The 71672-nt window shown below is 40.3% G+C and overlaps 3 protein-coding genes across 5 annotated transcripts in view; 2 read left to right on the top strand and 1 right to left on the bottom strand.

The window, feature by feature from the left end:
- The window catches only part of reps1 (RALBP1 associated Eps domain containing 1), a 20023-nt gene extending 10508 nt beyond the window's left edge, over positions 1 to 9515 (top strand). Inside the window, exons 10-20 of one of the 2 annotated variants that reach the window (XM_027284095.1) lie at positions 417 to 538; positions 973 to 1053; positions 2256 to 2343; positions 2643 to 2744; positions 3769 to 3829; positions 4159 to 4357; positions 4446 to 4640; positions 5013 to 5102; positions 5785 to 5939; positions 6022 to 6127; positions 6209 to 9515. In XM_027284095.1, the coding sequence (XP_027139896.1) occupies positions 417 to 538; positions 973 to 1053; positions 2256 to 2343; positions 2643 to 2744; positions 3769 to 3829; positions 4159 to 4357; positions 4446 to 4640; positions 5013 to 5102; positions 5785 to 5939; positions 6022 to 6127; positions 6209 to 6277 (1268 nt within the window). In that variant the 3' untranslated portion in view covers positions 6278 to 9515. The remainder of the gene's footprint in view (positions 1 to 416; positions 539 to 972; positions 1054 to 2255; positions 2344 to 2642; positions 2745 to 3768; positions 3830 to 4158; positions 4358 to 4445; positions 4641 to 5012; positions 5103 to 5784; positions 5940 to 6021; positions 6128 to 6208) is intronic. The other variant, XM_019274748.2, reaches the window with a different exon arrangement.
- Positions 9516 to 12273: 2758 nt separating this feature from the next.
- clu (clusterin) lies at positions 12274 to 18676 on the bottom strand. Its single transcript, XM_027284227.1, has 9 exons — positions 18531 to 18676; positions 17601 to 17749; positions 17248 to 17418; positions 16988 to 17158; positions 16002 to 16215; positions 15671 to 15811; positions 14291 to 14517; positions 14020 to 14210; positions 12274 to 12871 (listed from the first exon to the last, which is right to left on the bottom strand). The coding sequence occupies exons 1-9, from the start codon at positions 18643 to 18645 to the stop codon at positions 12859 to 12861; spliced, it is 1392 nt and encodes a 463-aa protein (XP_027140028.1). The 5' UTR covers positions 18646 to 18676; the 3' UTR covers positions 12274 to 12858.
- A 94-nt stretch (positions 18677 to 18770) lies between these two features.
- Positions 18771 to 53514, top strand: scara3 (scavenger receptor class A, member 3). 2 transcript variants are annotated; one of them, NM_001303357.1, is given in 14 exon segments: positions 18771 to 18809; positions 30477 to 30529; positions 30591 to 30622; positions 43186 to 43221; positions 43995 to 44036; positions 44353 to 44472; positions 46810 to 46890; positions 47762 to 47880; positions 48027 to 48271; positions 48940 to 49159; positions 49424 to 49512; positions 49875 to 50067; positions 50598 to 50775; positions 50863 to 51353. In NM_001303357.1, coding segments are annotated over 14 exon segments (1938 nt in total).
- The last annotated feature ends 18158 nt before the right edge of the window (positions 53515 to 71672 follow it).

The following is a 71672-nucleotide window of genomic DNA, read 5'->3' as shown; positions in this document are numbered from 1 at the left end:
AGTCGAGTGGAGGACAGAACCTTGTCCAGAGACAAAAAGAAGAGTCATAAAGTCAGAAAACTGATTCAGTAACGTCTGTTACATAATCGTATCTATCCTAATTTCACTAATTAGTTGGTCATTAGGTGGTCATACCGGACCAAATTGGAAACCCATAAGAGAAGTGAACTGAGCCAGGGTTTGTTTGATTTGTTATAAATACAAGTTCATCAAGACCCAGAGCAGATTTTTGATCAATAACAGTTTCTCCCTGATATAAAACCATCAAAACAATCATATTTTCTGAAGAAATGAGCCAGTGAAAATTGTATTTCTCCGTCTTATTATCGCATTTAATTAATCTGAACCTCGAATATTTGTGTCTCTGATTGTTGTCACAGAATCTTCCTAACCTGTGTCTAATCTTTCGTGTTCAGAGGTCCCGGATGCGGCCGCTGACGTTGGATACTCTGGTTCCCCGGTGGAGGTCACCCCCAACAAATCTCCCTCCATGCCTTCACTGAACCAGGCCTGGCCGGAGATGAACCAGAGCAATGAGGTTCCGACATGCACACCACACACACGAACACTCGGAGCTCCTCCGTGTTTGTTTTGCTTCTGCTGTGTTTGTTTCATCATAATTAATTGCTCCGAGTTAATTAGATGAAGTTGCTTTTTTTTTTTCTTACTTCTTCTTCTTTTTATCCATCCATCATGATTCGATTACCATCTCCATCCTCCTCGTTATCAAACATAATTACTGATAATTCAGCACCTCTTCTCTCACATCCTGGACTGTGTCGGTAGCCTGCTGGTCTGTATGAAAGTCAGCGATGTCTGTTGTTGTTGCCGCCCGCCGATGATGCCGCATCGCCGCGTCGTCCGGTGATGTCGCGTCACGGGCCGAGGCTCAGGCTTGATGATGTAAATGTGTGATGTCACTGCACTGGCTGACTGACATGTTTTTTCTCACTGTCTGTCTGTCTCCTGCAGCAGTGGGAGACGTTTAGCGAGCGCTCCTCCAGCTCACAAACTCTGACCCAATTTGACTCTAACATTGCACCAGCTGACCCTGTAAGTCAATCACTTAGTATGCATGGTTTCACCATTAATGAACAGACATTAACCCTCTCTGTCTTTCTCTCTCTCTCTCTCTGTCTGTCTCTCTCTCTTTCTGTCTCTCTCTCTTTCTCTGCATGATGTTCTTTCAAAGTTCAGTCTGCTGCACCAGCAGTGGTCAGTGTGTGTTGTGATTTGGCTGGCTAAGCTTCTACTGTACATCACGTTTTTTTTTAATTTTTCCACAGTGACATCCACCAATCACTAGTGCATTTACAGGTTGTTGTTTTTTTTTCAGTGTATGTTCACTGCTGTAAGTAAGTAAGCGTGTAAAAGTGTGTGGTGCTTTGTTGTTTCCTGTTGAACTGTCTGTTTTTTTTCCCTCAGCAATAATTGCCGCATGAATAGATCTGCACAATTACACATAATTTGCCTTATTGCAAGACTGCACTTTTTTAGAAGTTGTTTTAGGTCCTCTGAAACTCTGGAGAGAAATCACAGGGCAGAACCTCAACACTGACATAAAACAACTTAAATCTTCAAAGTTTTTCCCAGTTTGAATTCAGAGAGCTACTTTTACTGGAAGATCAAACATGGATGTTTTCCTAAGAGGGTGTAAGAGTGGAAGAAATATTCAGATTATATAAACATACCTCCATTACAACTAAAAGTATATTCCATTAAAAATGTCACATGAGACAAAGTTTTAATATGTAATTAACAGAATGTACTTGAATATATATAAAAAGTATAATAAAAACAAAAGTAAAAGTTTTAGTTAGCAGTTTTTGGTGATCATTTAAACAATTTAATCACATTATTAGAATGCAACAACAACTTTTCCATAAATTCAACTTTTATAGTTTTCATAAAAGTTGAATTCAGAGTTGTACAGGTGTACCTAATGAAGTGTATGTTTTATATGTGAAATCTCAGAAATACTCAAGTGAACTGCAAGTACAACATCTGAGGAGATGTTGTACTTGAGTACTTTTGAGTAACTTGGTACACGTAGTAGTTCCATTGGGTGCAGTCCACAGAGCTCTGTAGTCTTGCTAACAGATTTAAGAGATGGTGGAAGCTTCACTTGGTTTGAATTTGATACACGATGCAGAGTCAAATGACGGACGTCTCTTCCTGTGAAACTTGTCTCTCTCTTCCTCTTCTTAAATCTGCCTGTCTTGTCTCACCTCCTGTCCCCTTTGTCTGTCCTTCAGGACACGGCTATCGTCCACCCAGTCCCCATCCGGATGACGCCCAGTAAGATCCACATGCAGGAGATGGAGCTGAAGAGGACTGGCAGCGGTGAGACGAGGCTTAGCTTTTCTTAATGTGAAAACTTGCATCAGATTTGACTTGACTTGCAAACAAGGTTGCGTTCAACGCTCCAGAACTGTTGTTTGCAGTGTGGGAGTGAACATAAACTAACATGATTAAACAGAATCAGTCTGGATTTCATAAACGCAGCAGCGGAAATGTTTTGTGCTCAGGCTCATTAGCATTTTCTCAGGCTGCTGCTGAAGCTGACCGTTCATTTTCATTCATTTTTTATGCTGTATAATCGACTGCAGACTCAACACTTCTGTTATTTCCTGCATCTTTAGACCACAACCACCCGACCAGTCCTCTGCTGGCTAAACCTCCAGAACTGTCCGAAGAAGCCAAATTACCTGCCTCCATGAAGTTTGTAGCCGCCAACACTGTAGGTGAGTAAAGGATGTACCCCCGTGGCATTAAAATATAAAGATCAAAATCAAAGCAGGAGATCCAGAGATATTTTATTCCCCACACATTCTTCTTTTTGTCAAAACCTGGCACCTACATTAGTCTGCATGCATCCAGCACCAAAACACAGTTTTTTCCATTCATTTGAATGTGGGTAGTGCGTTTTGGCGGTGGTGGTATTGCAGGGGTGTTCGCCAAAAACACCGCCTGGAGGAGTTGAGCCGAATCAAAGTTTTGGAAAAAACACAGTCTGTCACACTGTGACCGCTAATCAGGCGCTCAGACCAGCCAAACTTCCACAGTCGGTCTGAAATGTCTCTGAAACTGAGAATATCTAAACTCTGATACTCTTCCTGTTGTGTTCTGACTTTGTTTATTTCATGTACCAGCTTCTAAATCTGAGTCTGACTCGCTGCAAAATAGAGACACGAAGAAGTTTAATTTGGTTTGTGTTTGAGAGCGAGAGAGAGCGAATGGTTGAGTGACATAGACGGTGAGTGAGAGCGAAGGAGCTTCGGCCTTGATAAAGTTGGTTAAACAGTGAAGTATACAATTACTGACAATGCAACTGAACCACAGACAGTTTGGTCAGGCGTTGGGCTGTGTTACGTTAATAGCTAATGTAGCTTCGAGCAGCAATGAGGAGTCGACCACAGAGGTCTGGAAAGCTTACTTCTTTGTAACTCATGTGACATCACTTGAGGCAATTTATGAGATTTTGTGCAGTCACAAAAAGTTTTACACACCAATTTATGAGATTTTGTGCAGTCACAAAAAGTTTTACACACACACACGACTTTATTCTGTAATTCTGATTAATTTTGTAGGACAAACTTTGAAATATGACAAAATATGAAGCGTATTTTCATCAGCTGGATCGATGTCAGCAGAAATGTTGAAGATGTTTTTGAGTCACTGTAATTAAAACTCTAAATAAACGACGTGCTAACATTATCTAATATATTTCTGTACTTTGACTTAATGTTATTTTTTTCTGTCGTGAAGGTGATGGTTACAGCAGTTCAGACTCTTTCACATCAGACCAGGAACCAATCACAAGACAAAGGTCAGTCGGAGCTATCACATGATTTCATTTTGTTTATATGTAGCTTCCTGTTATTTTTCTTTAGTTTGTTAGCACCGTGGATGTGTCTTTGTTTTTTATATTATCACAGATTACTTTCTACTTTCTTACTAATACTTTCATCTCTTTGTCATCATTGTGTTGCGAGTAGAGTACAGGACTACAACCTATATGTTGTTGTTCATCCCTGTGAGCTAGAATGATAAATTAACCTTGTGTATATATAGATATGAATAGCTTAAATCGCTTTGTAATTAGATTTACTACAACTCTGTGTCCGTAACTCCAGAAACGTAAATGTTTGTGTTCAGGTCTCAGTCGGGTACGTCTCCAGAGGCTCTGAAGGTGGTAGCGCCTCCTCCACCTCCACCCCGACCCCACCCCTCTCACTCACGCTCCTCGTCTCTCGACATGAACCGCACCTTCGCCGCCACGGCGACACCGGGGCAACCGCAACCCTCGACGATAGCGTATCCGCCTGCTGTGCCTCCTCGACCGCTTCCCACACAGGTACGACAGAAAAACATTGAACGTCATCATAAACCCTGCATCAGATGTGATCTTCACCCCGCTCTTCCCTCTCCTATCCTCTCTTTAGACATCAGTCCCACACACCGGGCATCGTGCAGAGGCCGAAGGTGCACCAGGAGGCGGAGCGGTGCTCACAACCACGTCCCCCCAACAGATTCCCCAGCAGCCCAATTTCGCCGACTTCAGTCAGTTTCAGGCCTTCGCTGCGTCTGAGCAGCCCTCAAGTCTGCCGGAGGTGGACATACACAGCGAGGCTGGACAGGTAGGTTGTTACCTGGAGTGTGTGTATCAGGTTTTCTAGGTAGGTTGTTCACAAAAGTCTCAATTAAGACATTCAGATAAAATTGTTCAGCAACTACTGAAAAGAAGAACATTATAATGACAACAGACTTGTGCCACGACGGTCTTTATAAAATTAAAGTTTTGATCTTAATAAAATAAATTTGATGGATGTCTATTGCTGTGCAAGAGAAAAATGATTTACAAAGACGGTCAGTCTCCTAAAGCTCATTTATCTTTACAGATTGTAAACTGTGCTTCAGTTGAAATAATTAATCCAAATAAATAATGCAATACTCCAAGGTTTTCAAAATGTGTCTGACCTGTCGTCTTTTTCATCATTTTGTGTCTACAGGCAGAAAAGCCATCGGAGGGAGCCGGTCCTCTGAGAACAGTGAAGAGTGACGGCCAAGCAGATGAGAGATCCTCGGCTACTGTGAACTCTGTAAGTCGGCGTCTCCTGGAGAATTTCAAATAGAAACAGAATGAATCGATGTTTCTCAGTGTAGGCTGACCCTGTTCAGTTCACACAGGAGGTTTATCCATAGGCAGATTATTTATTGTTGACTGGTGGAACGATCTGCACATTTCTTCCTGATATTTCCTGTTTTTAATCCATTTATTTCACGTCTGTTTATAACCTCACCATCACATTTGAGCTCGTAGCTAATCATGGATGTATGCACATTATGTGTATGAACGTGACCATGTAGCCGGCTGATACTGATACACAATATTTCAGGAAATGCAAAATGATTCTAATTATTTTAAATCAAACAATTAAAAAATAATAATTTTTCTTCTTTTCCATATCTTCCTTTGAAACTTAGTTGTGTTTCACAGTACAACATACAGTACAACAATATATTATAGATTTACTACAGGGAGGTCGCAGTACCACCAAACATGACTTGATGAATGGATGACACCTACACTTAAATACTATATCAACGCACAGCTGAATGTCTGTCTTAATAATACAGTGACAAAGCTGAACATCAGCAGCTGTAGCTTACCCTTATTTTCATTATCAATTAAGTTACAGACAAATGAAAAGACAGAGAGGAGAACTTTAAAACTTTTTAACGATCCAATTAATGTTTTTGTTTCTTCTGTTTTCCCATCAGGCCAAGGTTTCGTCCGGTCCGTTCGCCCCTCCTCCAAAACCCGTACGCCGAAGGTTGAAGTCTGAGGACGAGCTTCGACCGGAGGACGAGCAACACGGTCCGCAGAAATCAAACGTCATAGCTGCCGTTCTGGCCACACAGCCCTCCATCCCCAGGTAGAAAACACGGCTGGTTAACGAGACTTCAGATTTCGTTTTTAGTGAGTTGTTAGTAAAGTGTGTGTTTGTGTGTTCTCAGGTCAGTAGGAAAGGACAAAAAGGCGATTCAAGCTTCAATTAGAAGAAACAAGGAGACGAACACAGTGTTGGCACGACTTAACAGTGAACTACAGCAGCAGCTGAAGGTATCAGGACGAGTGCGCTGACATGTTTTCTTCTTCTTTCCCCTCTGTTAAAGAAGTCACTGATGATTTGTCGTTTTTCAGGACCTGCTTGAAGAGAGGATATCCTTGGAAGTTCAGCTGGAGCAGCTCAGACCTTTCTCTCATCTTTAACCAACGTGAGGAGGAAAACTCGGCTGTAGTTCCTCCGAAACAAAGCTGTGGTCCTCGGTGTGACTCCTCTTCCATCGCTCCCCTCCCTCCATTCCCTCCTTCAATCCTTCCTCCATTCTAGGCTTTCCCTGGAGGCTCCGGCCCACCGCAGGGCGCTCCGTTAAAACTCGTACGCTCAATCACACTTATTAATCAAAAACTGGAAGGGACCGTGAGAGTCTTACAAAGAGGAGGAGGTGACAGGAGCGTGGAGGGGATTTTACAAACTGGCACTTTTCAATTTTCTCCGAAGAGAGGTGAACGTGAGGATGACGGCGGACTGAGAAATGGTTAGGAGCGGGCGGACGAGACGCTCTAACCGCGTGTGTGGTCCGAAGAAGAAAAAAAAAACAAGAAACAAACTGCTGGTGTCCGATTACTTTAACTCTCTGAATGACTGAAGAAGAAACGCGGAGTGTGTTTGTCGTGTGTGTAACTATTTGTGTGTATTTGTGCTCCTGTTTAGTGACTTACTTGAGGCTAGCGGCCAACATGTTTTGCTCTCAGACTCAGACACACCAAACTCCACGCCGAGATCAGACCGATTTTAAAGGAACAGTTCAGCGTTTTGAGGAAATTTCGCTTTCCTTCTTGGAGTTAGATGAGAAGCTCTGTGTCAAATATCAAGACTGGAAGTGGCTAGCCAGGTCATTTAACACGTCGTCTCTCTGCACAAAAACAGAACCAGTTTGTGTTTTTTAGGGGGAATTATTCTCAGAACTACGACTTCTAACTCTCAGAAAGTCAAAGGCGTATTTCCCCAAATGTCAAACTTTTCCTTCAGTCGTCTCACTTATTGTGTTGCCGGGACTTTAAAAGCATTTCTGCTTTAAAACATCATCAATGACAGTTTGTCTACTGAACATTTGCCTCCAGTTTCCGAAAATCTGTTAAGTCGGTCACAGATTCATGCTACGACGCTTATAAGAAGCTTTGCGCACACGTCGGACATCTCCGTCTGCTGCTAAGCGGGAAACTGTCGTATCTTTTGGAGTTTGGTGTGCTCGGTCGCCGTTAAACATACTTCTGGACAGGACTCTGTGTGTTTGTGTGAGGCCTTTAAAGGCCGAATCATCACGGTGAAGGCTTTTTTTTGTTTGTTTTTTTACTCATCCTGTGACATGAACTCAGCCCTCCTCTTCTTCTTTACGGCCCCTCGAAGTCTCTGTGTGTGTGTGTGTTGTGTGTGTGTGTGATGTGTGATGGCATGATGCATTGGATGCTTCGTCCTTCCTCTTTATGTTACAGTGTTTTTTTGGGGGGTGGATTGATGTGACTGAATGGTTTAACTTTATGCCAAATGACTGAACTGTCACTGCTCTCTCTCTTTATCGCCTCAACTCTGGCAGGTTTCTCTGGATCTAGCTGTGCAAACAACATTTCAGCTTTTCGTTTATCTCCAGTCTTTTTTTTATTTTTTTATTTTTTTTTATTTCACCTGGATGAGAAACCGTTTAGTCCAAACAGACGTTGACTTGAAGGTGTTTTGAAGATAACTCCAGCTGCTCGACTGCACAAGGCGAGACGTTTATGAAGAAACCGTGTTGCCGACCGGGGGAGAAGTTTTCCTGTGATTTTTCCCGGTCGAGCAAACGTGCACAGATCCAAACAGAAGATGCAGACGAGAGCAGTCGGGGGACTATGCAAAGTACGAGCGACACATCTTCGCAGACCAACTATACTTAGCTGTTTGTACTATGATAGTAGCAACTGTGTGAGCAGTATACACTTTTTGTATCTTAGATCTTCCAAAAACAAAAAAAAATCTACTGTATGTTTGCCTTTTTTTTTTTTCCTTTTATTCTTCCCCTCACACATCGCTCCCAGCTCCAGAGGGAAGAAAACTCCAGACCAGTGTTTTATCAGGGGAACTTTCACCCTTAAAAAAAAAAAAAATCAGCAAGATACGACCTTTGTTGGTTGTAGATGAAGCTTAATAAGACTACAGATGGAGATCAGTCAACAGAAAGGGAGACCTGAATGACCCAACTGCACTTTGAACTTCTTCAACCCCCTCCTCTTCCTCTTCCTCTTCCTCCTCCTCCCTTCTGTATTTCTTTTGTATTTTTATACGTCACGTCCGTCTTTTGCTTTCTTTTAACCTGCATGTTCTCGTCTTTCTCGTGTCTTTAACAACAACAACAAAAAAAGATGCCTTAAAGGTCCAGTGTGTGAGATTTGGGAGGATCTCCTCTATAATAATTCAGAAGTATGTTTTCATTAGTATATAATCACCTAAAAAAATTAAGAGTCGCTGTGTTTTTGTTGTCTTAAAACGAGGGTCCTCCTCCACGGAGTCCGCCATGTTCAACCGCCATTTTTCTACAGTAGCCCAGAACAGACAAACCAAACACTGATCTAGATATTTTTGCTTTTTTATGTGAGTTTTTCCGACATGCTTAGAGGCAGAGTGTGAGGCCACTAGGTGGCGCTAAATCCAACACACTGGATCTTTTTAAGACGACTGCTTGAGTTTTATTTCTTCAGTACGACCTGGAAACTGTAACGTTTTTTTGTGCCAGTACCCTAAAATACCCTGTCTTGTTTGGTTCATTCTTTATTTTTTAAATATATATATATGTGTAAATGTTTTGTCCCTGGAGCTTCCCGTGTGTTTGCGAAGAATCTTCTAAAGCCTTACTCCCCCCTCTCCTCCACGACCGGCGTTCAGGTTTCCACGGTGGCTGACTGACCTCTCTTCCTTGTTGTATCAAGGCTCGCCTTCTTTTTTCTGCTGTTGAGGACGATGATGTACTCGGTGTGCGTGCGTGCGTATGTATGTATGCGTGAGTGTGTGTTATGTTGTTTCCAGACCTGGAACTAATGCCATTTAAAACCCTATTAAAAAATGTGGGGTTGATTTATGTTTGCTAGCACAAATAGCTCCCCCCGTCATCCCTGAACCTAAAAGGCAATCCAGACAGGCAGAAGCAATCGTTACCGGAAGTCTTGATGGGATTTTGAATGCTATTTGCTCCCAGATCTGTGTTGTATATTGTATAATGATACACACTTTTGGACTCATATGTAAATTTGCATTAATTGCTGACTAACAGCGAAAGAATATTCTATTTAATTCCTTCTCTCTTGGCTGTGGGATCCTAGATGTTTAACTGCATGGATGTACTGTATCTCTGCAGAGTCAACTAGCAGCTGTGTGATTTTTACACAAAAATAAAAACGGCACAATATTTTAAAACGCTGACTTCTGTTATTGTTTGTCCTAAACGTGTTTAAACACTCTTCTTTTCTAAGAACAACTTTCGCCTAAAGTTAGAACAGTTTTAGAGAGCTCCAGTGGACCTGGAGGAGTGTAAAGTCGGAATAAATAACTTCGAAACACTCTGAGTGAGATGAATTAATCTCTATCTCTCTGTTAGGGGTGCAGGGATGTGCTCAGGGTGGCCTCGGCGTGTCATCGAGCCACCCTTTAAGGACCGCCCACAAAAATCCTGGTGAAAAACAGTTTGAACCTCTAACTCCACATTTCACTAACATATCGTTCAATCGTAGAATTGCCTTCACGCAGACTTTAAAGTTACATTTGATCTTTACTTATTTGGTCACAAATATTTACTAAGGAGAACAACCGAGACTTGAAACCTTTTAGCCAGACGGTGATTTATTCTTCAAAATGTAGCCTTGTAAGGTCCCATTGAGTTTAAAAAACAAACAAACTCTTTTTCAAGGGAGTCTCAACAGACAGCAACACAAAGTAAGAACATGTCAATTAAAACAGATACATGGAGTGGCTGTGGCTCAGGAGGTAGAGTCCATTAATCAGATGATTGGTGGTTCAATCCCCGACTCCTCCAGTCTGCATGTCGAAGTGTCCTTCTATCTAGAAAAATAATAAAAGTGCAGTACAAGCCATGAATTCAACAACATCAGTTAAAAACAACGGCATCTCAATGACTCTCCAGGACTTTCAGATAGATTTAAAAGCATTCAAAGAAATCAGATCTTTGAGTTTTATAACGTTAACCGTGCAGGGACGCTGGAAGTAATTCACAGTCGGGGGCTGAGAAACGTTCAGATGACGTCATAATGCGAAAGGGCAACATACATAAATAAATAACGTTCTCAAAGGGTGTTACACTTGGTTATTTATATGCCTAGTAATGTGATAGAGGCTATAATTTACAACTAGAAGTCATCACAACCAACCTGTATTAGACCTACAGAGGTTTTAGAAATACATCATAAGGCCAACTTGATGGCAACGTAATGCTCAGCTCAGGAATGTGAATGTGCTTCACTGAATCACACATGAAATGCAAGTATTTCGAGAGGCACCTGGCTGCAGACCTCCACTGTCAGGCACCAAAAACAACGTATGTAACTTTTAAAGTGATGATTATAAATGTTTACTCCTTATGTAAGCACCAAACCAACGTATGTATTTTTCTAATGCTGAGTGTTTACAGCTACTAATGTGTGTAACACTGTTACTGTGATGATAAATATTGAAATATTTATATTTAACATTTAATCTGTGTCTATAATAACCAGATCCTGAAATGTAGATGTGACATGAGGGTTTTCTGAATAAAGAGCACTAACGTGTACATACACACACACACACACACACACACACACATATATATATATATACTATATGTATGTGCACATGTCTGCGTGGGTTCTCACCGGGTGCTCCGGCTCCCACGATTCAAAAAAGACGTTGAGCCACAGAAATGATCTTCACTTCTGGGCCAAACAAAGAAACCTTGCGTGGGTTCTCACTGGGTGCTCCGGCTCCCACTGTCAAAAGACTTTAAAAAAAAAACAAGTACAAAAAAAATCACAAATCAAATCATGTTTAAAAAACAGAAAAACTAAACTAGGCACATGTCATCTCCGTGTCTGCGTGGGTTCTCACCGGGTGCTCCGGCTCCCACGATTCAATCAAAAGACGTTGAGCCACAGAAATGATCTTCACTTCTAGGCGAAACAAAGAAACTTTGCGTGGGTTCTCACCGGGTGCTCCGGCTCCCACTGTCAAAAGACTTAAAAAAACAAATACAAAAAAAAAATGAAAAATCAAATCATGTTTATATGTGTGCTTGTTAGTCTGTTGTCAGGTGTGATTTTAAATGTATAAATCAGAGGACGAGCACTGACCACTTCTCATATCAGTGAGTTCACATTCGATCCGAGATACTGATGAGATATAACAGCCTGCTGTTGAATCGTGCTCAGTGTACAGTGTATTAATGTAAAAACAAAGACAAGATAAAAGTTCATTTGAAGTGTCCGCTTTCCAAATATTCACAATATACCTGTCGGTGCTTATTACTGGTCACATTATTGTAAATTCAGGAGGGTTTTTGTCAAGATTTTAGAAACTTTAATATAAGAGTGAAGAAAAAACTAAATCATTTTCTAAAAAAATCTCAACATGTATAGATATCACTTATGGGACAGATTGAAGCAAAGCAAAGGAGAAAAACAAGATTTTGTCATCACATGTTCAGACGGCATGTGAGAAATATACGAGCTGCTGTAGGATCATTGAAGTCTGTCTTATCTTAAGTTATTGTTGTTATTATGTGGAAACAGAGAGAAACAGCCTCCGACTTTCAAATGTCAAACAGTAGCTGGGAGCAGCCTAACCCAACCACTAGAGATCACAGCCAAAGAAACACTGAAGCACATAAACACGACCGATTATTAATTTATACACTTCAGCTTTTGTTTTGATTTAACCAAACAAGATCAGTTTTTATTGTTTTAATTTCATTCATGTGTAATCAGAGCGATAGTTTAGTGCCACACTGACAAAAACAGATGGAGAAGATGCAAAGAAAGCAACAAAAAAAACAGCAGCTGCTGCAAAAATGTCGCCTAAAACTAGTCTATTTATGGTTCAGCAGGTTCAACACGGTTCATGTGATATCTCAAAATAACACCAGGAGTACGTAATACTCTTTAATACAAACGACAAACACGCTGAGTGGATTCGAGCGGGTTTTATTATTAGATCTCTGCGTATTACACTTCACAGCTGTGCAGCTGTGCAGAAAAACACAAGAGAATCAACTCCTATTTTTAGTTTACCAGTCGGTGAGTTAAACTCCAACAAATCAACCTGAAAGCTCTCAGAGATCTGTAGAAGGGTAGTTCAGGTCATTAAAGCGAACTTCCTACAAACTCAAATATTTGTTTTACTCGTGGAGGAAATATCACTTTAATCTGAAAAACAACTTAAGAGTCGATAACATCAACGTTGGCTGAAGCATGAATCATGTAAGTGCTATGGCACAGCTCACATACAGTTTACGTCCTTATCTACATCTACTGATTATCTTCTCACAGCAGGACAAACAGCTCTAAAGGTGACAGTATAAATCTCTGAGGTTAAACTGTGTCGTTTGCAAAAGCAGGACTTCGTTTAGATTTACAGAATCAGTGTGTGCTTTTTTTTTTTTTTTCTTTTTCTTCTTCCAGGTGTGTTTATCGTCCGGGTTTCAGGTGTGTTTTTGATGAATCCAGAACTTTCTCTTGTCAGCTGACAGTGCAGGTTGGGGCGCGAATACCTTTTATTTGACCATCCTGGAAAAACAAAGAGAAGATCAGAGACGCTCAGTGAAGTTTATGAACCGTGTGTGTGTGTGTGTGTGTGTGTGTGTGTGTGATAAATATAAAGTTATAGCTAGCAGACAATTAGCTTAGCTTAGCTTAGCTTAGCATAGACACGATTGTGTTTTTGTTACTAAGTGTATGTGTACTAAATATGAAGCTATCGGTAGCAGACGGTTTAGCTTACCTTAGCATAGAGGTGTGAGTTTTTGTTATGTTGTCTGTGTGTAGTAAATATGAAGCTACAACTAGCAGACGGTTAGCTTAGCTTAGCATAGACATGTTTGTGTTTTTGTTACTAAGTGTGTGTGTGATAAATATGAAGCTATAGCTAGCAGACGCTTAGCTTAGCTTAGCATAGAGGTGTGTTTTTGTTATGTGTGTACTAAGTATGAAGCTACAACTAGCTGAAAATTAGCTTAGCTTAGCATAGAGGTGTCATTTTTTGTTATGATGTGTGTGTGAGAGAGATAAATATGAAGCTACGGCTAGCAGGCAATTAGCTTATCTTAGCATAGTGGTGTGTGCTTTTGTTACTAAGTGTGTGTGATAAATATAAAGTTATAGCTAGAAAATAGTTAGCTTAGCATAGGTGTGTTTTTGTTATTTGTGTGTACTAAATATAAAGCTACAAGTAGCAGACAATTAGCTTAGCTTAGCATAGACACGATTGTGTTTTTGTAACTAAGTGTGTGTGTGATAATTATGAAGCTACAACTAGCTGAAAATTAGCTTAGCTTAGCTTAGCATAGAGGTGTCATTTTTTGTTATGATGTGTGAGAGAGATAAATATGAAGCTACGGCTAGCAGGTAATTAACTTAGCTTAGCACAGACACAATTGTGTTTTTGTTATGACGTGTGTGTGTGTGTGTGATAAATATGAAGCAATAGCTAGCAAATAGTTAGCTTAGCATAGAGTTGTGAGTTTTTGTTATGACGTGTGTGGTAATTATAAAACTACGGCTAGCAGATGGTCAATTTAGGATTAAGAGGGATTTTGTTAGCTTCGGCCTCTATACGCTAATCTCTATGCTAAGCTAAGCTAACTAGCGGCTGGCTGTAGCTTCGAATTCACCACACAGACATTTTATTACGTCTTCTAGCCCTGTTCGACACTCACACACTGATTTCTTTGTAGCGGTCCAGAGCCTCCTGGGCCACCACCTCAGAGAACTTGGGGTCGGTCCAGGGGATGTCGCCCGGCACGGTGAAGTTCATAGACGGAGAGTCGAAGAGCTGCACAGACACGTTGGTTTCTTCAGGCTGACTGTCTTCTCCCTCTGGCTTCTCATCAGTGTCCTTGCAGATCACCTGGAGAACAGCAGGTAGAAGTTCAGCAAAAAGCTTCAATGCATCTGCTTTTCCACACACACAGCACTCATGTTACGTACACCCTGAATCCGGAAGATGTTGTCTTTGCTGATGGTTTCATTCGCCAGAGACGACACCCAGCCGAACTGTCTGTTGAGCAGGTCCAGGATTGAGGAGGTGTTGAACATCTCCTCCTCGAAATTTTTCAGGAGGTCGTTGTACCTCTGAGTGAAGCGCTTGGCGAGGTCCAATGCCTCCTCCAGCTCCACCTTCAGCGAGCCCTCCAGAGGTTTGTTCCCAGAGCAGTCTGTGAAAGAAACATGGAGCTCAAGTAGGGTTGGAAAAATTACTACAATTGTTTCATGCATGATTTATTCATTTGGCATTTTGATTGCAGATGACTTGAATCTGCAGCACCTCGGTTTTACAGAGATTTATAGCGAGTTTCAGCACATCGCCGCAACTAGCTGATGAACACAGAGGAGCATTTAGCAGTGAGAGAGTCAGATATTTCCCTTTTAGGTGTCAGAGCTAAAAAGAGAGTAAATATTGGACTTGCATTCGTCGTGTGAACAGAAACACGACTCCAAATAAGCCATTGCAGAGTCCATGCTATGTCAACCACTCATACACAATCACAGCATTGACAGCTCAGCTTCAGGAGCAATTTGGGGTTGATTATCTTTGACATGCAGACTGGAGGAGCCAGAGATCGAACCACGATCATCTGATTGGTGGACGACCCGCTCTACCTCCTGCCGCCCAGGGTGAGTGTGGGAATGAGGGTGAGCGTGAAAAAATGCTTGTGGATTGTATGCTGTGAGTGACTCAGGGATACCATCCATGAGCTGCTTCATCCAAGGTTCACATCCCTTCTTTCTACTCTCAGGTATCAAATAAAAGCTTAAAACCATACTTTAAAACGCCCAGTGTCATTGCGGAGAGAAGACAGGTCTCTTTAAAAAATCTTTAAGGTCTATCTAAAAAATATGGAAAGTAGCTCTTTGATGCAATCGATTTTGATAGGCGTGACACTATCACATGAGTTTTATACTAAAATTGCATCTGTCTGATACTAAATATTTTGGTGTATATGTCAGAAAATAATCTGAATATAGATTTTAGGTTCACTGAAGCATCTCTGAATGTCTCAGATGTAGATGATACATTTTCTGTTCATGACAGAGGAACAAAAACATCATCAACACAAAGGATTATAATTAAATCAACTTCCTGTTTCCAATATTAACATAAATTATAATAATTGTGTTATTCTAATAAAAAACATCTGGAGGAAGCTGCATGAACAGACACACACTTAACCTTTTGAACGGTTATTATCAGTTGATTTGTGACATCTTTCATCATTTATTTTATTATCATATCATCATCCCGTATACATTTTAGACTAACACTACTGATCATACATTAAAAATCATTTTGTCACAGAGTTATCTCACCGATGTGCTGGATCTCTTTGCATTTCTGACACTCGTCACGGAACTTGATACAGCCGGCCGAGTTGCGGCGAATCTCCCTGCAGGTCATTTGTCCGTTGCCAAAAGGTTTGGTGATGACGACGTCCTCATTCACGCTGCCGTCTGCAACCAGGCACACAAGAAAAAACCTAGTGTTCAGTCTAAGTTTAGATATATTTGCGTACATGTCATGTTACAATAAACAATCAAAAGAGAATTAAAATAGACTTTACGGATTACAAATCTGTCTGAATACAGCTCAAAAACCAAACAGGACATCTTCAGTTTGAGTCAAATAAGTGAGAAACTGTACCCTCGTTTGGAAGTGTGTCTGAGGTGATGTCCATCATGGAGCCCATAGAGCTGAAGAAGTTCCTGCCCATGCCCGTCATGGGTGAGAACAAACTGTGGAAGTTGTGGAAAGGATCGCGGAAGAGAGAACGAATGCTTCTGCCCTGGCGAGTGTACGGTCCGAGGAAACTGGGGAGGAAGAAGGCTGGAGGGTTGTAGTGCACATGATCAGCCACCTGAGAAACAGACAGAAGAGCTGATGATGACGTAGCTGCTGACTTATAGACTTACTGACTACAAAGATCCAGAAATTAATAAAAATTTTGTTCTGAGATTCATTTATAAAACTTCTATTGAAGCTACCTCAGAATTTAACTCTTGCAATTACATGGATTTTACCACTTGAGGGCAGCAGAACAAGCTGTAAGAGACAGAGCAACACCTGTCGAATGTCAGCCTGATATTCTTCTTGTTAGGATGTATTTGTCTTAAGATGTTTGTGACAAAATGTTTAAACATGTTGGTATTCACACACATGTGGTAGAACTTTTGGCAGAGGCCCAAGACAGATATGTTAGTTCTCTTCAACTTCAGAAGGAGAAGCTGAAGCGACCCAGAGGAATGTAAAAGGTTTCCAGATGTGGAGTTTGGCTGTGTTCTTCTGTTTTGAATGAGACTGTGGGTACTAAACCATCAACTGAAGATCAACTTGTTGCCTCCTGGTCCTTCATATCACTTCTTTTCAGATCTGTTTTTGGTCTCCGCTACGTTCCGAGGGAAACATTTGGCTCTTTAGCCTCATGTAGCTGAGGGTTAGTCACTATGAGTCAACTGATCCGTTGTTAATATAAAAGTAAATATTAGTGCAGCTTTAGACTTGGATATCTCAAAAACACACTCTAACATTGGCCGGATGGGAATCAGAGTTGATCATGACTTGCCTGGTTGAGCTATATGCAGCACGTATGTAAGTAAATATGTATCAGGCATGTAACAGGTCAACAGTACCTTCATGGTGTCTGAAAATATGCTGTCCACGCCGTCGGCCATCTCCGTGTACTTCCCCTCCAGGTTCTTGAACTCTTTGCTCTGTCGCTGTCCCTCCTGCTCCAGGACGTCAATCTTCTCCCCGTTGATCCAGATGGAGAAGGGAGATGTTCTGTTCAGCACCTCCTCCAGCTGCAGGTGAATGAAAACAACAATGAAACCATTATGATCAGATATATATATCATATATACTGTAGAGTATGAGCGTGTGATGGTCTGACCTGACGTCCCACCAGTCCAGATCCGCTGCTGCATGTTCGGGAGTAGTATTTAACACAGGTATTCTTCAGACAGGGCTTACACTCCTCCCACAGAGCCTTCATGGTCTCATTGCAGACCTCCTCCTCCTGCTCCAGCTTGGCCTCCATCTCCTGAGCTGTGCGTATCGCTTCCTGTAGTCACACAGACGCAGAGATTTCAAGAGGCAGGCTTTTATTTTGGCAGGATCCATTTTCTCCACTACCACCTCATGCTGTCTCCCTCCGTGTTGCAGCCTTTGAGCCGGGCTGTGACTTATAATCAATAAACAGTAAGTATTATTGTGTCGTACAGTGTATGAAGTGTTATCAGGCACCTCTTTTTGCTCTTTGGTCTTTTCCAGGGCGTCCAAAAACTTCTTGTGGTCCTCTGAAGATTTCTGCATCACGTTCTTCATCTCCTTCACTCCGTTAACTGCATTTTCGATCTGTTTATCCAGATACTTCTCTGCCTGGAGAGAGATCTCTGTGAAAAGAAGCATTATCACATATTCACTGCAGGTTCCCATCAGCCATACTATTAAATATGTTCTGTTTTTATTTATAAGAAAAGTCTTCTTTTACTCTGATCTGCAGAGTAAAAGAATAGAGAAATATCTATTTAAACTTCTAAACAATTCAATTTAAGTTTATTTAATGTAACAGTGGTTATCTCATAAAACCTTCTCTATAAAGCAGCTCAGACTGTACTCTGTGTGTGATTTTATGTTGCAGCTTGACCTGGTTACTTGACAATCCACAGATTTCAGTGAACACGCACCACAGCAGCACCCTGACCTGACTGGGACCTTAATTTGTATCATTGGTAACACCTGTGATATTTTCACGAGGGTGAAAGCTGGCTTTATTGTGGCCAGACATTCAAAGTGTTTATCCATTTACCTTTGTAAAAAGTTTGATGGAGTAATGTGCATTTATTAACCTGATAAATTAAAAGTATTTATGTCATAATAACAGAGCAACATGCTTATATATCTTTTTTTTTACACCTATGCAAGTGCATATAGAATATTTGTAACTCGAATCAAATGCAGGGGCAGTAATTCAACAGTACGTTAATGTCTTACAGTTAACCATAATGCTGATGTGGCCCTCGCTTATCTAAAACTTTTGAAATGTGACATGACCGTTTTCTGTTAAGTTGTATTTGTATGCGTGGAGGGTGGTTGGGATTCAGTTGATGCCTCATCCTGTCATAGGCTTTCAGAGGCAGCATGAATTAATGACACTGGTGCGGCGATACTCACGTGCAAGATCATCTTTTGATGGAGGGAGGATGCAGTTGACTGACGCCAAGAAAAGAGCTACCACAGCAAGAGACTTTGACCCCTTCTTCTTCATCATCATCATCATCATTAACATCCTCTCTGACTCTCACAAGGCCAGCAGGCAATGATGAGAAAACAAAGAAAGACCTGGACACACAAACAAAACTGAGTTTTAATGTTGTTGTTGTTGTTGTTGTTGCGCCTCTTTACGTCCACTAGATGGCGACGCAGGCTGTAAAGAAAACAGAGACCTACGCAGTAAGAAATGACCACGCTTGCTCAGCAGTTTTCCCACCCTTGCGCAGCATAACATAAAAATAACGGCACCAATCAATCCTGATAAATAATTCACGCCGGTGCCCGCTGATTGGATCATTTTCCTCGTCTCCTTTTTCATTCATTGAACCGTTATCACCAAACTGACCTCTGATCAGCGTTTCCTGTGACTTTGACCAACTTTGCCTTTCAAAAAGCATTATATAAAGAGAACAGCGGGCCCTTTCTCTGTTTACCCATTTTTCTTCTTCCTCTGATGTGTGTTTGGCAAACAGCCCACATATTCAACAATGACAGCTTCAACAGAGAGCGACTGTAGCTCCTGATGTTTCTTCTTCCCGTTGACACACACGCAGGATAAAGATAAAGAGAGAGAGGAGAGAGGGGGGGAAAGCCATCAGACAGATGGACTGGCTTTCTGTGCAGCTTTTCCATCTCTTTTCATCATTTTTGCAGCCAGACATAATCCTCCAATCCAAATGCACCAATCTGTTATTGCCAAGCAAAGTAATGAGTGTTTTAACAAGATTGTGAGACATTTTACAGATTTATTTCATGTTTTAATCACTTGTTGTTGCTAGTGGGTGAACAGGTTGTAATGACACTTAAAAAATGAGGCCTATGGCAGCCTGTGGACTGATATCTAAGGTGAAGTGCTAAAAACTGCAGTTCGTCAAACGGCCACTTGAGGCTGGCTCCAGAACGAGTCAGTCTCCATAAGTCCCCATGTTAAAATGTCCCAACTCCAATTCAAACATAGGAACTTTACAGATAGTAACATTATTCTACATGCAAGCATTAATGTGCTGCAGCCTCCGCTCTTCTGGTTTCAGACTTTCCACCAGGTTTTGGAGCCTAGCTGCACAGATTTATTCCCTTCAGCCCCAAAGGTATTAGTGAGGCCAGTCACCGATGTTAGTTCATAAATATTGGCTCACTGTCTGCGTTCCAGTTCATCCCAAAGGGAATGAGGTCACGCTTCTGTGTCGGAAAGTCAAGGTCTTTTTCTTTTACTTGTTAGCAGACAGTTGCTTATTTACACATTCAGCAGACATAAAGCAACATAGGCATTCATTTTTGTTTGTGGCCACCTGGTGAATCCGATATTTGCATATATTACTAACTCATTGGCTATAGAGACTAAAACTGTTCTTTGTACCAGGCTGTAAGCATGTTTATTTGTACATTTTAACATGGGGGCTTATGGAGACTAACTCGTTCTGTAGTCAGCCTCGAGTGGACGTTTGAGGATCTGCAGTGTTTGGAACTCCTGCATTGACTTTACTTCACAGTCACGGAGGTTGCAACTTGGTGCTATGAAGTTAGCGTACAGTGGGTTTATCTGAAGGTGCTGCTGAAAATGCTGATGAGAGCTTTGAGACTGAACCAAAATAGAAATCCTGCAGGCTGGAGATCAAAAGCAATGACCTGAAACAGGTTGAAACACTCTGTCAAGATGAGAGGAGCTGCAGTCAGGTGATAACTCTCTGTAGGTTCATCACTACGAGCAACACCTTTCACATTACACAGGAATTTAATCCACTGCAGCAGCTTTAAGTACACATGGACAGGAGTATCTGCATACTTTTAATCACATAGTGAAAGTTCAGTCATGGTAGGTCAAGCTATGAGGGACACTGACCCATGACAAAGAAAAATACATCTTATGTAACTCAGTTTTTCATCTTTTGCTTAGTGATGTTTGTGCTCGCCCACCATCCCCTGTTCCTATGGAAACAAGCAAAGTACAGTATGCACCATATTTGGTCTGAAGATAATAAACGTTTTTAGATTAATTTGTTATTTGATCTCTTAAATAAATGTAATTTTATACAGATTCAACCTGACATATCTGGGTTTTCTCACCTTTAAGATAAAGCTGGTAGCAACTGTTATTCAGCACAATGCATGCTCTAAAAAGTTTCTGGTGTCTCCTCCTCACATTACGGATACATTTACTGATGATGTAACATCTTTTAATGAAAAAATGTCCCCAACTGCTGCAAACCCAGCAGGACCGGACGCCCACATGGGGGCTCTAAAAAATGTCCCACTTTCTCCTGTTCTATACGAGCTCACGTGTTCATGAGTTTAACACCGTACTGCAGCCGCTAACACAATGAGGTCACTATTCCTGCGACAATAAATAAAACTCGCAGTTAATTACAGCATGCCGGTTTACTGGAAGGTTAGTAAACAGGGACGGGAACGCTTCCAGCAGCAAGAGGGAAAAACAAAGAATGAGTAAGTCTTGACATGCAAAGAGGGGGAGAGAATTAACAATGAGGGAAACAGACAAAGCCAGACAGATGGAGAGAAAGTTAAACAAATAAAAAAAGAGAAAGGAGGCGAGAAAGAAAGAGAGCTACATTATTTGCTGAATACCAGCTGCAGGGATCCTGGTTACACAACTCCAAGTATGCGGCACCAAATGTTCACCAGTCCAGATGTTGACTGCAAAGCTGTCTGTAAAGTTTCAGCTTCATGGCGACGTGAGAGTAAAACATTTGTGACACACAGAGTTTGTTTATAGATGCTGTGTTTGAGTATCATATATGAAACTCTTCTACATATCACATATATGACTATAAAATAACCATTATATTGTTATTATTGTATTTTTTATATTAAATCACATGCTGTTTTCCTCCAGTTTCCTCACATATATTATTTCATAGCATTTCATAGCAGTGCACTAACACTACGCATATATTACATATAACACTATATTTTATTATGAAGTTAAAACTATTTGTTGATTAATTACTTAGTAGGTCAACAGTAAATGACTCATCAAGGACTTTTTTTATTTCTTTGGTCATTTTCAAGTAAAAATGCCTGCGTTAATACCTGTCTGTAGTAAGTATCTTCAGGCTTGGGACAGTTTATTGAACAAAACAAATAATTTGAAGACGTCCCTTAAGTGGCAACTTAGCAGCAACCTCCATGGCTGTGAAGTCAAGCCAATATGGAGGTGCCAAAAGCTGCAGTTCCTCAAACGTCCACTTGAGGTTGGCTACAGAATGAGTCAGTCTCCATGAGTCTTCATGTTAAAATGTCCAACTTCACAGCAGAAATAAACATGTTTACAGCCTGGTACAAAAAACAGTTTTGGTCTCTGTAGCTAATTTCCCTGATCATAACAACTATACTGAGGGTGAATTTATATTTAACTCACCTGTTCAAATAATATTAAGGCTTAAAGTTATGCAGAATTAACTGTGTGGCTGCTTTGATTGACAGGTAGGTGCTTTTACAGATGACTTGTTTGAGCAACCAGGCTTCATTCAGCCTGCCTCAGGTCCCCTGATGATCCACGTCTGCTGATTTCTTTTTATATTAGCAGGGAGGTGGAAGCAGCAGGACTAACATGTCGAGGCCAGAATCACCACACTGAGCTCTGTATAAACCTGTGGGTGACGTCATGGATACGCAGTGCATTCTTTATACTGTTAGCAGCTTAACCTCAGGGAAACTTGATGTTTTATTGACCCAACAATTATTCGATCCATCGTGAAATAATCGGCAGATCAATGAAAATAGTACAGGCACAAATATTTGCACAACTCACTGACACAGTACTGCAATTCATACCTGTATATTAAATACAGCTTTTAACTTTGAATTAAATACTTTTAAAAATCTGTTTTCTCATCTCTTAGCCTGTATATGGAACATCTTTTTAAACTTGTCTTAAATATCTGTTACACATCAGCTGATAACTCCGGCTGATGCTCGTTCTCACTTCTGTTTCTGCCTCGTTCTCTCCGTTAACCTGCACAAACGACTTCCCCAATGCCAGAATAAGAAGAAACAATTAACTAATCTGGATCATCTGGGCTCCATTTACAACAAATGGGACGCACACATGTGGCCTCATTTCAAGTGTTTGGGGATTTCTGTGCCCAATGAATTCACTTGTCATACGAATAAGTTAGGGACAACTACAGTAGATTTGAAGTATTAATATGATATAACATGTGCATGCTGCTCTATTTCTTTATCATTAAATAGTATTTTTCTATTGTGCAGTTTTTCCTTGATGGGTGTGACTAGGATTAAGTGTGTTAAAGTGATGTCATGTACCCTAATCCAGTTGTTTTGATCCAAAGATGGAGGTCACACCCATGAGTAAGCAACACAAACCACAGTCACCTATAGTCTGCCATGAAGTCAGCATCTCTGCATGAAGAAAAACAAGTGAAGGCACCAAAAATAGAAATAAAGAACACAAACATCATACAGCCGGATTCAAGTTAAAGGTGAGGTCAAACCTGTAAAAGATGCAGCTGATGTGTTGCATTCATAATAAACAGTCATAACAGCTTGGATATGAAGATGTGTTTACCTTTGAGCATCACCGAGCTGCAGAATTTAACAAAATAAAAGCCCCTCTGACTCACCTCTGCTCGCTTCCTGAGACTCCAGAGCGACTGAAGCTGCCTCGGTCCCTCTGCTGCTCGTATTTATACCAGCGGATAACGGGGACGGTGCAAGCATGTGATTCACTGCCCAAACATGCTGCCCGTCGCCGCTACTGTCAAGACACAGCAACACGAAGCACAGATTCCTGCGAGGCGTTTCAAAATAAAGCGAAACATAAAGGCGTTTTCTCATGCGTAGTTTATAAAAATATGAATTAAAGCAACAGATTTTAAAAAAGAGGATGTTGCCAGTCATTGTGATAGAAGGTTTTGAGGGATTATTTAATCTGCTTGTTTATATTAGACATCATTATGAGTAAGCTTGAAATCTATATCCTGTCATCAGTGCCAATTTCACACACATAGTATGCATTGTATATTATTGTGATGATATATAATTCTGCTGTATCATATAGGCATGATAATCTGTCCTGGCCTTAGATAACTTACTTTAATTCATCTGATATTATTATTATTATGATTATTATTATTCTTTAGTCTTATTATTATTATTAACTACTACTACTACTACTATTATTATTATTTGAATTACCTTAACTCAATTAAAAAAACAAAAACAATAATTCCACTTTGAGTTTATGGCCGACACTTGCTGCCTTTATTTTGAAATCCAACTGCTTTTTTTCCTGTCCCGAAACTTTACCTGACTTGACCCTGCTGAAAGGACTTTTCCAGAAGTTTTGTAATTTATTGGCAGCAGTGCTCAGAGCTGCTGAGCCGAAAGACAAACATTTGATTCATCCTGAGCATGACTCGACATTCAATGACTTCACTTTCACGCGTCTCTGTCTGAATTATAAGCACAGTTTCACAACACATTCACAAATATATATATATTTATGTATATATAAAACCCAGACAGATTACTAAGTAAAGATGACTAAATTCATACTATGGATGACAACAAAGTTTCTGGACGTGGATTAACATGGATTAAACACGTACATACATACAACACACACATAATAATAATATTCAATAACACTCTCAGGCCATAGTGTGCATGTCTCTGAGTGTATGTGTGTGTGTGTGTGTGTGTGTGTGTGTGTTGCTTTGAAACAATAAAAAAATATGACACTGTTATAAGTGGCAGTTACAGCTGACTCAGTGGTGATCTTGATATTTCATATGAATGCGTCAGCATCACTTCTATGTGCACAACATCTTCATCTCCAACAATTATTTTGTGATTCAAACTGTCTGACAAATGAATCCTACTTTAAGATATTTTTATGGATTATTATGAATGTGATGCAGCATTTGTATTTTTTAGGGTTTCAAAGCCTCCAAACAGATTTCACTGAAGACACATTTGTAGAAAAATACACAGAGATAACTAATAACATTAATGAAGGCTCTGTTATGTTGGAAGTCAGTCAGAGTTTGGGTCTCTGAGAGAAACTTATTCTATTTAAGGATGTCACATAAAATGCTGTGCAGCATTCATTGCTTTTGCATATAGATTTTATACACAGTCGTTACACACGTCAGGTTAATTGTGGTCTAATTTGAACTGTGATATGTTTGGAAGAGATTGATCGATAAAGTTTTGAGAAGTTACACTTCATCTATCAAGAATAAATCATATTGTCACAATCATTTCATAAGAAGAGATAAAAAAAAATGTAATTCCAACTTTATGTGCATATAACTATGCACAAGAGAGCAATCATGAACACTAACATGCTGTATATTAAAGTAGCCACAGCAACAACACAGACAGAAACACTGAACTAATACATGAAGACTACAGATCCATCAAAAACTCTTTTAATCAGTGATGTACCAGATCATATGAGAAAGCTGTTAGCAGAGCTGTGAATAGAGAACGAAGGCCGGGAGAGTACAGCACTTTAAAACCTCAAAAAATGAGAGCAAGCTCTAGTTACTGGATTTATTTTATAATCAAATCACACATCCTGTTGCACTAATGGCCTATATATGTGACCGTACATGACTGTAATTGCAGTTATCTTATGTACTCTGGCTGTAGTTGGCTGAGTTGAACTCTCTATCTATCTATCTATACCTCTACCACAAATACTAGTGCACAACAAACATACAGTAAATCCCATGTGCCTGATTTTAGGGTGTGCTCAGCCATCCTAATTCCCTCATCCATGTGTTTAAAGTGTGCCAGTGAGCCAATAACAACTGGCCATGCATAACACCAGTACACCCTGGAACTGGGACACCTTCTTTTGAAAGAAACAAAAATGTGAACAGGTTGTGGGCGTTGAAGATTGTGACTTTAATCCTTATACTAACTTTATTTTATCAAAAGAAAAACTTTCTCATCACTGAACACTGTTTTCCCAAATGTGAATTCTTCAGATAAAATAAAGGATTAAGTATTTCTTTTCATTAAAAAAACATGTCACAAGGCTAAAACAACTGTTTTCTGACCAGTTTGATGTTTTGGAGATTTGTGGTTTTTAAAGTAGAGTGATTTCATGCAGAGTTGTGTCCAAACAGCTCAGAGGTCAGTGGTGTCAAACCTTCAGCCTGAGCTAACATGTACCGTAACTTTCCGTAAGGTCTGAGTCGGCGTTTAGGAATTCGACAGCAAAAAGAGCCATAAAGGGACAAAATATTTGACATAGAAACACAAACACCCAACAGGGTTTTAAAGTAACTGAGCATGAATTAATCAAGCATCTGTCAAATCAAAGTAAATGGTAATCATTCAAATAAAAAACAAGTTAGGATGTGTCATCAGGATGGATGTTCCAGTAAATCACACATACACAGATTCCTTAGCTGTGTGTCAGCAGCTGCCATCTCTGCAGAGCTGTAATCTGTTGTTGAATGGTTCCCCAGCAGATATTTGCACTGTATCCATCTTAAAACTTGTGATATTTTATTATATATTAGTTTTTCTCAGTCGTTTAGATACAACTCCTGACCTATCACCTCCAACATTCAAGGTACAGTGCATGTTAGTGCAGCAATAAGTACTACTCACATAAAAGGGGGATGGATTTATCATGTCCAGTTGTTGGTAGTGTTGGAGAGGAGGTCCTCTCTGAAGAGCTGGAGGTCTTTGAGGTTTTTGAAGGTAGAGAGAGGACGCCCCTGATCTGGTAGGAACTGGTAGGATGTTCCACCAACGGGGAACGACAGACGAGAAAAGTTGGGATCGTCCTGAGTGTATGGGTGGCAGAGCCAGGCTTCATTCAATGGAGGAAGTAACATATGCCATTCAAGTAGGTGCAGCAGAACCAGAGACTACTTTGTAGTCAGCATTAGTGATCTGGATTTAATGTGAGCTGCTACAGGTAGCCAGTGGAGCTCCATGAGAACATGTTCCCTGTTGGGTTGATTGAAGACCAGGCAGGCCACCGTGTTCTGGATCATCTGAAACTGAGTTGAGTTGAGTTGAGTTGAGTTGTCACTGAGTTGTATCAGGAGTCTGGTAGCATGTTGAGTCAGGTAAGGCCGGACTTTGTTTACATTGTAAAGTGCAAAGCAGCACAACCGGGAAACCGAGGCAACGTGATCAGAGAAGGTTAGTTGGTCGTCGATCATGAGTCCTAAGTTTCTCGCTACCCTGGTAGAGGCAACAAATGTACATCGTCACCTAATGTATAGCACCTTATGATCACTGCGTAAACAACTGACACAAATGCAGTTATACATGTACACAGTTTTGCTGTCAATGCAAAAGATTTGCTGGATGCATAAAAAAGAAAAAGTCTACAGATATTATGAGACGTCTTATCCCACAGCCTGCATTCATTGTTCTTGTTCTTTGTTGCCTGCAGCTGAAGCACATCCACACAAGCTAAACACTACATTTACTCATGACTCATGAATTCTCATAGTTTTACTATAAACTGAAGTTTTAAATGTACTCTTCTTCCTCTTCTTCTTCTTCTGGTCTAAGGATGTTTTTGTCTTGTCCTTCAGTGCAAAGGCCAAATGTGACACTAGGTGGCAGGAACTCCATTCTTATACAGCAGAGAGATCTCAACACTGAAAACACAAGGTATTTTACTGTATGTTTTCAGTTGTTTACTATATTTTGGTTATTTTAAAATGTTCTTCAAATGACTGAATCTAATATGAATAACGTGTTTTGAGACAAAGAGTTACTTTGAGTTTCTTCCTCTTCTATTTAGCTCCTTGAGTTAAACTATCAGCATTTGGCTGCTGTAGATCTTTAGATTTATCAAATATGTAAAATATATAAAACATGTTTTCAATTAACTGAAACTACAACAGCTACTCTGAATATCTACTATTGCTATGAGAGAATACAACAATGTACAATGTGTTGTATGAGAGTAAAGAGTAGTATGTGAAGTATGTCAGAGAAAAACAGACTGTATGGACTACAACAAAATGAAAAACTTTGACTTAAAGGTCTTCAAATTTAGTTTATAAAAGCAAATAAATGCCTAATATTAACAACATTACCACACATTCATATTAAATGAATATAAGTCATCATTGACTTTGATCGATTTGAAGGCTTTCTGTGTGAAGTTTGCATGTTCAAGGTCACGTGGGTTTTCTCCGGGTACTGCACCTTCCTCCCACAGTCCATAGACTGGGTTTTCTCCGGGTACTGCACCTTCCTCCCACAGTCCATAGACATGCAGTTAATAGATTATTAATAATATTAATAGTAGAAGAACACAGTTAGAGCTGTTTCACCAGCCACCAGAGGGCCCCCAAACTGCAAGTTCAGCCTCAATATATTTTTGGAGAATTAAAAGTACTAATCTCCCATGATAAGCATTCACAGGATAAAGGTAAGCCATTTATTTATGATGTGGGGTGGAGGGGTGAGCCACAATGCCGATTTTTGAACAAGTCAGTTTGCTACTTTTGTCATGCTAGCCTCTGATTAATGTTAGCTGCCTCAGCTAGCTGGCTAGGATTATTTGTATGTAAATAAACTCAGTTTCATACAGATTAGGAATCTCAAAATAGGGACCCCCAAATAGCATCTTTGCTGGGGCCCCAAACAGCTAGAAACAGCCCTGGTGACAGTAATAGGTGGCTCTAAATTGCCTATAGGTGTGAATGTGAGCGTGAATGGTTGTTTGTCTCTAATGTGTCAGCCCTGTGATGAACCGGCGACTTGTCCAGCCCCCTGCGACCCTGATTAGGATAAGTTACAGAAAATGGATGGATGATGAGAACCATCTTAAATTGAATGATTTTGTTGCTCCGCAAACCAAAAACCACTGAAAGGACAAAGGTTTTCCAAGGATAATGTTCCTAAATTACTTTTCATCTGTGAAAACTAGTAAAAATATTTTGCCAGGTGTCACAATCATTTTGTGCAGTATTTGTTTTTTTGTGTGTTTTTATTTTGTATTTGAAGCTCCCCATATTCTAAACATTATTAAAAGCATTAGTGTTTTCTTACGGGTGAGTTTTATTTTCTCCATGAACTCACCTACCAAACCTGTTTTTCCCTAAATGTTTTCCAGATTATTTTTTTTAATTTGTTAAGTCATGAACATAGATCAGATCACTCACTTGCCTCTCAGGGCTTCAATATGGTCCCCACATGTGAAATTCCAGCCAATCGTGACACAGCATCCTTCATTTAACAGCGGCTGTTGGCGTTACAGCAGCTTTACTTGATTTACTTCATAAAACAAAGTTCCTATCCATTGAAAACATGGCATTAAAATGTGACAGTATTTAAATCACTGTGATGAGTGTGGTGAGGAGTGACACAGAACCAGATGTTCATTTTGAAAGTGTTCATTTGTTCGTCTTTTTCTTCCCTCGGTGTTGCTGCACTTCTGGAGACTTACTTCTGTACTTAAGTACTCTGGATGTGTCTTCAACCAAGATGGGTGTTGAATTACTGTGAGACGGCAGTACAGACAACGAGAGTCTTGGAGCACCTTGCAGTGTTGTTTATCTACGCTGATTTACAGCCTCATTGAACTTTAAAGTTCAGTCGCTCACAGCATGAAAGATCCTAAGAGATGCTATCGCATAAATCCAATACATGAATAATAATAACTGATATCAATTACCAATGCCATAATGTAGCTTCAGGATCAGTTCTGGGCAACACATGCTATTTATTTAAAAATTTTGATGATGATTGTGCAAAGCTGTAGCCTGGATAAACCCTTTTTTTTTTAACAAACTAATACAGGAATGTAGAACAAGGCTGGTTGGTTGTCTTTGCGCTTGCATGGCACAGCCATGAGTGTCTGTGTTTCAAATTAAACTCTTGCACACTAGATGTTAAAACAAAATCAACTTTATATAGATGTTTATTCTCCCCTGATGTACTTTTTTCTGTTTTCGTCCTTTCCATGGATTGCCTAAAGTTGTTGATCTGGAACCGCCGGTTCTCCACAGCTCAGTAACACTCACCTCTTCCACAAAAGGATTTTACAGCCTGTGCTGCCTGCAGGAAATCGAGCTGTACAGATGATCAGTGATATGTGGGACAAAGGAAAGTTTTCTGTGTCTCTGACAATGACAGAATCAAACGAGTGACAAAAATGTTCCCCATGTTCCAAAGAGAAAATATTTAAGCCGTGACACGACATCCTCTTTGGAACAAGAAGCAACAGGGGTTTTTGGGAAATGATGTCCTCATTTGAAGAAGCACTAACAACAGCTGTTCTTAGATCTTTTGGGGGAAAGTCCATGTGAAGTTTTGCTGACCAGTAAAACTGCACTACATTCGGTCTTTTCAAAAAAGTCCACCGATGCATGTAAGAGCCACATTAAAGGTGTTGTATGTAAGATTGTAAGAGGCATTTTACTTATTAGTGTTATGTTTTAATCACTTTTTCAGTGAACAGGTTGTAACTTAAAAAATGAGCCTTTCCATGACTTTTCTCAGTTGCCTGTGGACTGATTTATACGTAAAGGAGTGAAAATCCAAATAATACGACCAATACCAACAATAAATGATCTATTACACAAGATTGATGCAAGGCAGTGGCTAACTAGCTAGCTGTAACTGCTGTAAGTTTGGTTTGGCTGGTTGGTTGGTTGTGGATTGGCTGCATGGTGTGGGTTTGGTGGTAGTGTTGGGCCACTGGAAAGAAGAGGTTGTCGTGCCAGAACCGGAGCTGGGAAAGCAGGTAATGTAACTAGACTTTAAACAAAAAGAAAAACCCAACTCCAAATGAATTACAATGTTGCTCCTTGTTTACTGGTTGTACACATAGGTAAATGTTTACCATAATAACATTAATCATGTCATGTTCAGAGCTTCTGGTGGCTCCAAGTGGCCAAAAAAGTTACTGCAGATTTACATCTTTTCAGTCCAAGTCTTAAATCTCAAGGCTCTCGCAGTGTGTCACCAAGAACAATTTGTTACGTGACTCCATTTTGGCAGTATTCATGCACATGCAGGTATCCAGATGGTTGTCAGGACTCGCTCCACTGCATTGTGTATGCTTCGTGTGCCAAGCTGCTCCAGTGTCATGTAAGCCAACTGGTGAATTGAAACCATGCAGCCAATCCTCAACCCATGGCATGCATTTCAACATTAAAACACACACATGCAAAGAGAGAGAGCTGCTCCGCTGGCTCGTAACACAAAAACATAATTATCACAAGCTTAATTGGTCCCATTGGTGGTACTGAACGACCCGTGGCTGACAGGCCGCAGATGAACTTCAAACATTTTAATGATTCTGGTATCAATTTAGCGGGGACTGTGTTCCTGTGTGTGGATGACTGTAAGAGTATGTTGGAATGTGCATGAACCGAACTGATTAAGAAACTCCTCATTCTAATCAAAGGCCGGTGGATTTGTGATCAAAGACGTTGGTCATTAAATCCTCATTTTTACAAACTGTAGCGTACAAGGTCAGACGTACTTGTAAAGGAAAAGAAGGAAGAGACGAACGTGGCTTCAAAGCCATGGAGGGATGTAGAAGTAATCATCAAAAGGACTTTAGTCACTGTGATTATGGTTCAGATGGTGATGTAATACTAAACAATTTGTCATCACTGAAATGTCGTGATACGAGTATCCACAGTTGGAATCAGTAACGTCCTCCAGGGTTTCTGTTTTTTCGGTGCTGGAGAATGTTATATGAATAGTTTTTCCTGACTGGTTGATCATGATGTCGATATGCCACCAATTCGCTGACTGCCTGATGATGAAGATGAAGGCTGTTACTGGTTAATAAGAAAAAGTTTGAAATAATCCACTGTGTCTTCTCCTATTGAGGCTTTGGGTACGTCTTTCTAATAAATTATACCCTATAACCTCTATAAAATACGTTTACTTTTAGTGATCTGAAGTTCTTATCTGACTCTGTAGAGACTTCTACGTTATCTGCTGTGTCGAGGGAGTGAGGCCCTCTGACCACGGTTACCACAGTAATGATCAAAATGGCGCCTGCTTTCAGTGTCTAAATAACAATGTAAGATTTAACACTGATGCACAGATGCTTAGCCGATTTCCATCAATTCAATTGGGATCCCTACGAAAATAAAAAGTAATGATCTGTGGTATTGCTTGGTTGCACACTATGACTTTGTAACGACCGACCCACAGGACAGGCAATTTATAAGCTTTAGGAAAAAGAGAGCATCACTTAATGGCTCAATCCCACCGAGGTTCACGGCTGTTCAAGACACTGATTGTGATTCGGCATGTTTCAAGGACATTCCAGAAGTGTCTCTTTGCAGAAAATTCACGGCTGTTCTATCTTTGACGTGGGACCAGATGCAACAAGCAGCATAGAGCAGATCAAGCTGGCCGGAAGTCAAACATGGAAATGGCATTATAAGTATATAAACCAGGGGAAAATGGCCAAATCTGAGGAAGTTAGCAAAGTCTGGCGTGCTTCTGAAAGGCTCCTGGTGGTGTTTGAAGCCGTGTGGAGAACGAAACGAAACAGCGTTACGGGAACGACTTCAAAGAGCCGTGCTCGGTGGGATCCAGGGGTCAGTCTCTGAAAATACAGAACATCTGAGTAGTGTTTATGAATGAATATAAACGACCATTTTGGAGTGTGTATATTAAAGTGTCATAGTGATACCATGAGAAAAAAATAAAGGCAATGAAGCTGTCACAGTCTCTGGAGCTGCCTCGTCAGCTCGATGGCCAGATGTGTGAGAGAATTACACCTGCTGTTAGTCTTACACACTGGTAGTCGAGGTTATACGGAGCAAACTGAGACGGAAAACTGGTGCCAGATAGGGATTATAGCTTTGACATGTGTGTGTGTGTGAGAGAGAGAGTGTGTGTGTGTGTGTGTGTGTAGGTGTGTGTTCATAGAAACTATTTTCCTGTCTCGCAGTCCAAGGCCTCAGATATTCAAGGTGCACACTCCACAATGTTCAAACATTTGTTAGCAATTAGCCTCGGCCACAAAACTGACTCTCAACAAAACACATGGACCCTCCCTCCTTCCTGTCCCTTCTCCAGTCCCTCCCTCATTTTCCAGTTTCTTTGTTCGCCTCCCATCTCTCTCTCTCTCTCTCTCTCTCTCTCTCTGCCTCTCTTTGCCTTTCTTACCACCCTTCGTTCTCTCCTCTCTCCTCCCTCTCTGAAGTTGCACATGGTTTCTGTCTCGAGGAGGTTTAGTTTCCTCGGGCCCTGGATGAGAGAGGGATGATGACAGAAAGCTGCACATGTTCAAAACTTAATGGTGCATCAACTAGTTGTCTTCTCCACTGATAAGACTTTAAATAATCTAGACATCAGATTTTGTAGGTTGCAGAGGTGCATTTGCCCACATGGAATAACATTTTGGGACTTTTTTTCCTTCTTTCTTTTGGAAAACTGGAAAATGTTTGAGTCCAATGGCACCTCAAAGGTAAAATACTGACAGTTATTTGCATTCCTGGACACATTGTGGGGGAAAAAAAGGCGAAGAGGACTCAAATATCGGGACAACAAGTTGTTTAAAAGGGATTCTTGAGCGAGGAATCATGAAAGGTAGAGTCATTTCTCTGGTTTCTTCTGCAAATGTTGCACTTATACATCTACTGCTATCTTTTGTTTCTCCTGTCATGTCAAAACTCTTTATTTAACAAATATCTGGATAAGTTTTTATAGTGTGAAAACTACTTAAAAAATGCAAACCCGCGCAGTATCTATCACTGTGGCCTGTAGGCAGGCACCTGCACGGAGCACCAGCGACCACATATGCTTCTCATCCGCTTTGAGACTTGGCAGTGTGGATCCTGAGAAAGTGCCGGTTTGTTGTTGTTGGATGTGAGACTTTGATCAGTCAGCTTTAAATCTCTATACATGTGTGTGTGTGTGCACAGCACAGCCCCCTTCATAAGAAACATAAAATGTTCTCTAGCCCTGCCAATCTTCTACAGATTGACTTAATATCCCCTCTCTTAAAAGAGGGTGAGGGAAAACACAACATTTGAATTTGAGCTTTTTCACAACATGGCATGAAAGGAGAGCTTCCATTGGCTTTGAAGAGGGCAGAGCCTTGGACATGGTTTCCAGACGTACAGTATGAAAAGTGAAGGTCGACAGAGATGAAGGATACAGTAGGAAACAGAGGAAGAAATCCCACATGTGGGGTGGCAGTGTTTACATATTCATTACCAGCAGTAACTGGCACAAAACTCATTTATTGTTGCATTATTTCCTCTGTTTCTGGAGGTTTCTCTTTCTTTGGATTTTACTTTGATTGAGTTTCAGTTTCTGCATTGCTGCTATTTTAATTGACGCTTCGCTAAACCCAAACAGCAATCTTCCAATCATAGGTTAGCCATGGTAACCACTGGTTAGTTTACACTCCAGTAACTCCAGCCAACGTCACCTGAGATATCTCAGGCATCATCATCCTAACAGTTGTTTATTTCATACCTTTAAATATGATACCTTGGGTCGGTCGGTAGCATAGTGGGTTAAGTGGCCGCCCCGTGTGTGGAGGCTATAGTCCTCGCTGCAGCTGGCCCCTGGTGACCAATTTACTGTTTTCATCAATTAAAGAAAAGCAATACAAGAAATAAAATAAACCTCCAACTCAAGCTAGTTACGTCTACTGTTGAGCCTCGAGAAGAGAAGCAACCCCCGAACCATGAGACGATACACCAAATTAACTCAGAGAACATTTACAGTACTCTGCTCTGCCAAACCGTACAGGAGGTCTTGTTAATGTGGTTTCCAGTCTTGCTGAGAGCAGATCCAGCCCTGCCCGACCAGAACAAAACATGCTGCCTCATGCATTCCTAACAGGGATGGAGAGGAGGGGGCTAGTGAGGGAAGGTGAGGGGATAGAGGAGGGAGGCTGAAGGGGGGAGGACTGGAGACAGGTGTATGGCTGGCAAAGGAGAAGGAAAGAATGAGTGAAGCAGAGAAGTGAAGGGAAAGAGAGATTTTCTTATTTTCAGTTCTAGTTTTGCTGTGGCAACGTCAAAGCGATTTGAATTTGGACCAAAAAGGGAACAAAGGATACAACATGTTGTCATACAACTTGTTCTTTCTGTATCCTGTGTGTACTTTAAGTTTTTCATGTGCCACTACACAATCATCAATTTTCGGCTTCAAACTTTGTAGCAACAATTTTCGTGTGTTATTGTAGCAATGACACCGTGACAAAACACTCATGTATACACCCTATAGCATCACAAGCTGTTATGTAACTTCCAAAAATAAGTTTTACTTATTATTCTTTCTCTCTGGAAAGCCCTTAAAAGATGGTGACCATGAGAAATTTGAGGGCAAGTAAAAAAATACTGAGAGGCATGCAAATAAAGCATTAGAGAATATTGCACACGCCCTTCGGGCCTCAAAGCCCCGTAAACTTAACCAGGCTCGTTTCTGTGTCTCAACCTGGCTGTCCAAACGATTTAGTCCTGAGAAAACATGATGCCTTAATGGGATCGTGACTCTGAAAATCTCCTGTTTCGCTGCCTGAACCACAATAAAAGAACATTCTCTGGTGATGGGCTCGTCCATAATTTCAGCTTCACAGTCTGCAGCAACACATTCCAGGCGTTTATAGTTAGGAGACCACACATTCCAGTCAGAGGGCACCTAAATGGCTTGGATGTCAACAGAGGCTTGGAAAGGGGGCTCATTTGACTTTATGAGTTGTGGTCAAGACCTCCACTCTGATCTGGAGCAGGGACCATCTTGTGACTCCTGGTTTCATTTAAAGTTGGGTTTTGCTTAAGTTCTTTTTAGTCAAAATCATTTAAATGAATTAATGAAAGACATGAAGATCGAAAAGCATGACATGTAGGCTCTGCACAACCTCATGCGGAGAGGGCATCTTTATTTGTGTGTGAAATCACATCATTGAAGCATGTGGTAACAGGACATTCAGGGAATGTTCCTCATAACATTTTGCACAATTCCCTTGGGAAAGTAAAATCCAGAGGGGGAATAAAAGTGGATGGGGAAGGGGGTTTGGAAAGTCCAAAACCCCCCTAAGAGGAACCACCACAGAGTAACCACAAACATGAAGTGGCGCTCATGGTTAGCTGACTCAAGCACAGGCCTGACATTGCGTTCACAAATACCAAAGGTCCGCTGGCGAAAGATGATGGGCGAAGGAGGGCTGAGTCACTCCATGTGGGTGAACATCTTGATTTTAATCTGTATGTTTCTGTACTTCCTTTCACTTGCCCAAACCCTGTGGGTATTTCTGTAATTAACGCCCACATTAACCTGTACATGTCCTCATGGAACTAATTGGGTACACTAGCCTGTTACAACTTGTTACAACTTGAAGATACTTGAAGCTTGCCTTAATATGTGTGTGGTGGATGGCCACTGTAAACCATCTGTAGAGACATTGGGCCTCATGCAAGAACATTTTCATATTCTCTCTGACTTTTTTCTATGAGATTTGTTCATGCAAGGGTTAAGTTGGGTTGGGCAATTACTTAAAACCACCGTCAGCCCAATAACTGGCAATCATCGATATATTGCCCACACCAAATTAAAATACAACATAAACTTAGAAAAATAGGATAAAACTAAGACTAGCCTTGTTATTTTATCGTAAAACATTCAAACAACAGACAGAAACATAATAAAACACAACAGAACTGTCTTAGTTAGTCTTTGCACTGTTCCAAAAGCCACCAACTCTAATTTGTTTGGTTGAAATAAAACCTTTATGTTCTTTGGCTGAACAAATCTGCACTTGGAGGCCAACCATTAAATTAGTAGAATGACAAAAATCAGCAACGCCTGATATATTTATCTTGATTGACCAAACTCTCTGAACTGCGTGAGGAACGCTACCTCTTCATGAGGAGGTGTAGGATTTGATTATTAGCATAATGAATGCTCCTGAAATGTGTATATAAGGCTACCTGTTCATAGATGCTGAGTAACATCTCTGTAAAGCAAAGGTCCATGACTTAGGTGAGGGAGTAATGTGGCTCTTACAGAGGTATTAGATGTATGACAAATTCTTCATCATTTGCTAAGTTCTTCACATGAGGAAAAATATTCAGGGTGACACTATATTTTCTTGTCTACACATTTTTGAGGCATTTCTGATTGAGGAATGTTTTTCATGGTTTGGGCTTGGCGCCATGGTCCAGACTAAGGCGAATCTTATTGCTAAGGCATCCAAGTATATTTCAGACAATAGTGTACTTCCAACTTTGTGGCAATGGTTTGGTGAAGGCCTTTCTTGTTTGGACACGACAGTGACAGAGAAGAATTGAACTGGCCTTCACAGAGCCTTAACCTCAACCAACCATCCAACACCTTTGGAATGAACTGGAATGCCAGCTATGAGCCAGGACTTATCAACCAACTTCAGTGCTGGATCTCGCTAATGCTGTTGTGGCTGAATGGGACCAAAATCTGGTGAAAAGCATGAAACCCAGAAGAGTGGAGGCTTTTATAGCTGTAGACTGTCGCTCATGGTTTCGAATGAGATGTTCAGAAATCACATATGGGTGTAATGTTAGGGTGTCCATATACTTATGGTCATGTAGTTCATATTTCACTAAAGTTTTTATTCATATCAGGCATTAATCATTGAAACATGTAATCACAACACCATTTAATTGTATTGTAGTGTTTCTGTGGCAGCAGCAGTCTTATTTCCAGTCCAGTAACCTTGACCAGTCCCGAATGGTCAGCTGCTTTCTGGGTTAATTACATAGCCAATAGGACCAGGTGTCTAAATAGCACTTAATAGCTGTGAGATATAATTTGTCACAAAAACTATTCTTGGCAGAATATAGAGGCATGGTTCTGACCATTACCCACAGTTCAGAGCTACATCCTTTGGAAAACCTTTGGAAATGTTTAGTCTTGTTGGATTTTCTTCAGCACATTTTTCAAGCCTCACCTACAAATACCCACACTGACAGTATATTTACAACGCAAGTGCACACTTGCTGGGCACTGCAAGCAAACTTTTCCAGCCTCAGTCTGCCTCATAGTCTGGACAAACAAGAAGAAGAAACTTTTCTTGCATGTCTTTTGCAGAATATAGCAAATAATCTGTATTTAATCCAGTCTCAAAGAGCAGTTTGTCATTGACAAAGCTGATCTTGAAGCTGATCTTATTTGAAGCGGATTTCACTGTTACAGTCTACAGAATATTGCAGAGCTCAGATTGAGTTTGCCTCGTACCTCCAGAGTTGTTTACTTACCAAATCATAAAAATCTGTTGTACATTTTCAACATTCCTTATGTCACTGAACAATTACTAGGATCATCCCAATTATTTCAAATCTAAACATTTACTTTATGACTTCAACACCCAGTAATGATGTTATCAGCCAAGTGTTTGTAAGATTTACAACCATACTGGATAAGTCAAAACCTCAAGATTCCAATGAAGGGCCAGACCTACCCCTTATTATTTATTACCAATACTTTATTTTCCACAACCACCATCTTTCTAAACCTTCATACTGTAGTTGCCATGTAGAAAACAAGAATTTAGTAAACATGAACTGCAGTTTTGTAGAATTGTCCAATTTTTGCATCCTTGTTTGGTGAGGGTTCATCCTAAATGTACTGCAGCTGTCACTGTTACAGCAACATATTCAGAGTAATAAGAGTTGCACTGTTTGTAGTCCCCAAACTTTTTGGCTCTCCTACGAATAAGAATAACAGCAGGTGTCCCAAAATGTCATGCTGTTTCCATTTTCAACCATCAGGTCAGTGTTATTTTTTAAAAGCATAAATAAAATGAATAAAAACAAAGATTAAAAGGAAGTCTGGGCAGAACATTTTGAAGGAGTTATTTGCAACTTTAGATGTTTTTTTCTGTGAAAAACAAACACAAAGATCCGACCAGTTGGACTGAGATCTTGTTGTGATTGGTGGTTTTGAATATCTGATCGTACTCAATTACAGGAAAGCAAAGAAGACGTCATGAAGGGTTTACACAGATGCTCCTTGTTTGTTTTTACAGTGTGGGACTAAATGTTTTGCTGCACTGAATTTTGGAGCAATAAGGTTGTTGATGAAGTACAACCCACTGATTTAGGCTGAACCAAAAACAGTTTTAATAGTATCACAGTGTTCTGACTGTATAGGTGTGACCTGGGAGGGTTCTGTTGTGCCGCTGTCAGATCAGCTCAGTTCAGCTGTGTGTGTGTTGGACAGGCCCACTTCCTCACTTACGAGACAGACATGAGGATTTTTTCCAAGGAGAGTGGGGAAAACATGAGGAGAGAGAAAAGGAGAAGGAGGGAGGTGAAGGAGGAGACACATACCAAGGAGCCGGCAGATATAGGGCGGATACTGATTTTGATATTTTGGAATTTCAGGTTCCATTCCAGAATAATGTGCTGGCACAAACATCTGAATTTGACCAAAAATGACAAGAATTCAGTTTCCCCCAAGAAATGTATTTTAATCAGGGTGGGGAAGTCTCTTAAAATGGTTAGACCAGTATGGCACAAGGAAACTATCCATTCTAACCCAGAATAATGGCTTGTGATATTTCTACTACCTTTACTATGTTCTTTCTACTATGACTGCCAGCAAATTGAAGTCATGAATTTACATCTTGAACAATTTTGGTTAGCAGAACACACTGTAAACATTTGCATATTTTCAACTTATAAAGTTGATGAACATGTTAGCAAACAGTCGCCTATTAACACATCCGAGGGACACACAGCAACATTAGCATTCATTTTTCTGTTTCTGACTAGCTGACTAATAAAAGTCTATTCTGATTGGTTGCCATTCTACAGTCTCTAATTTCCAACTGGTAACCTCTGTGGCTGTGAAGTGAAGCCACTGCAGAAGTGCCAAAAACTGCAGTTCCTCACACGTCCACTTGAGGGTGGCTCCAGAAGTGAGTCAGTCTCCATAAGTCCCCATGTTAAAATGTCCAACTTCACAGCAGAGATATGTTTACAGCCTGGTACAAAAAACAGTTTTGGTCTCTATAGCTAATTTCCTCGTTCATAAAGAACTCACCTGTTCAGATTATATTAAGGATTAAACGTTGTGCAGTGTGTCGGCTTGAATTGACAGGTGAATGCCGTTACAGGTGGCTTGTTTGAGCAACCAGGCTTCATTCAGGCCACCTCAGCTCCACCCAGGCTCCATGACTTTGCCTATTTTTAGATTAGTGGGGAGCCAGGAGAAGCTGGACTGCCAAGATGGTGGAGGCGCCTTAACCACCGCATTTTGTGCAAAAGTATTTATTTTTCAGCCATGAAATAAGCGGGATAATAGTCATTGTTGCAAAATAGTCAATTATTGATTGGTGCAGCTTTAACTTGAAGAGCAGAAGCTTCGACTCTATGTAACGATTTTAACGTTAACACAGGAGACCAATGTTCATATCCCATCCCATCCCAACAATCAACATTGTTTGTACTTTGTATTTTTTATATATCAGCTAAAGGAGTCCTCGCAAACTTCCATGAGAAGTTTTGGCAACTACAGAGCAAAATGTGGATGTCTTTCTCAAGTTAACATGCTTTCTTTGTTCCTGTCTTTTAGTACTTTGGAGGTTGGACCTTCACCTCTCTTTCTGTTTCCCTCCCCCTCTCTCCTCCCTCCATCATTATGTCATCCACCCAGACCTGACCTCAGCTCTTCCACCACTGACTGACATAAACATTCACCTCACTGTGGCGTTTGCAGAGGGTTTGCAAAGTGCAATTTGGTTCATGCCAAATTTAAACAATAAGTGCATTTGTTGAAAACCTGACATTAAAATCTCTCTGTTTGTGTCAACACCTATCCCAGAATGCTAGATGCAGACTGTTATTTGCTTCTCAGACAATGAAAGGTGAACTGTTTTTTTAGGTACAATGTTTGCACGTCTGGTATAAAAGTGGTGGAAACAGGAGAAATATTGGTCTAAATCTACTTTATCCGCGACAGATGTTGTTGACTCTTCATAAGACATTTTGCGTAACTGCTCCTGGTTTTATTTCCTTCACAGGCATTTATCTCTTGTTCTCTCCCTACGAGAGGCCAGACTTTTATTTTTATTGACTTGATTATGTGGTTAACCGCAGAGATTGAGCCACAGCAAATACTTTTGTTTCAGATACTTTTGTTGCATCATTTTGTATTGGCTTGAAAAATTGAATAAGATGGAAAAATAAGAATAAACTAGTTTATCCACGCTTACCTCAATTTTGACATAAAAACACAGTTGAGGTTAATAGTGGGAGTGACGCACAACAAAGGTCACACTGACCATCTAATCGGTAAGATTGTACATCATTTGCGTTGATTATTGCAACTTCTGACATAGTATTACAAATGTATTGCTTAAAGAAATATTTAATCGAAAACATGTGTTTTAGGGAACAAACAGTCACTGCCTGTGACATCCAGTGTTACGTCTCTATAAAGATTTGTAGCGCAATCGTTGTGAAGATTTATTCGTCTTGGATCCAGGAGAACTAGAACGGACCCCAACCTGGCGTTCCACTTTCCTCCTAATATGCTTAATATGTTCCAATATATTTTCACCGAACCATGGCTAATGCACAGCTTTTATTTGTTTCTAGCATGGTTTGCTATTTACTGCTTGGCTGACATATATAGTTTGGTCAGAGATGCTATAAATCAGTTGGTGACAGTCAGATTTCTTAATGGAACATTTCTTCAGAACAGAAAAACAACTAGGGAGAACCAATCCCTCCTCAAAGACAACATTAGCAAAAGATCAGCTGACACCTTAACCACAAAAAAGATTGTTTGTCTGACACATAGATGTATTTCCTAATCTGTCCCCATCAGCAGGATGATATTATCCATCTGTTACAAATCACCGTTGAGAAATCAAATAAATTATAATGTGACAACACTGTTGTTATTAATTAGATTTGGCAAAAGGTTAAGATCATGGTTTGGATTCAAATAAGTGTTTTGTTGAGGTTACGTGACTTTCATTGTCGTGGTTAAAGTCTAACTAAACTCTCAAACAACTTAAAATCAACTGATATGGTGGCAGTTTTCATCACCTCCCTGTTCCCCCTGCATAAAACGAATATCTCCTGACTCTACAGACTGTAGCCTGCAACTTAGCCAAACAGACACAAGCACCAGAGGTGTAGTCTCTCTGAGTCACTAGGTAAGCTAACATTCATTTACAACACAAAAAAGGGCATTGAGTGTGCTTCAGTGACTGTCAAAGCTCCAGAGTGTCCAGTCTCCAAAGGGTCTTGACAGCAGCTACTCATGGCCAGCCTGCTTTGCGCTGACTAATGGCAGCTGTATTCCTGATAGATAGCAGAATTTGGCAGTTTAGTTACACTTTGAGGTTCAGAGATAATAAACAAACAGCAGCCTCCCATGTTAAATATGTTGTTGGGACTTTCCTGTTCAACATCATCTGACTCCCATCCTTCATCCCATTGTGATTATTACAGCCACTTGAGAACTCTGTCATTTGAAGTGTAAACTTATGTTGCTTCGGGGGATTGTTGAATCCACTAATGCTGTCATTCTTCCTCAGCACATGAGGGGGAGGTTGGAGGTAGGACAATAATTGTTATTGAACGTGCAGCTGATGCCAATCAGGTTTTGTAAGCATGACTTCTGTACTGTGTCCCATTTGTGCACAACAAGAAACGTTTCACAGACATCTTGAAGCTTGTGGAGTTTGATTTTTGGTTGTTACATCACACCAATAGGTCATTCAACCATGCGCATATTCAGCTGCAGTGCTTGGGTATTTCATGCAGTAAGATATATGACTGCATACATTACATTATATGGCAATGTTTCCACAGTCTGACAACTCAGTATGACACCGTTTGCTTTCAGGCCAATCCATTTGGCAGTATAGCACCATGGCAGTGTCCAAGTGTTTCTGTTAAGCTAGTCAGCAACCTGCCAAACCCCATTTTTTTTGATGTATGAGTATATATGTATGTGTTTCCCAGCTCTTTTCCTTCAGAAATAGCTTCCCCTTCAGCTCCACTGTGTGTTTTGCCTTCTTAAACATAAAGTGCCACACCTGCAGTGCCTGAAGTGTGGGCTTGGGTACCAGTTTGGGTGGCGTAGGGTTAATTACATGTTGTATAAAATCCATCGCTATTACATAAAGTTATGAAAACATGACGTTGAATGTGTTCTGGGACTTTAAAGTAAATCAGCACTGTGTGGTTTATTAAGCCCTCTGGTTATGTTCCATAGAAGTCATGCGTCTTTTACTTTGCCCTTTTCCAGCCCAAGTGTGTGTTGACAACCTCCTCTGACACATAAGCACGCACAATACTCCCACACATAAAATCAACAACTGTTCTCATACTTTGCACCACCGAGGGGCTTTTACTCCTGAGTGTGCAACAGCTTGGAGAAAACATTCGAGCAGAACAAAAACCTTCGTCTTCATTGTGCTGAGATAGCAGCCTTGTGCTGAACAGAGACTCCAGGAGGGGCATTGTGGGGGAATTGGGAGGCAGCTGTTTTGTATGATTTATGACAAGAGTAATAAAACTTATTGGTGGCTCCAGTAATATTAGTTTTCAGTAAACTTTGTTTTTAAAAACTGTCTGTTTTCATTCTTTTTTGGCAGATAACTATGGTGGATATGAGAACCAGCTTTTTAAAGGTAATGGTTTTCTGTAGTCCTGTGAAGAAACATTATTTCAACTGGTTCATTATACGTGCTCATCAACTATGTGATTAATCCAGTACTGTCATTTGCATTCAAAGTCTGAGAATGACTTTGTTAGTGATGCAAGACAAGAAGTTAAACTTTTGAATTTCCACAGTCTTGTTAGCTGCCCCTGAAAGGTAAATGAGCTTTAAGCTACATTGTAAAAGAATAGTTTGACCTTTCTGGAACACATATTTGCTTGCATGCCAAATGTTCATGGGAAAATGGACACGATTCTCATGTCTGTACGTTAAATGTGGAGCTAAAGTCAGGAGGAGATTATCACCAGCACCTTAAAAGTGCACAAATGGAAATGTACAATTTTGTAGTTTAAGACATCCATCGAACTCTGGCTAGCTGTTTCCTCCTCCTTCTAGTCTTTATGCAAAGCTAATCATCTCTCAGCTCTAGCTCCGTCTTTAAGGGACAGATGTAGGAGAGGTATCAGTCCTCTAATCGAATTCTTGGCAAGAAAGTGATTTTTGCACATTACAACCAACTGTTTTCAGGGTTTTGTTCCAACATAATTGGTTTAATCCATGTTGGCTCTGTAAAGAAAAGTACAAAAGTGTGAGAATAAGTAGTTTTCCATATTTGTGACTTAACTTGTATTTTTACCAGTAAAATGACAACAAACAGTTCAGATATAAATGCCTACATATCATATTATCTGTCACTTGGTCAGTACATCATTTTTTACATGTTTTCCTCGTCTTGTTTTTCAGAGGAGGATTTCACTGGAGAAGAGGAAATGCCTTCATTTAGAGGTGAAGCCCACACACATATTGACACATTGACACAAGTCTAACAACAGTCAGTTCAGTCAATAACTGGCAGATTAAATAAAGTAGTCATTAATTGCAGTCATACAAATAAAGTTATACAACACTGTAAAACCCCAAAAGGGAATTGCTTTATAATGTTTACTTTAACTTAAGATACTTTGTAGTATATTTATATTGAACTGCTTCTTTATCATCAGTAGTTATACTGATCTCCAAAGAAAAACTGATATGATTATGATAATGGTTAACAAAGCAGAGTAATAAGATCTGATGAAATGTCCATTCACTGCTCTTCCAGGTCGTAGCAGAGGAGGCTGCATGAGGTGTCAGCAGAGCCACTCTCTCCAGCTGGCTGTCAAAGTCCTCTATGGATTTGTTGCTTTTCTCATCATCACAGTGGCAGTGCTGGCATCGCTTGGTGAGCTCAGTTTGACGTTTTTTTGTTGTTGTTTTTTTTTACAAAAATCAAGTTGCCATCAATGAGTTAGGACCACCAATACCCCAAAATATGATTCCCTGACGGCCCTAATGAGCAGATAATCTCTAAGGTTGGATGCAGATGCTGTCCACAGATTTATTAGGTAATTTTAATAATTAATGCTGACACTAAGCAATAGGAGTGAGACATAGGCCTGTCATGGGAAAAGAGCAGACTCTACATTTCTATCTATGTGTGTGTAAGTCTTAATAAAACACAGTCCATTTAAGTCATATAGATCAAATGAATGTGGCCCTGGGTCCTGTATACCATGTTTTAGCTGACAGCTACTCAGCACCAACAGATGCTTTTCACATTAACATCGTTTTATTTGGCTTAAAAGCCGTAAATCTTCGTCTTTTACCACCACTCTGGGATCTCAGAGCTCACGTACAATTCAGGTACAGAAATATAATAAAGTTCAGTCTTGTTCTGCTGTGTGACGGCATTTCATTGACTCCACCATGTGCTGGAAACAGTTTGTCATCCGACACCAGCCGTCGGTGTCAGTTTGAATTCTGCTGCTATGGCAACAACAACTGGCAGTTTAACTGTCATTTTTTACATACGCCATTTTGACAGATCTTTTTTCCACCATGTAACAAGCTAAATATTTTTGATGGATATGTGCCCAACTTCCTGTATTACTGCCATTAAATGCGTTTATCTACGACGAGTTTACTGCTAACCAAGTTAGCCATTGTACTAAGCCAGCTGTCTGAGGCTAATGTGTTGCTAATACAACACTGTAACTGTGAAATGACTTTTAGGCTAACTGTATGTTACTCTTTTAAAGCAACATTACGTAAAAATTTGTTATTTTTTGCGATTTAGTTCCCCAGTCTCAACGTGCAATACCACTGTGGTAAATATGGACAGCTGTACACGTGTATTTGTTATGATTATATTAGTTATGATCAAAAATTAGCCACAACTTTGCTAAAAGTCAAACATCAGGCAGGTACAACAACACAAGACATAGCAGCCTGCTAATATTACTTACTAGTCCAACTTTAAGAAGCCCAGCCTAGTGTCACAGTCCAGGTAGTCCAGCTAACAAACTGAACTAACAGCACCTGTAATTGGCAGCAATTTACGTTACTGTTCATCACGAAACTCTGTAAATCACTGAGAGTTGATTCACTGCAGCCTGGAGGACATCAGAGGGAAAACCAGAAACATTATCTCCATAAAATATGACCCAGTTTCACCAAAATCAATAAATAACCTAACTTTTAGTCACCTAGTTATGAGCCTTATGTAGCTCAGATTCTAGATTCCAGTAAGTAAATGTGGCATTATAACATGACTTGATCTGCAAAAAGTTGGGACAATTGTCAAATGACAATTTCAACATCATGTAGGCACAAATAATATGCCCACATTCCCCAGATATTCTGGGGAAACTGTAATCATGTACATTTTGTAGATGCCAATATTTTTATATATTGAACGACAATTGAGCATCCAAATACAAAACATGTGGAACATTCGTAGCTTAATTTGTTCCAACGCACATGTAAACATGTACACCACATGCACAGCACCAAAGCCCTAAAAAGTATAAACACAAAAGATTTGGCTGCAACTCCCAACATGTGCATGTGCACAAGAAAAAAAATGAAACTATTAACCATTGATTTTCCGTTCCCTGCTGAACATCTGTTTTACCAATAATAAGGAACAAATTTGAAATGAAGCACGATATATGCTTCAGCATCTTTTCACTGAGTTTAACAAAAGCCACAAGTTATGTTCAAAGTCATTGTCACAGCAGCTAATACAGTAGAGCAGGTGGTATGCGCAGAACGCATGTGGAAGCATTTATATATGCAAACACACTGTGGAACAGACCTACATTAATCCCCATAATCACTGCTTAGGGTGCCGAAAAAGTGTGCATCAAACCTACACTCTCACACTCGTACACACAAAAACTCACACTCACTAAATTCTTGTTGCTCTCTTGGGAAATATGTTGGGAGAGCAGGACCTTGCCAGCTGGTTAAACCAACCATCATTCATCTGTGTTTTGGTTACATTTGTTAGCTAATGAAAACTTTACATGTTGTGTTGTTGGGCTTAAATTACAACTTCCTGTTTTTACTCCTTTAAATACTTCCGATATCCTGTTAACACCAACGTACCCCTGATGTTAATCATTTCTGTATCCACTCATTTAATGTTCACAAAAGCAAAACTGTAACACGGCTATCAGCGGCGTGCTCCTTCACTAAGAGCCTTATTTTAACTTAAACAACTTGGCTGTTTCTCCAGTGTTCAGGAAGGTGGACAGCTTGTCTGAGGAAGAGTCCGTCTACCACAAGAAGATCTCCAGAGTTCAGCAAGGAATAGATGGTAAAGTAGCTGGAATTACTTACAAACAATGGGAGAACAATAGCGATGGAAAAACACTTAAGCACACATAAACATAAGAGTCATTCCAGTTCCTTGAAGAGAGTTAATCTGGGGAAATTGGACTTTGTTCAAGTTTGAGTCCACTTGTCTCAGATTTAACTCCAACCAGAGTCATTCAATGTTTCTCTGATTGATAACAATATATAAAAATATAGAAATGCTAAATTTGATTTGCTTCTCGACTGATTTGAGGATTTCAGACAGTCTTTAAGAAGTGTAAGTATACAATGTAAAGCTATTTTTAGTATGTTACTGTACAGATGCTTCCTAAATTAATTCATTTACAACATTAAAAGATCCTAAAATTGCTGTTTTTCTGCTACCATAAAGAATATTTTCTGACAAAATGATCTCACAAACATCCATTAAGTAGCTATTCTGGATATGATTAAAAGTTCATTCTTGATTTTGGAAACAGCAGTTGATGAAAACAGTCTCAGTAATAGGTCCATTTAGCAGATGTTTGGAACAGTTACAGTTAAATTTAATATCTTTCCATCTGCTGAGGAAGATAATGAGATCAAAAGCTACTAAACGGACCTTTGCGGTGTGGCTGTTTTGTAAGTATATTGACTCTGGATGTATACCAGCTGTTTTCAGGTCACTTATAAAGTGCAAAGCAGTATAGATGATTGATTTGTGATGTTGAGGGAGGACAAAAGATCTCTCCCATTAAACTCACAGATGGTTACCAGAAGCTTTAATATATATCATATACAGACATCTAAAACCTTTATCCATCATGCCTCACTGTGTTTCTTTCTTTATCTCCCATCTCTCCTCCATTTCCTTCTCTGAATTCATGTCTCAGATCTGAGCTCCAGCTCTAACTGTTCAGGCTGTCTGGATGTGGCTCTGTACAGCCAGCAGATCAGCAGGCTGAAGAGAGAGTTTGAAGACATCCAGAGAATGATTCTGGGACAGGAGCAGGTACTGTGATGTCTTCAAGTCGCTTGTTTTGTTCAAACGTTAATCCAAAACCCAACGATATTTAGTTTGTAAAGATGTAAAACAGAGAAAAGAAGCAAATCCTTAGATCATTAAGACAGCCTCTTTGGTCCCTGTTACAACTTCAGGTCCTGGACCAGGCCTCCCAGACCCAGAACACCCTAAAGGCCACCAGCAACCGGCTGACACGCGACATGCAAAACCACCTCATGTCTATCAAAATTCTCAACCAGTCACTGGAAAGATACCTGGATCGGGTGGAGGGCTGGAAGGACGTGATCGAGGAAACTGTAGTGAAAATGAAGACACTGGCGGATGATCAGTATGACGTCAAAGCTACAGCACAGCAAGTTAACATGACGGTGGCACTCAGGTGATTGAAAAGATGCAGGGAAGAGACTGATGGACAAATATTTATAGTCATTCAAAATCAACGACAAATATAACAGAGAGAGACAAACAAGAGAGACACACACACAAGAAAAGAGAAAACAATGGGAACTAGGATGCAGACAGCCTCATAACATCTTGTCAATATCATGTCTTCATTGTGGAAAAAAAGGTTGTTGGCGAATATATTTCATCACAGTTATTATTAACAAATTTCTCACAGTTGTCATCATCTCTTATTGGCTACATATAATGTGTTGTTGACCTTTTGGTGATCCTGCCAAGTGGCTGACAGTAGGCAAGAAGCCTGAGTCATCGCCACAAGTGCAATTCTATTTTTGACAATCCTCATAAGCAAATTATCATTCATGATGACAAAGTATGGTAAGAATAACAACTGGGATTTCTTATTTAAAAAAAGACAAGGCTGTGACTCAGCACACATAATGCCAATTTAAACCTACTGCAGACCAGTGGAGTTTATCCTCCATCTTTTTTTGAATTGTTTGAAATAGGCACATAGATCAATTATTTAGATGGTTAAAGTTGTCTTGTTCTTCTCATCATACACTTAAAAAGAAACCTTTAGTACACACAGCTGATGTTTTATCCACTTCACCTCACATGTCCTCTGTTTTTTTTTCCCTCCAGTACAATGTGGATAGACGCCCTGCAGAGAAAAGCAGACGAGGAGACTCTGGTCCTCCAGAAGTTGACCACTGACTGGCAGAACTACAGTCGAGTTCTGACCTCCATTAAATCCAACACAAGCAGCACCACGCAAAGCATGCGTTTCCTCCAAAACAACATTGCAGCAGATCACCAGAGAATCGCCATGTCCAATGAGGTGTACTACGACCTCACCCAGCAGGTGTGTGTTTGTGTTGGTGGCACCGAACACCCACCACATATTTATATGATGTATCACCTCTGCTTTGGAAATAAGGGTCAGCTCAGTGCAATGCATTACTTTAAACCCTCTTGACTTAGCTGTTTATTGTACATAGGCTGATAATAAACACTGTGGTAAGCTGTGGTGTAGGCTACCGATAATGATTCAATGTTTTATGCTTTATATGAGAATGTCAGTGAAGGTCATCACAAATAAAGTGAAAAATGTATGCCTGTTCTCCAGGTGATGAACTTGCAGATGCAGCTTGACAACGTGACGTCTTTCATGGATGAACACGAGGAGAACATGCATGACCTTCACTACCATTCCAGGTAACACATGTAAAACGTGTACTGCTACACATATAAGTATATTGTATTAATTAGATCAAGTCTCTGGAGGTAAACTGTAACCTTCTATACCCCTATATCCCTCCCGTTACCCTAATCTAACCTTGACTAAGTCAAATACTAACCTTAACGCGAAAGACAATCCTTAAAAAAATGGTTAACCCTGTAGGGACCCGATGTTTGGTCTCAAATGAGAGGTGAGTCCCCACATGTGACATTGTATACATATGTCCCCACAATGATAGATAAATAGACACAGTTAATACACACACACACTCATCACAGACAGAAAAAGTATTATCACTCCACAAATGTAATAACCATACACAACCTTCCTGTTGTAGGTACTATGAGAACCGGACTGGTGAGCGTTTTTCTGCGTTGGATGGTCGTCTGAACTCCATCTCGATGGAGATTGATACGATCTCCTCCAGCATCAATGCCACTGTCAACCACGTCCAGAGCATGTACAAGTACATCAACATCGAGAGCTCATCCTGCCAGAGTCGCATGGGCAGACACACAGAAGATCTACAGGTATTAAGCACAGAGCGATTTGTTTTTTCATCATTATGCATTTGTCAACAAATACAAAGGCATAGTATGTCACACTTAAAAAACACCCTTGGTAAAAGATCTTGTCTATAAGAGCTGTATATAAAAATCAGAAAAGTGCTACATGGTTTATACGTCTCCATCCTGCTGTTCCTTCTCATTAAGTGTGATCCAACCACCACATATCACTTTACATATATATATAATGTTGCATTTGCATACAGTCGGATGATGATATTAAATGAGGCCAAAGTGCCAAATAATGAGGTTAACCAAAGGTAAAGGTGTGTAAAGGTAATCTTAATATATGAATGTTTCCCTCCAGCTTCCTGAAAGGTTTGTAAAGTTTTGTCTAATGACCCATAGACTCTTGGAGCTTTTAAGTGCACTTAAGGACAAAATAATCAAAAGTTAGCTATGGTTAGCAAGCATCTCCTTGTTCTTTGTTTTCACGTTCTTACAGATTTCCGCTTTTGCTTCTTGTCTTTATCCATATTGTTTCTTTTCTACAGAACCTGAACAACACAGTTTTGTTACTTCTCCATTTGGCGGACACACTGAGACAGCAAAACATGTTGCTGAATCTAAGACTGGATGTGGATGTCAGAAACCTGTCCATGGTGATGGAGGAGATGAAGCTTGTGGATGTTCACCATACACAGCTCATAAAGAACTTCACTATAGTCAAAGGTACATTACATGTTGCCTTATGTACAAACCAGTGCAGTACATGGATTCTTGAATTTTGAATGCCACCTCACTATTTTCTCTCAACAGGTATTCCTGGACCACCAGGGCCCAAAGGGAACCGTGGTGAGACTGGCTCAAAAGGACCCATGGGACTAACTGGGAGCAAAGGTGACAGAGGCCCGACAGGAAGCCGTGGATTAACTGGAGAGAAGGGTTCTTTAGGGCCCATAGGAGCAACAGGTGCACCAGGGCCCAGTGGCAACAAAGGGTCAATTGGACTCAAAGGGGCTAAAGGGTCTCCCGGTTTTCCAGGAACACGTGGCGAGAAGGGCCAGAAAGGTGACATGGGCCTCTCTGGTGCTGATGGCATGGAAGGACTCACAGGGCCTTCAGGGATCCAGGGTCAAGCAGGACAACCAGGCGTTATTGGGCCAGTAGGACCAAGGGGAAAACCAGGGCCAGCAGGGCCACCTGGACCACCAGGAACCCCTGGACCTCCAGGCTTGCCATACCCCCATGACCGAATCAACACCCAAGAGCGGACCGTGACGCCTGCTACTGGGTCCAAAAGACAGTAGAAAGATAGATGAAGACGTGGACTTGGAGGTGATTTGTCCGGCACAGAGAAGCTTTATTTGCAGATTAGGATATCATCCATTGTGACCGGGAACGCAATAATCCATTTCTTTGGGATTATACAAGACAATAAAGAACAAATGCAACAATCAAATTGGAGATGGGGGCTTTAAAGGAGCCACTCCCCTGATGTTAAGACATGGCCACATGAAATGAACCAAGAGGAGGATCTAAAAAATATAAAACAGAACTGCTGTCAAGGTTGAACTGTTGTTGAGAAGTTGTTGAGAAAGACTACCCAAGGCCAAATGAACGATCTTTGGACAGACTTTGAATTTTGTATGGTGGTATGCCTTCATACAACACATGGGTCTCATAACTACTTTTGATGAGTGTTTCCTGGCAACAAAGCCAAAGAATGATCAAAAATCCCCATTTTACTAGAATTTAAAACTTGCCTTTGATGATGAGATTAATATGAATACAAAAAATGTCTTGCCTAGTTGAATGTACTTGAAGGAAAGAATATGTTTAAGGTTGTCGTCAAGCCTCAAAACCTCATGGGGCATAATAAATAGCAGGGCTGTTAACCACAGATTTGGACTTTACATTGCCATGCACTACTATATAGGCACAGAAAAGCATTAGTTTTTACATTTTGTACACATTGACACATCCTTTTTCTGATGGATGGCACTTTATTGGTTCTTAAAGTGTAAAAAATTAAGTCAGTTTGTTTATCTTTTGGCATTTCAGAGCAGGTACTCTGAAGATGTTTCTTACATATATTGGTCAAAATTGTCTTTGAAGATATAAAGTTTAAAGTCTGAATTTGACTCTTTAGACACCTTTGATTGACATTTTCTTCTATTGTTTTTGGACGAAGGAAAGTAACAAATAACTCTCTTGTTGACATGATTGTGAAAACATTTTGGGAAATACACATTCACTTTTTTTTTTGAGAGTTCGATGAGAAGCTGTTGGAGGTGATTAGCCTAGCTTAGCATAAAGACAAACAGTTATCCTGAGTCTTTCCGAAGCTTATTAACATTTTATATCTTGTTTGTTTAATATGTGCACATGTGTGATTTCTTACAAACAGCAGTTTATCCATTATACACTCTGAAGTTGTTTGCTTAAAAATACTAACAGAACATAACTCTATGTAACTACATGAGAGTCAGTATTAAATTACACAAACAAGATTCAACGTGGTAAACAGCAAAAGTTACAGATGTTTCTTGTTTTTTACTTTTTGGAGAACCAGGTTAGCTGATTCTTTCACAGTTAGTTCAAGAAATGGACCCAAATCCAGACGTAAAAGTGAAGTGAACAAATGAAGACTTTAAGTTAGTTATGAGGCTGGTATACGCAAACACGAGGAGCAGGAACAACAGGACGGTGAAGCAGAATACAGAATTGAAGAATGAAACACAGAGTAAGGCTAAAGAGTCAGTGTTTTTGCCAAGGATCATGGTGCTACATGAAACATAAAACATGGTGCAGACAGTATTACATTTTAATGCAGTATGTTTAGACAAAACGATTTGGCAAGAAACAACAGACTTGGACTTGGAGGTGTATGTTCAGTACATATGCTATATATGGAGACAGAAGTAAAGACAAGCTAGATGAGGCACGTGAAACTAATCAGGCTGGAACAGAAAATAAAAAATGGCGGGAAACGCAAGAAAGGCAGGAAGTAAAGCCAAAGACATGAATTTGGGAGAATTACAAAATAAAACAGGAAACATGAAACAAGATGCTCAAAACCATGACAGTTTCCCTCTGCCTCCAGTTTTTCTGCTAAATTAAGATAAGCTAAGCTAAGCTAATTGCCTTAGGCTCTAGCTCTCTGCCTTATGCACAAACATGAGAGTGGTATCAATCTTCTCATCTAAGTCTTGGAAAGAAAGTATATTTCAAAAAAATATTCCTTAAAGTGGTATGAAGGCTAGAAAGGTCAAGAAACACAGATAAATAATAATGTATAAATACAGTTTGTGATAGCAGAGACTAATAAGAAGGTTTGGGTCTTATGATACACACATAAATAATCTTTTATATCTCAAAAAGGGAAACGTACTATTTTTGTAAACGTGTGTTGTAATGAAATGCGACTGGCTTGCATCGAACTCCAATAAAGCTTTTTTTTAAACAGTCTCAGTCTTGTCGGTACCCTACTATACTTCCAATGCAGAGCGCTATTGTTGCCCTGTGAAGGGAAGGGAGCGGCCATTAATTCAAAACACATGTCAACCCCTCCCGCTAGATTTTTGAGGTTTGCTGCCACTGACTCAAAGATATTAGATTGTCTAGATTTACCCTGTTGTTTTAACATAGGTAGTCTACCAAAAAATGTGCCCTATAATTTACATTTTGCAGCTCATAGTAGAATTTAGTAAAGTGTGGGGTACAGATGTCCAAAAATAAGAGTTTGGAGATTAAGGACAAAAATAATACATTTTCAAAATGATGTCTCAACATTAAGCAAACGTTAATATTTATTTATTATATTATATAAATGTGTTGTTGTAGGAAAACAGCTGATCACCACCCTCGACCAGGCTCGCTGGTTTCCTGCTGAATGATATTTTCACTGCATTTCTCTCTTTCTCCGTGCTGGAACATGACAGGCCTTGTGGGATGTTAGGAACCCGATCTCCAACAAAAACTTCCTTCAAGAATCCACCCAAATCCCTTATTCCTGCAGTCCCCATGACTTGTTCGTTATGAGCATGGAACATTTGTTCTAAGTCACCCGCTGTTTTCACCTCAGAAACCCGAAGCAAAAGCGTAAAATTGGTGGTTTCTCGTCTATGTAGCAGGAAAATATGGTTGAGACAAGTGACCAGCCAATCAATTACTGTGTGGACTGTGACCTTCTGCAAAAGCCTGCACGTTAACTATTTCCACTTGTGGGCCATAAATCACCAGGACAGTTGCTAAACTACTGCAGGACAAGATGTCACCACATCCAGCCACAGAAGAGACACATTGGTCCGCATGATTATTCTGTGCACAGCTGTACAGCAAGCGAACGTGATTCCTGTGTTGGAAAGTGCTGTACCTCAGTATAATTTTGAGGTACTTGTACTTTACTTGAGTACAACATTACTTGTAGAGTACAATATTGTACCTTTTACTCCTTTTTCTATTGCTGTAGTCACTCGTTTAGATTTAACATACAATAAATCATATTGTTGTTACACTGACTTCTAATCAGGTGAATGGAGTCTCTGTCATTTGTATGTCTTACATTCTGAAAGTGGGGTGCCAAATCATGAAAATACCAATTTCTACTCTGTTTTAAGTTAAAGATCTTCTTCCATCACTGGTAAACAGCAGTTGGTGTACTTCAAAGACTTGGGTGGACATAAAACAACAAATGTTATTTACATACCACAAAACAATGACTTTAAATGATCTGCCAACTATGTTGAAGCTCAAAACTAAAGAGTCACAAGTTTGACTCAGGAGCAAACAGACCTAAAATCAGAGTTAAATGTGGACTGACACAAAACTTAAATGAGTGCTTAGGTCTACGGGATGAACTATAAGAACTTGACCCTATGAATCAGTTCATCACAGCACCAAAACAGTCAGAATAAAACTAGACTTTGTCTTAATTCATTCGTTTTTGGGATAGATACATCAGCGTTTCACCTTTTTACCTTTTCAAAGTGACTTTATAAGTCTCAGCACCATCCAGACTTTCATATCAGTTACAGCAACATGCAGCGATTCATGTTTCAGATCGTCAGCCAGCCACAGTCCAGATCAAACTAAGGTAACCAAGGCCTGTTTAAACTGGCAGGAATCACTTGTTAATTTCGGTTTGTCCCGTACACCGCATGCTTACTTGCGAGGTATACTTGAGAACTTTTTGGGGGGAGTTTAATTATTGTTTTTCTAGAACCCACGAATGATGGAAACTTCTGTAGTGTCATCTTTTTGGTGACTTGGCATTGTTTTGAAAAAATTTTGTGAGACTACAGCGTTGAAGCAAGTTAAAACATCTTTTTCTACAATCTCCAACGAAAGAGAAGCCATGTCGAAGGATGAAGTGTGAGAGGTGTGTTATAGCTGTGGTGAAAAACACCAGACGGAGCCAGGATAAACCCTGAGGCCAGATGTTCTTTCTGGAAACTCGGCCAGGCCTGACTTTCCCAGGTATAAATTTCACTCTATCATATATGTGTTATTTTCTCACCTCATGGGCTGACCAACAGACTGAAAGCTCTAACTTCATAATTTAGCTGCTATTTGTTTTTCTGAAAGTCATTTATGACCGGGATGTAACACGTCTCTGCTTCTTTCCACATGTACACTTCAGGGCTGATTGGCTGTGAAGTGGATTGAGTAGCTGCGATGGACTGTAATGGAGACCAGCACTGTTTTGCTGCCTAATGTACCCCACAGGACCAGAAACCTGCTGACTCAGCGTGGTGATGTAATGCCTGCACGTCGCTGAGACGAGATGAGTGAGTGCTGAGACAAATCCAACTTTGAATATAATTCAGATCTCATGGCAGAACTAAGATGGTGAACATTGTCACTGTGAGCATGTTTCCATGCTGGCGTTAGTACAACCTAAAGACAGTATAAACCATGGATGTCAGGTCCGTGATGCGAGATCACCCACAGGTTTCTGAAGACCTGCTGTGAGTGTGGTGGCTCTGGCCGTCACCATCTTGGTGGTCTCAGTAAATCTAAAAATCAGCAAAGACGTGGATCATCGGCAGAGCTGAGGCAGAGTTTCAGACTTGACAGTTGATTAATCTCTGAACAAATCCAGTCTTCTGGTTCTGGTTCAACTGGAAGGTTGTAAATGGATCTGTCATGATGGCAGTCGTGAATGTTGATTCCCTGTGTTCCCCCTTGTTTCCCCGTCCTTGTGTTTACTTGTCAGTCTCTCCTTGTTAGTCTCTGTGTTTGTGTGTTGTGGGCGTGGCACATTTCCCTGGTCCCACCTGGATAATCACAGATGAAGCACACCTGCCTTCCATCAAGTCATCACCTCAACTGCATAAAAACCCTGGCCTTCCTCCCAGGCCTTGTCAGATCGTTTGTTCAGCTACTGTGGTAGTCTACGTTTGGACCACCTTAACTAGTGCTCTGCTAGTGTTTCCCGTTGGTTTCCTAGCCTGTTTCTATCCTCTGATTCTCTTGTGCTCAGGTCCACCACCTCCTGCCATATACCTGTTGCCTGCTCGCCACCAACCATCTCTGTACAGCCTACGTTCTGTGCCTCTGCCGTCTATTCCACCCACTGCTTTACCTCCGCCATTCCCTCCACCTCATCATTGGACCCTCTCCTTCCCCTTTCTACCCACGTCACAAATAAATCCCCTTCTCTCGCCAACCTTAGTCTGAGCCTGCATTTTGGGTCAGTTCCTGTGTTATCATGACAGGATCTCGATTTCAGGTTTTCCAAAGTCAAGAATGAAGTTTAACGCTCAGGATTTAAACAGTGTTGTCACTCCTAAAACCTCTCCATTGATGACAATCATCATCCTAAAGGAATAAGAAAAAATCTTCTTTCTTTAATAATTTTATGAATTTATTCTGATTTATTTTGCAAAATCATCAGTCCAATAGACTAGTGATGGGAAGTTCGAGTCTTTTTTACTGAATCGGATCACTCACTCTGGAACTAATCTTTTTTTTTGAGTCATTTCGTTCATTCACTAGTGCAGCACTGTAGCCCTCTTGTGGCCGATGTGTAAACGTGACAAATGAACGAAAGCCCGATCCGTATGAACGAACTGCTGCGTGTCCTGCTTGTCACACAGCCTGAGCTGCCTTGTGGCGAGGGAACGTACTGCATCGAAATGAATGAATCACTCACTGAGACTACACATATAAAAGATCATAGTTCATATTGAATGATACCCTTACAACCGATACACCACTATAATAGAAAACAAATAACGTTGCTGTCACTTAAGAGGAAGTTTTCCAATTTTCACAGCCTCTAAAACATAAATTTTGCAAGGCTATATAACCTGATGGACACATTTATACTTAACAGTCAGTGACTGCTTACATTTTAATTAGGATTGACAGCACCTCTGCTCACATCACACCACCACTCATTCCTTGCCAGCTGTTTTTTAGATGAGATTAAAACGTACTGATCCCCACGAAGACGGGTAAACTTTTAAATTTCATGCTTTCTCTCAGCCTTCTGTCACTTTAGATTTTCGGGTCATGTTGTTTAATTTCAGTCATTATGAGATTAAATGTGTCAGGAGTTAGAGGTGGCACAGAGAGACGTTACCTAATCTGGACCAGCACACACACATAAACATATACATACGCACAATCGCACACACACAATTTGAGACGTTAGCTAACCGTCGACTTGACAGGCCCCCAAAGAGCTCATTACGTAGACAGCTGTGAAAACACACTTGGCCCTTTCACTCTGGCTCAGGTAGCCATTATTCTGTACACGTGTGTGTGTGTGTGTGTGTATGTGACAGATCACACTTGCTGTAATGTGTGCAGTGACTCAGCAAGTAACTCTGAAAATAAACGATTATTCAGGCCTCTGATTGAAAGATATTGTGCGTGTAATGATGATGGAAGCACTGAGCAGGATAGTTCCACCTATGAGGGCAGAGAGTGCAGGTGCATGAAGTGTTACTGCTCCTTCATTGTAGTTTCAAGACGAGATCTTTTGAACCTCTTGTGTCATCCAGCTTAAGATAGTATTTCTGTTGGCAGTGACTGCAGAGAGGAAGGTGGGAGGGCTGAGCAGTCGCTCGGTTCACGAGAGCATCTGCATGACAGACTGATTCATGACAGTCTGCATTTGTTTCTGCTGACATATCTCTCATGATGTTTTATACTGTTAGAGGATAACATGTCCTCACAGGAGGACAGATTTATTTGTAGTTTTAAAGGAATGCTTCTGTATTTTAGGATGTTTGCCCATTCACGTCCTCTCACATTTGAATGATTACAAAGGTTAAGTATGAAGCTGGATTAGCAATTAGCCTAAACTGGCAAATAGTCTATTGATGTGTCATTTCTTCTACTCTTATTTTGAGTACTTAAGTGAGATCACATTGTCAATTATGGTAAAATCTAGTGTACTGTGAGTACCCAGATGGTGCACTCATAACAGTCCAAAAGTTGACTGTGGAACGCTGGAGAGCTGAAGTGGTTCCCGTGAATACCAAAATATAAAAATGGAAGTTGTTTACATGTTTTATATTTTATATGTAGTCAGTCAAATCTTGGCACAGTTGCAGTTCATCAAAGATGAATACAAAGAAACTGTAAAACGTTGCGATTGCCATTTTTCACAACAGCCATACTCAAATTGAGACAACTACCCTGCCAAAATTCGTGCACTACGCCAAGAGGTTCATAGTGTTCTACACAGAAGTGAACCAACGGATGTATCTGAATTGAGACAGCTTATTTTAGCATAGAAACTGGAGTGAGGGGGAACACTAGGTAACTGGTTCTTTCCAAAGTTTAGAAACATACACGTGAGCGGTTTCACCACCATTTAGCCCCGGCAAATTTGTACAGTAGCCCAGAACAGACAAACCGAACACTGATCGAGATATGACCTTTTGCTTTTTAATGTGAATTTCACAGCCAGAGCTTTTTCCTACATGCTTTGAAGCAGAGCGTGAGGCGTGGGGGAGTATTCACTTGGTTGCAATCTGCAACTTGACTGCTCGGTGTCACCAAATCCTACACACTGGACCTTTTTTTAAATAAGACCCCCTTTACACTTTTCATTTCAAGTCTGTCATATCCAGATAAAATCCAGATGACACCTTAATTTTACACTTTGCTATACATGCGCTTTTATATAAACTGTCACTCCCTTTTTTATTTGTTTTCCCTGGAGACACATCATGGTCAGCTCTAACCAGCACCAGCTGAAGCTCAAACTTCTTCTGGTTTCAAACACACCAGAAGAAGAACTACTTCTGCACTTTTGCAGCTTAGTTACAACTATAACAGTTTAGCTCGCGTTGGCTAACAATTATCCAATACACAGACACATATATGAATCGCGTCGTAGACTATATGTGCTGTCGCTTTAATCAGACACAGAACAATGGCTAATTTCAGTGTAACTTTAACTGACACATCATGGATATATGATAGATAAATCAGATAGTGAGTGGCTGTTTCCACAGACAGCAAAAAGGACGGACTGCCCATTATTCTGAAACCCTGAAAATAAAATGTCCCATTGGACCCATTTGTCCAACAGCCTGTTCTTAAGAAAACAAACACCCATTGCTGCAAAAATACACACTGTTACTGTCACATTTTTCACCAAGGCATTAAAAAAGCACACAGTGGACTGTCATGGTTTGTTTAGTGTCTCCTGTTTTTATTTTAATCCTCTCCTCACCTCTGATTAGTCTCACCTGTGTCTTGTTTTCCTGTCCTCGCTTCTGTATTTCGTCTTTTGCTTTAGCGTCAGTTTGTCGTTGTACCACGTGTCAAGGATTCGGTCCCGTCCTCGTATTCAGTTTTAGTGTTTTTTGGCTCTTGGCTTTGTTTTTTTAGACCATGCCTTTGCCTCACTACCCTATGAGTCTTTGTCTTTGGTGTTTTTTAAAATCATTTTGGACTGCTCTGCTGCCTGGGCTCAACCTCTTGTACTCTTGTTACCCACTGATCGAACATAGATAGAGAGAGAGAGACAAAAGCACACACTTTTAAACCACCTTTTTATTATGGCTAAAATGCTTCACAGATTCCAGTCTGTGTAAATAGGTAGTTAAGATAAGATTTTATTAAACCAGACATTTTTCACTGTTGCTCTGTTGATAAATTGTAAAGTGCAGCAGCAGCAAGAAGCGCCAGTACTCTGCTGTCATGATCCACACAACATTCAAAACCTCTGTTGTGGGATCCCTGCTGCTGCTTCAGTCAGGTCTGTTTACTTCTGCCTGTTTTAATGCACACGTGGAGTATTCTAGTACCGTATTCATCTAGGTGGAGCGATCGTGTCAGTATGATGGAGAGTTAGTAAAAACAAAACGTTGAGCACCGGCCCAGCTAATCCACTCTTTAGAGGAAAATAAATCACCTGCAGAGCAGCTTCCCTCAGAAGCTCCTTAAGTTATTTCATTTAACATTTAATACAGAGACTGAATTAAAGTATTATATGTTTGTTTGCTTTGCTTTGCATGGCAGCAGAGGTAAAAAAAAAGAGGTCTTGTGTTATTATAACCATGTGTTTGGAGTTTGCAGTCACCAGCTGGACAACACTGGCAGATCATTATTATTTTTTTTCTTCCATAGTTTTATTTTTGGCACATCGATCCAGCGTGTCGGACACTGGCACCAGAAACTGTACAAACTATTTCCGTTTTTAAAATGCTTATTTTTATTGAAGCTAATTCCAAAAAATACTTCTTCCCAGTTACTGAAGCCTGGTGAGAAATTGTTATGAGCAGAAACGTAAATCAGAACATAACACAGGTGCAGTCGACTTAAAAATCCAAATAAAAATAAGCAGATTTAATATTTTGGGTTTTGTACATTTTCTAGAGATATTAAAATAAACTGTCCAACAGTGGAAACCTCATGTCCAGGTCTGTAACATTTCCACATTAAGTTCTTGCTTTGTTCCGTGGAAGATCTTTTGGGTGGAAGATGGAATGTTGGTCATCTGATGCCGTCTTTTGCAATCTTGTTTATGAACCACATTTGCCATCCATTGTCCTTCACCAAACAACCCATTTGGATGTAATAGCCTAAGCTCTGGTTTCTGGATATCGTCACTGCAATTTAGCAGCAACATGATGGTGGTCTTGTTGTGGGTTGGTGGGTTTTTTCTCTCTCATTGCTTTTTCTTGTTTGGTGAAACAGGTCAAATTGTGTATGAGTCATGAAGCGCCCACATGGCCGACAGCTGCGGTAACCGACAGGGCGAGCCGTGACAGTTTCTCAACATTAAAAAACAGTAATTTGGTCATTGAAATAAAAAACATATTTCTGCTCTACTTTGCCATCCTCCATGACCCTTCCTCATCTCAAAGTACTTCTGACAGTTTGCAAACTCTGGCTCTCATCAATGGATGGTCAAAAGCAATTTGGCGAAGATTAACCGCACATCATCAGTTCCTGGGTTAGGCAAGTAGAAACAATACAAATGTTTTCTTTATTCCATGTTTTAACAATAAAAATGTTCTTGCTGGTCCATCATATTTGTCTTCAAGCTTGCTCTTTCCAAGTCCTGTCAGTTCTTTCAATGTCACCATGGATAATGTTCAGTTCAGTTCAGGCTATAGTCTTTTGTCTCTTCACCAATCAGTATTTGTAAATTAATGCAATGCAGTTTTTCATGTGTGTATTTGGGTTATAAAACTTGATGATCAAAAGCTAGTGAATCAACAACTTTGCTAACATCCAAACATCAAGCACGGTCAACAACACAAGGCATAGCAGCCAGCTAATATTACTTACTAGTCCAACAACAAGAAGTCCAGCTCGGCATCTGTCTTTCAGCCTTTTATTTCACCAAGCTCTCACCAATGACTAAAAGTCAGTCCCAGTTTTACTCTTGTCTCTTCTTAGCTTCCTCCATCAACGTCCTCTACACTCTCTTCACCTCTGTCATTATGTCCAAAGAGGCTGCACAACCCGGTAGTATTGCCCACTTGCCCAGCTCTGATTCTGACACCTTCACAATGCAACAACATTTGTTAATACCCTGGGTACACCTCCTCTTCCTCCCAGTGGTCCAAAACACACCTGTGGTACAAACACTAACAATCCCACTGTGCTCTGAGCTCACAGCTTGAGCAGCCTGGCTAACAGACTGAGCTAACAGCAGCTACAGCTTTATTTACAAAAAGCTCTTTAAATCAAAAGTTTAAAAAGTTTTTACAGTGTTACTTTAAAAATGGATGAAATGACTGCGATGTGACCTGTTGTGATGAACCCACAGTTAATTACTCTGTACTTCCTCTCACCTCTGAGGGTTTTGGCATCTTTCAGCGACTATCTGCTGGAATACGCAAATCTGTTGCCAAAAACTTCATTAAGTAATAAAAAGCAAACGTTGTCTTTATAGTTTCTTACACTGCCTCCAAGTGAACAAAATAACCAGACAAAAAATGACCAGTCATCATTCAAAGTACAAAACAAAATGACAATAAAATAAACATTAAACATCACCTGTTGATTTATGTATATATATGCTTTTATAAACAAAATCCTGAGTGAACAGCTATAAAGATAGACTTTAATGATCTCACACATCGAGGAAGTTAAGACCATGCAAATGTCTACAATCCATATTGAATAAATGATGTAAGCAGTTGGTCATTTAGCAGCGTATGCTAATCTGCATCGACATCACTTAAGAAAATATGACATCTCTTAGTTGTTTACCTACCTAAAGCTACAAACACGGGTCAAACCTTTTACATAGTGGAGCGTGTTTCTTTAAAACACATGACCCTGCACAGACACACAGTCAGACCCTTGGTTAACCCTCATCCAGTGTTTCTGGGAGGAGCTGCAGAATAAAATCCTGTCTTCATTTCCCTCCCTGCGTTTAGAATAACAGACGTGCAGCTGCTCCGAATGGAAACTGCTGCTTTCTGACACTTTACTCTCCGCTCGTTCTCTGTTTTATTTCAGTGGAAGCAGCGCCTTGTTGATTCAGCGCAGCAGCTCTGCCGGAGGAGGGATGTTGGTCATTACAAATTAAAAAAAAAAAAAAACCCTCCTGTGTTTCTCCGTACTCTTGTTCTGCCCTTCCCACACACACTAAACATAAACACTGGTGAACACACACATACACGTGTATAAATTTACTTGGTTTTCTGGGTTTTATTTGCACATGTGGAGAATTAGAGAAGGACAGGAAAAGTGAATTAATTTGCCCATAGACCACTAATAATGTAAAACATTTGACAGGACGTAGAAGAAAAGGAGTTAATTAAAGTTTATTTACTCAACTCTAGCCTAGAAAAGTTATCCAGATAGTAATACCTCTTGTGGGTAATCGTACCTGATATTGTAACAGCGCTAGTGTGGAGTAACATTTAATAATCTACTGTATAGGTAAACCACATGTGATGTTTGCTATGTGTTGGTGTCACATCAATATGAACTACACAGTGAGAAGGTGCAGCCTGCAGTCGTGGAAGTGTTCAGACCGTTCACTGTTACAATGTTTCTACAAGTGAAAGTCCTGCGTTCAGAAGTTTACTTAAGTAAAAGAGCAACATTTACTATTTTATGTTGCATTTTACTGCTGTAGATGTTTAATTTGCTTTAATTTTAATTGCTTTACTGTTGGGTAGTTTAATCTACGGCAATGCAACATAGTCAAGATCACCTCATAAAATCTTCCTGAACTTAGAAAAACAACCCATTTTTCAGCTTTGTGACTTATTGTCCAGCTTATCCAAGACTGTTTTCAAAAGATCTTTATCTCAAGAGAAAGGAGATTTTTCTCAACACGTAGAGGAACACTTAATCCTTCAGTGAATCATTGAAAATGTCAAAATCAGATTCAGCGAATTAGACAGGCTGCATAAAGTGGAAAAGTACCTTGTGTTTGTACTTGAGTACAGAAACTTGACATGTCATTGAAAAGAAACTAAATATCTGGATGCAAAAGAGTCGTGTTGAAATGTGACAAACAAGAGTCGACAAAACAAATCCATGTCAACACAGATAATTATTTCCACGGGGAGCAGATTATAGTGAAGCTGTGAATGTGACAGTGATAGCAGCTGTCCCCGGTCCCAGAGGCAATCAGAGATAATTATGGGATGTTTATAATGTCATTGCCTGAAAAACAAACATGCAAGTCACACGCAATCACCCACCTACACGACACATTCCTGTGCGCTGGTATAAACACAGAGAGCACACATGATTGTCCTCTTAGAGAGTCAGATCCTTTTATTTATGAAATGGTTTTGGGGGTATTTAAGCCTAAGTCTTCTAAATCCTCAAGGACTCAAAGGATTCACATCCAGAAGACCCTTCAATTCTTCAGGATGATTGATTTCCACCGAGACTCCATTGTACAGAAAGGCTAATGGTAACCCTGCACGTAATTCTTTCTGTGTTGCATCACAGATCCCATTTTCCTTCTTCTTTATATTTAAAAAGGTCTCTTCTCGCTGTGAAAACATTCCCTTTTACAGACTCGCAGGAACCTCTCTCCCTCTCTCTCTCTCTCCTCAGCAGACCTGGCTTCCATTAGCATTTGGAAACCATTCAGATATTTTGTAGCTGTGATTGATCTAGAGGGCCTGTTTACCCTGGAGCCTGCTGGGAAGTCACGAGTAGAGGTGCTGACACTTCCTCTCACTCGGACTGATGCACCGAGAGGATTAAAGGACATGTTGGCCAACGTTTTTTGGACTCTGTCTGATCTACAGAGGCTTCATTACGCTGAAGATGTAGCAAATGAATGATCATACCTGCCACATCAGAGGCAGGGGTCAGAGACGATACTAACTGGCTGGGTGTATGGAAGCAGAAAGAGGGATTTTTGTTCTCTGTACACATATTTGAACTATTTTTCCTATCACTGTTCGGAATTCAGGCGCTGCAGCAACGTCCAGCATGCAAGAGGAAACAACAGATTAGTGGTAGATGTGGTTTTCACATCATATTTCTCAAACAGTCTCCCCCTTTGTCTCATTTGTTTACCATATTTAGAATAATGTGCTGCGTTTAATTTGCCAATGAGTGAGTTAAAACATCCCGCCGTGCTCTTACAGTAAATAACCACAAAGTCATAAACACATTATGCAAAACTCACGCATGCCGACGATCACACGCAAAAGCACAAACAGATGCCAGATTGAACAGTGTGTGCATGAGAGGAAGAAACTCATGTCACATGATTTCACTTGCAGAGCATCACCTGGTATGTGTTAGCTGCACGTTATTAATAAGTCTGTCATCTGATCGTAAACTACATGTGGAAAAGCTGGTGGAGCCACAGCAGGGAAATCAAACCTGAAATGTACCTGGTTCAAACCTCAGGCTAGTTTGCATGTTCTCCCCATGTTTGCGTGGGTTCCCTACGGGTACTCCGGTTTCTCCCCACAGACATGCACTTAACAGGTTAATTGGTTGTTTGTCTCTCTGTGCCCTGTGATGAGCTGCCGCTTCTAGCCCTAAGTAAGCTGGGATTGGCTCCAGCCCCCCGTAACCCTGATGAGGATAAGTGGTTACAGAAAATGAATGGATGTTTATTAAGAGGGCGGCACTTGCCTCACAGCAAGAAGGTTCATGGTTTAAAGTAGGCCTTTCTGTTCTCTAAATTGGCCATAGGTGTGAATGTGAGGGTGAATGTACCTGTAATGAACTTGTCCAGCTTCCTGCGACCCTGATAGATGGATGTTTATGAGAACTACATCTTCTGGAGTAGGGAAACCGGGGCCCCCTTCTAGAGCCAGACCCAGTAACTTGACATGGAGCTGCTGTCATGTGGGCCCACTACCTGGGAGAGGCATGGGGGTTGGGTGTGGTGTCAGCCAGGTGACAGGCAGAGGCGTGAACCTGGGCATGCTTTTTCTCTCTAGGTCATTAAAGTTACCTTTTGTTCACTAAATCTTTTGTGTCTGCATTTGACTCCACTTTCCTGACCCACACATGGCACGTTATAGGTTTTATACACTTGAGTGTATCTCCAACATGGCCCTAAAAATAGTTCAGCCAAAAGTTGGCAGGAATTAGAACGTTTTGAGGGGGAGGATGTTCTTTCTGAAATGTGATGTTTATTATATTTTAACAGTAATATAGCAGATGGATTATTTGTATTTCAACTTTAAAATATGATGCACTCCCCAACTCAACGTGGAAGTGCTGGAAGGAAAGAATAATTCCTCACATTAGATTTAGTTTAATCATATTTCAGAGACATAACTGACAGAAAATGGGAGGTAACTGTGTTTTAAACAGTGAGAAGGTGTAATTTATTCCTTCCTTTTTCTGAAATGTCACAGCTCAGATATTTTTTATCACTGCTATGAATTATTTTATTATATCTTGGCATTGTAGCCTTTCAAGCACTAGTGTAGATATGACACGAAACAAAGACTTGAACCAGTGACATTGCATTTTTATCATATGATCCAGACCTGTTTTATTATCATAACCTCTTCAAGGCTGTGAAACACACTTTTTTTTTGTTTTGTTTAATCAATCATAGGGAGTAATGATTGATTGGACCACGTTGCAGTTCGAGTCTGGATTCGTTCATGTTTGCATAGAAAGATAAAAAGCTGTGGTGTCTAATCATGCGTGTCTACTAACCCTGTCAGTGCCCACCAGTCTCACTAAGATTGTTTTTTTTTTTTTGAAAGAGATAACAAAACGAGATTAAGAAACTGGCTAAGAATAGTCTGGGGTTCTTTCTGTCTGTCAAGATGAAAAAGGATGTTGGTTGAAAGAAACTTGGACACAAATCTGGCAGATGAAGCCAACATGGAAAGGGTAAAACTGCAGTTCCTCAAACGTCCACTACAGAACGAGTCAGTCTCCATAAGTCCCCATGTTAAAATGTCACAGCACACATAAACATGTTTACATCCTGGTTTGGTCTCTATAACTAATTTCCACGTTCATGACAACTGTACTGAGGATGATTGATTATCATGCCACACAATGTTTTGTAACACGTCTCCCTTTGCTGGGCTGTTTACAACGTATCACAGTAATTATTATTGTCGCTGGGCTGCAGACCTTTACGCTTGTCTTGATGTGGATAACATCATTTGGAAAAACTGCTGTAATCATGTCTTCACCAGCAACACGCAGACACAACATGTTGCCTTCGAAATCGTAACAAATGAGGGTCGACCTTTTGGGCTCTTTGTGGGTGACTGGTCTGCATGCACAGTGAAGCATATCTGAAGCGCACACACACACACTCACACACACACTTGCACTCTTTAGGCTGCCACGTCAGTTTCATTATCCAACAAAAGCAAACACAGCCTAGTAAAAAGTGTGTGTGCGCACATGAAGATGTGTCTCTGGTGTGAGGGAGGTCAATATGGCCGACACATGGGGTCACAATAAATCACGTCTCTCTTGACGATATATGCAGGAGTACTCATGGTATCCATGGTATTTGTGTCTGTGTATGAACACTGAGATGGTTCGCTGCACTTCCCTGTCCACATACATCCATGACATGGTGTGTGTGTAGGTGTGTGTGTGTGGTCCTCTTCTTGCATTTTCAACCACCAGCAGATGTTAGTGTGACCACCACGGGGGTGGTAGATGCTATTTCCATCTCGTGTGTGTGTGTGTGACCACTACAAGGGTGGTAGAGGTTATTGGGTTATTGTGACTGGAAGCAGCACAGATAAAACAACATGGCTAACTAAGACCACCAAACCATAAACCTCACTTTGACTATTTGACACACGCACGCGCACACACACACACACACACACACACACACACAAATATACACACACACACATACACGGTGAGCAGACCATTTGGCACCATGGGTAATTCTCATGATTTTACAGGACCAAATAGAAAAAAATGGTTCCCTTTCCTTTTAGTCTGTCATTTGTTGTAGGTGGAGGATGGACTGTGGAAAGGATGACAACATATTTCCTATACACAAGAACACACATGAATCACTGACAACTTCTACTTGAGCCACCAGTATTACCTTCACTGATCATCCTCTTCTCGTGAGGATGACGATTCAACCTTAGGTAACAATCAAAGGTAAAATTACTCAAAATAAATGTGAATTTAAAAAAAAAGGCAGTCAAAAAAGAGTGGAGGAAGGAGGACGATGTTTCCACCATAAATGTTCGAGTCGGTCGAGTCGGTCGAGCCGACGCCCTGCGCCCACAGAATGAGACCTTTCTTCCTCGCTTGTTCAGGTGGAAGTCCTCACTAATACATCCTGGATGAAAGGTTTTCCACTGGAGAGCGGCCATTATGGTAAACCAGACAGTGACCTCTGGTTGGGACAGATGTTGGGTTGTAGAGGCCAAATGCTGAAGTTTTTTCCTTATTATTTATTAATACATCATATGGGAAAAGGCTTCTGAGACCGTCCCTTATTTTTTTATTATCAAATCCAACATGGATGACATTTATGTATTGTATTATGTGCATTCCTGTGGTTTAGCAGTGACGTGTATGGTTTAAAAACACTTTATTTTACAGGTCTGTCGTGTTTAATAATAATTTCAAGAGTTCCATGGAAGGAACTTTGTAAATTGTCACTGATTATACTGGAAATTCGAAAGAAAAGCTTCATTGAAACTGTATTAAATATTAATTTGTAATTTATTTGTCTAAGGAAACTTTGTTCTTCATATTACACTGTATTCCTGCCTGTAGACACATGTCACATGCATGCATTGTTTGGCTGACCTTCTGTGCACTGACTAAAAGGCTCTCATTCTGTCTCTAGTATATTTTATTTTCCAAATAATCAGTGCCAAAGTACATATCCCCTTAAGGAAATTATTCTGACATCTATGAAATTCATGTGCATGATGACAACAAACATGTCTCTCTGGAGAGAAATGTTGGTTGATAAATCAAATTGCTGCAATGTTTTTCATATTGTTGCTGTATCCATTGGTTTCCATTCACTTCTGTACAAAGTCAACCTCAAAACTGTGTTGTATTATAAATACATGGCAATGGAGTTAAAGTACAGACAAATCTAGTGTGTAATAATATGCATAACTATGTTTTTATTAGTGTATACATAAGCGTAACATATCTACAGCAGCCCAGAATGGACAAACTAAACACTGTCTTTAGATAGGACCTGTTGTGATTGGTGCACATCTCACAGCCACCATAGTTTTTCCTTCATGATTAGAAAGGTAAGGTGAGTGGTTGCAATCTGCAGCTACACTGCTCGATGCTACTAAACTACTCTTACACACTGGTCCTTTAAGAATATACTAATAGATTTTCATAATGTACATTCTGATAAATGAGTGGAAGTCAAGGGATGGCTAGAAGTTGGAAAATGCATTTACAAAAGCATTTAGTACATGTGATGAGCTTAAACATGGATACCCACTAATTTATTGGTACGGTCCTTTAAAGCTAAAACCATGACTTCATTTTGCCCAATCATTTGCTACATATAGAGGTCAAAGAGTAAACCCCAGTATTTGCCATTTATACTGCTGTATTTGTTATTATTACACTTTAATTTACACGTTTAATCTATTTTATTTAGTAAATGTAATAATAACATTGTGATAGCTGTTTTATATTCATCATAGTAAGGTAAAAGTAGTAGTAAGAGAAGTGCTAGCAGACACTTTTATCCAAAGCAGCTTACAATGAGTGCATTCAACCATGTGGATAAAATCCAAGAACCATGCCAGTACCTCAGCTTCACCTCAATCAGCTGATCTGCTGTTAATTCTCCAAGTGCTACATTCAGTAACAGAGAGGATTATTGTTTTGATTTGTTTTTTTCATTCTGAACAGATGATGATTTAGTCTGCGATGGAAGAGTTGGATGGTTTTTGCTGACCTGATCTCAATGTGGTGCTGGTTTCACCTTTGTGGTGCCAGGACAAACAGCAAACAGTAGCAGAGTGTAGCAGGCGTGGGCTGCATGCAGGATGGGCTGCAGTCATTTGTAGCACGGTAGGCAAATACCAGTGTCTTGAATCGGATTTCAGCAGCCACGGGAAGCCAGCACAGAGAGCAGAGGGTGGTGTAGTGTTGGAGAACTTGGGTAGGTGGAAGACCTGCTGAGCTGAATGAGCTGCAGTGGTTGGATGGCACATGCAGGCACATTAGCCAAGAGTGATTCGTACTACTAGCAGTACAATAGCGGAACTCTGTAGGTGGTTTACTGTATTTAGCTTGTTAAGATGTCTTTTACAAGCTTGCTTTGGAACAGGTGAGAAGTTTCATTATGATGGAGGCAGGAAGACTGGACCATCTGGGCTGATGACTCATGTTTTCCCAACACAACTATAGAGTCTCAGCATTTCTTTTACTTTTTCTGGACCCACAGATGGATTGAGTTTACTACTTCCGGACACCTGTCAACAAAAATGCTTGTGTTAATGCTTTGAGGAATCCGTTGACAATAAAAATCTACCAAAAAAATAGACATCAGAGCTTCTACTTCTAACTTGCTCCATTGCATAGTAGGAAAAACAACTCTTAATAGGCAGAAAAATCTCCTCCTCTTAAAGCAGTAAAATGTTGGGAATGACGAAGGGCTCGGCTAACTTTGGGCTCCAGTAAAAAGCTAAATGACACATCCAAACATTGAAAACAAGAAGTAAGGGAACACTGCGTGTTTGGCAGGACATCTCATCATTTCTCTCCATAAAAATATGAAATGAAATGTCATGTGACAGAGCTGGACCTGCTCCCTGCATGGGAAGTCTGTCCTAATTTGTTCTGCATGCCAGACCACTCAGCCTCTCCGTCACTGCCAACAATTTTATTGCAACTGATTGGGACGACCCTTTGCTTTCTTGCAAATTACAGTCTCTGTTGCCAGTATTTCATTCCATCATTCAGAGACTGTCATTCCTTTTTAATCCTGCAGCAGTCGTCTTCAGTGTGTTAACACCTTTCACCATCACGTGATCTTCACACCCACCTGGACACCTGCTCTATCTTTCTTCATCAGCTACCAACTTTGAGCAAGCGTTTCCTGACCGATCATCCAATGAACCATCCCAGCTCTAGCAGTCCTCTTATTCTTGTCATGACCCATGATTGACCATTTTGCCCTTTTGGTTACCTGTTTTTTGCCAGCACATGCTTTGAAGAAAAACAACTTACCTGGTTTATCTGTAATTCATGCACTTGAGTCCACAAACTGTTTTACTGAGGTGTTAAATGAGTTTTCCCATGAGGATTAATAAAGTAAGTTAACTTGGAGCTTCTTGGTAGCCGAATGGAAACTATTAGAGGTTCATAGTGGAGTAACAATAACCCAAACTGAACTGTGAATCAATCATTTAATGCATTCTTATGTATCAGCTTTTACAATACATATGGACAAGAAATAATAAACTCGCCAAATTAAGTGCTATCAAACTCTTTTTGCATTCAGAGCACAGCTGGTTCCAGTTCATTTAGGTAAATAAATAGAACGCAGATGGGAACCAGAATATTTAAAGGATTAAGATGTGTTTATTTGTGTTCTTGCATCATTAAGGGTGTTGTTCTACATTGTGCTGCACAATGCTTCCACACGAATAACTCTCAAATGGCTAGAAATCACCAGTGAATGCTAACCCTAAAGGGAATATGGGAGAAAATGTAATATAATATGCATAACATGTCACGATCCAGCTAATTTCCAA

The sequence above is a fragment of the Larimichthys crocea genome, chromosome XI (genome assembly GCF_000972845.2).
Source record: "Larimichthys crocea isolate SSNF chromosome XI, L_crocea_2.0, whole genome shotgun sequence".
Taxonomy (NCBI): Eukaryota; Metazoa; Chordata; class Actinopteri; family Sciaenidae; genus Larimichthys; species Larimichthys crocea.
Note: the sequence above shows the minus strand (reverse complement) of the source record. Positions and strands in the feature narration are given on the sequence as shown.

What these genes read in the sequence shown, in the direction of transcription:
- clu (XM_027284227.1), bottom strand. Translation starts at nt 18,645, where the DNA reads ATGTTAATGATGATGATGATGATGAAGAAGAAGGGGTCAAAGTCTCTT. An exon ending in ATCAAAAGATGATCTTGCAC is followed by an intron (nt 17,750 to 18,530) that starts GTGAGTATCGCC and finishes TTCTTTTCACAG; the next exon opens with AGATCTCTCTCCAGGCAGAG. An exon ending in CAAAGAGATCCAGCACATCG is followed by an intron (nt 14,518 to 15,670) that starts GTGAGATAACTC and finishes TTTCTTTCACAG; the next exon opens with ACTGCTCTGGGAACAAACCT.
- scara3 (XM_010746817.3), top strand. An exon ending in GGCAGTGCTGGCATCGCTTG is followed by an intron (nt 44,473 to 46,809) that starts GTGAGCTCAGTT and finishes CTGTTTCTCCAG; the next exon opens with TGTTCAGGAAGGTGGACAGC. An exon ending in ACTACGACCTCACCCAGCAG is followed by an intron (nt 49,160 to 49,423) that starts GTGTGTGTTTGT and finishes CCTGTTCTCCAG; the next exon opens with GTGATGAACTTGCAGATGCA.